This window comes from Tasmannia lanceolata, unplaced genomic scaffold (assembly GCF_043159265.1).
Source record: "Tasmannia lanceolata isolate RefF3 unplaced genomic scaffold, GAP_Taslan_0.1 ptg000023l, whole genome shotgun sequence".
In the NCBI taxonomy this organism is placed as follows: Eukaryota; Viridiplantae; Streptophyta; class Magnoliopsida; order Canellales; family Winteraceae; genus Tasmannia; species Tasmannia lanceolata.
Genome location: NW_027518700.1, coordinates 37,016,618 through 37,088,706, shown reverse-complemented (window position 1 = coordinate 37,088,706; position 72,089 = coordinate 37,016,618). Strand labels below are relative to the sequence as shown.

Genomic DNA, 72,089 nt, shown 5'->3' with positions numbered 1-72,089 from the left:
CGAGGGAACTCTCGGAGTTCCGAGCTCGGAGCTCCGAGAAAAATCTCGGAGTTCCGAGAAGCCTAAAAAATCAGCAAATTTGAGATTTTATTGCTTGTTTGATTTTTGGCTTTTGGAACTCAACTCCTATGATAATTATGGAATGTTTATGAGGGTCCCAACATGTTGGTCCACCACATAATCATTCACTAAACCTTTAAAGTTCTTTAAGTGTTCTTTGAAAAACATTTTGAAAATTCTTTGCCTTGACTTGAAAATCAAAAGAGAGGAGATGTACAATGATACCTATGCAACCTTCAATTTCTCTTTAGCTTTGGTCTTCAAGTTGATCTTCCATCTTTGTATGCTTGCTTGAGAGATGATGTGAGCTCCACTTAGCCCCTTTGACTCTTGTTGGGTACATCTTCAAGCATGACCATGTAGTGTGTTGGTTTCTTCAATGATCAATCCTATCTTAAACACAACACTTCAAAGCAAATTGATTAGTATTCAAAAACACAATCAATTATGTTTAGAATCATCAAAACAAGATTGGAGAGTAGACCCTTGGGCTTACATCACGTCTTGGTCATCTAGCTCTTCTATGACCAAAGAATATAGACTTCCGTCTCTAGCCGCTACAAATTTGATTTTACTTTCGTTTTCTTTCTTAACTATGCATTTGTTGTTTTTAAATAAAACTTCATAATCAAGATTGCATAGTTGGCTAATACTTAGCAAATTTTGATGTAGGCCTTTAACAAGAAAAGTATTTTTTTATACTAAGGCCTTTAAACTAAATAGTACCTTCCCCAATAATTTTTCCTTTGCCATTGTCTCCAAAAGTGACACGTCCTTAGTCTCCCATGATAATGCTTGAGAATTTGGTGGGATCTCCCGTCATGTGCCTTGCGCATCCACTATCCAAGTACCATCTATCTGTTGTGGCTCTTGAGCTCAAGCACCCCTACAAAAAAGGATTTAAGTCTTGCCCTTAGGTACCCAAGCTATGTTGGGTCCTCCATTGTTAGTATCAAAAGACTTATCTTTTCTTATCCGAACAAGATTAGATAATTTTCTTAATCTACATTTATAATTATAATGTCCAAGTTTTTCACAATAATAACATGTAGGAGAATAAGTGTTAAAATTCTTGTATGGGGTTTTGGACTTAACAAACTTGGTTTTATGAGCAACTTTCTTTTGGGGATCTTGGTAACCAAGACCTTGTTTCCCAATAGAAACCTTGCTTGCTAAAATCTCATCAAGTTTCTCTTTTTCACATGCATGTCTAAGAACAAGTTTATCATTTTCACTTTTAAGTTTCTTGTTCTCATCACATAGTTTTTCAACATCAATATACAAGTTTTCTTCCTTTAAGTGATCAAATTTACACCTTAGATTTTCGTGCTTTTCTTTTAGTAAGGTGTTTTCCATAAAGAGTGTATCATTTAAGGAAGGTTTTTAATCAAGCTCATTCTTCAAGTTTCCATAGTCCTTGGTCATCATTTCAAGATACTTTTTTAATCTTTAATTTTTGGAAACTTCAAGAAGTAATGCTTTCTTGACTTCTTGACAAGTGTCTATTAATTTATTCATGGTTGGTTGTTCATTTTCATTATCACTTTCACTACCACTACTACTATCACTATCACTACGTTGAACAAAAGAGTCTAGAATTTGACTTACATTGAGTTGAGATGGATCACTTGCCATGTAGCATACAAAGTTTGACTTTTCATCTCCGCTAGATTTGCTTTCCGACGTGTCTCTCAAGCAATCCCAATTGGAAATGAAGCTCTTCTTCTTCTTGTCATCCTTTCATTTTCTTCTATCTGAGTCCTTCTTGAGTAATGGACACTTGGGACGTATGTGTCCCTCCTTGCCACATTTGAAGCATCTAACCGGATCATCATCTTCTCTTCTTCTTCTATCTTTGTCTCTCTTTGGGGATTTTCTCCTTCTTGAGGATCGATTCTTCCGATTGAATCGCCCGAATCGACTTATCCTTTTTCTGAAGAGAGCCATTTCTGATGTTAAATTTTCTATGCTCAATTCTCTCTCACTGTCATCTTCTTCACTTTCCATCCTGGCTTTGAAAGCCACATCATCCTTCCTAGATTCTTCCTTCTTTTCTTTTCTTTTGCTTTCCCTCGTCTTCATCTTCATCTCATGGGTGATTAAGTTCCCCATGAGGTCATCAAGTCTTAGGGTGTCCAAGTCTTTAGATTGTTCTATTGTCGTGACCATTGGATCTGACGAGTCCGGAAAACATCTCAGGAGTCATTGGACCAATTCATAATTTGTATATGTCTTTCATAAGGCATTCAACTCATTTACGATATTAGTAAATCTTGTGAACATGTTACATATAGACTCCCCTTCATGCATCTCAAAGGTCTCAAAATCACTAATAAGCATATTAACTTTAGATTTCTTCACTTGAGTTGTCCCTTCATGGGTTGTCTCAAGTGTGGTCTAAATTTCCCTAGTCGTCTTACAACTTGAGACTCTATTGAATTCCAAGAGAGAGCACAAAATACCACTGTCACTCCTTCGGAATCTAATGTAGCCTTTTGTAGACACCCTCATTTTGCTACACTTTAACCAACAATAGCCTAATATATTGATCATTGGAATTTCATTGGTAAAATATGCATCCTCACATTCCCTGAAAACCAAAATGATAAAGAGATGTACCTGGTAAGATGATTTGATTCGAAAAATTAGAAAAATACCCTGATTGGTGAATTTAGTATGTTAAATCCATGTGAGAGTCCCTCTATCATGGATTTATAAGTTTTAGGTCATTAATATCTCGATCTGACTTTACGGATCATCAATCGGGACAAAATAAGCTAGGGTCCCAAAATGATAAAGAGATGTACCTGGTAAGATGATTTGATTCAAAAATTAGAAAAATACCCTAATTGATGAATTTAGTGTGTTAAATCCATGTGAGAGTCCCTCTATCATGGATTTATAAGTTTTAGGTCATTAATATCTCGATCTGACTTTACGGATCATAAATCGGGACAAAATAAGCTAGGGTCACTTCATAGCCCGGGCCCTGATTTCATTCTGAGACCCGATTTTCGTAAATCATCAAATCAAGGACAGATCTTGACCTGGGTGAGTTTCTTTACCAAGAATTTGTGATCATTTAGTCAAAATAATATCAATCAAGATTAATCTCAAATCAGGATTCAACATTGGGTTACTTAATTGAGCAAAAAACCTAGTGAAAAGTAACGGATCAAGACATGATGACTGAGATCCATCGAAATTATCCCATTAAATCATCAATAACAGAACTTTTTAATATCATAATTGGTGTTGGTATCGTGGTTTAATAGTTTTAACCGTTAACCCAAAATTGATCGAATCGGTTATTATGTTTGGATCACCGATTTGCTCAATCTTGGGAAAAATGATCTACCGACGGAAATCGGAGACTCTCATTGGTCGAAAATTCTGAAGTCAGTATTTCTATGGAAATATTGGGCTTAAATGAAAGAGAAAAAATCAACGATTCCAACGGCGAAAGAATTATCAAAATCGGACTTCAAAATCTCCTGAAAACCACGTTTTTTGATTTTAACATTCAAAATATTTGAAAAATCTTTTATAAAGATTCTAGGAGTCAATTCTTTCAATTCCCTAAAGATTGCAATTGATCTCAACCACCCAATCTCATTCCATATCTTTTACAAAGATTCCAGGAGATTTGGAGGCATATCTCGTCCGTTCTTTCGATCCCATAAAGATTGCAATTGATCTCAACCACCCAATTTTATTCCACATATTTGGTAAAGATTCCAGGAGATTTGGAGCCATCATCTCATCCATTCTTTCGATCCCCTAAACATTGCAATTGATCTCAACCACCCAAATCATTGCTATTCTCTACGAAAGCAACCAATTTGGACACTTTCTTTGTCCTCCAAATTTGTTTCCAAAGTCACAAAGATTCCAAGGACAAGTGACATAATCCTGGACCTTGAATTGATTCTAAATCTTTAGTGCTCGATCCATGCCACACAAATACTTGTTATTTTCAAAAGATTATGTCTAAAAGACAAGCTGCTAAACAGGAAGAAGAATAGTCTGAAATAATGCAATCCTGGCCATCATTTTTCATTCCTTTTTTCATCACTCAATCTCCACCCTACACCTTTAGGCTCCTAAGAAGGCAACCTAGCTCACCCTTCACCTATAAATACCCATGCTCTCTTCTCCTCTCTACTTAACTCAATACTCCAAGAGCCCATACAAAAAATCTCAGCTCTCTCTCTCCCTCCAAATTTGTCCCACCCTCTCCCCTCTCTCTCTGTCTCTCTCCCCTTCAATAAGAAAAACCTCCATACCCCCACCGCGCACATCGTGGCCAATCATCATCTATAACTCTCGACAAAATTTCATCAAAGGATCGGGCTCTGTTGGATTACATCAAAAGGCGAGGATCGACTTCAAGCATCGTAGCGAGGTAGGCCCACTTTCTTTTAAAATGGAAGTTAAGTTAATTATACAATTTTTTTTAAGTTAGAAGCTTTCAAATCTAGAAGGCTATATTTTTAGAAAGTTATTTTCCAACCTCGGAAATCAAGTTTTCTAAAGATATAACTTTAAAATTTAGAAGGTTCTATGCCTAGAAAGTGATTTTCCTGCCTTTGAAAAATAAATTTTCAAAGGAGAAAACTCTCTAGCCTAGGAAATTCTATTTTAAAGAAAGTTTCCCCTTGTGATAATTGGCTAGAAATTTGGATTGTCATTTTGGTATTTCTTTTCTCTTTCCTCTTTTCTTTTATTTTGTACCCAAATCCATGTGATCCATGAGCCCAAGATCAAAACCCAAGTGTACCCAACCATTCGGCCATGTTGCATAACCCATACCCAACCTTAACCCAGAATTACCAGTCCAATGCCTGGAATTGCCTATCCAGTGCCCAGAATTGCCTGTCCAATGCCTGGAATTGCCTATCCAGTGCCAAGAATTGCCTGTCCAGCGCCTGGAATTGCCTGTCCAGTGCCTAAGACGCCAACCTAGAATTGTATGTCCAGTGCCTAAGACGCCCACCCAGAATTGCCCAAGACGCCCACCCAGAAGTGCCCGTCCAGTGCCTAAGAAGCCCACCCAGAATTGCCTATCCAGTGCCCAGAATTGCCTGTCTAGTGCCTGGAATTGCCTATCCAGTGCCCAGAATTGCCTGTCCAGTGCCTGGAATTGCCTGTCCAGTGCCTGGAATTGCCTGTCCAGTTCCAAGAATTGCCTGTCCAGTGCCTGGAATTGCCTGTCCAGTGCCTAAGACGCCAACCTAGAATTGCATGTCCAGTGCCTAAGACACCCACCAAGAATTGCCCAAGACGCCCACCCAGAATTTCCTGTCCAGTGCCTAAGACGCCCACCCAGAATTGCTTATCCAGTGCCTGGAATTGCCTGTTCAGTGCCTAAGACACCCACCCAAAATTGCCTATCCAGTGCTTGAAAATGCCTATTCAGTGCGTAAAATCGAAACCCAGAATTGCATGTCCAGTGCCTAAGACTCCCACCCAGAAATTACCTGTCCAGTGCCTAAGGATGTCAACTAGTGCTTAAGATTGGAACCCAAAATCCACTCCCAAACAGCCCCTTGAATTGCAAAATCTAGTCCCAAATAGCACTCGGAAACCCATTTCCCGCAACCAAACAGCACCCAAAAACCCATTTCGTGCAACCAAACAGCATCAAGAAACCTATTTCCCGCAACCAAACAGCACCCTAAAGCCATTCCTGGAACCAAACAACACCTAGAAACCCATTTCCTTCAACCAAACATCCATCGAAAACTCACTTCCTGCAACCAAACAGCGGCTATAATCCATATCATGCACCCATCATCTAACTGAGTCCAACCAAGTTGCACCTCCTTTCTTTATCGAGTTGCACCTCATGCCTAATCAAGTGGACCCACCCCAGTCAAGTAAGCCCCCCTAGTGGAACCCCTCGATCCTAATCAAGTTGCATCCATATGCCCAAACCCGATTGGCCTAAATCCTTAAAACGTATTCCCAACCCAATTCCATCCCTTATGGAACTACATGTGGCTTGATTCCCACCATGGGGTACGCAGGCAACTTGGCACTCCTAAGTTCAGTCGCACATTTCTCCATCCTTCTCGTTCCCCTACACCCTTCTTCATCCCTTCCATTCCCTTGTTCACCCTTTCATTTTCCTTAAGCCTTTTTGCATGTTAGATGTTTCTTTTTGCTTAGTTGCATGATTAGTTGCATGTTTAGATCTCTTTAATTGTTCTTATCGTATGCTTAGAATCACATGCTAGTTGTTTTGCTTTGCTCTTTGCCTATTTTGGTACTTTGCATGCTAGTTGCTTTCTTTACATGATTAGTTGTGTTTGTTAAATTTGGAACTCAAAAGAATTCAAAAATTCTAAAGAATCTTAGAACTCCTAATCATCTAAGTTGGAAAATCTCAATCTCCAAAACATAAAGTTATAGGTTCTAAACTTAGAAATCACACTCTAGGTCCTCAAAATAGAATTCTTAGAATACAAAGTTCACAAATATAGTAAAAATGCAAATTAGGTCAATTACATTAGATCTAGGTTCATATAGCATAGGTCACTTCACTTCAAATCAATCAATCAAATTCAACTTCAACCAAATCTCCCCAACCTCATAAAATATAAAAAACACTCACATAGGCACATAGGCATGTAGTTGCATGTAGGATGCACTCCTGGCCCGTATGAGTCTAAACTGTGAACGGCCAATTCATTAGTAATATTTAGATTTCCCAAATAAAACTCACAATTACCCCTTTTAGTTAAAACTTAAACAACTAAAGCATATAAAAGGTAAAGTCTGACTTTCGTCGGGCAAGATCGATGTTGTACACTTCGTGCGGTACACCTTCCGATCTCGTAATCAGGTAACTTACCCAGAATTTAAATCGTAGACCAAATATACAGAGTTAATCATGGGTCCTAGATCCCTAATCTAGGTGGCGACTCTGGTCCTGACTTCTCTTGTAAATTAGGATTTTTATCCCAAATTTACGAGAAAAGCAACCATATTCAAATCCAATGGACAAAGGCGCTATTATCATAAAAAACACAAACCCTCGTGGTCCACCCCCTCCGGGACGGGATCCACAGATTGGCGACTCTGCTGGGGATAAATTACCTAACTTTATAACTTTTAAAAGCTTTAGTCATTTAAATCGTAATTAAAGGGGATAAATGTGGAAAAAAAATTAAAAAATCCAAAAAGACGAAAAAAATCTAATTTTTTTTAAAAAAAAGCGAAAACGAGAACTAAAAGATGTTGTGTGTTTACTTGTGTGGAAACAAAAGGTGGAACCAATTCTACCTGATGTAAAGAATAAAACGTAAAGAACAAAACGTAATCTTGTGTGAAAAAAAAAAACCTTGGTGTTGCTTCATTCATGAACAAAAAGAAAAAGTGAAAACAATAATGCATGTTCATAAAATGTAATCACCCCAAACCATTAAAAGATTAATTAAAGGACTTGAGGGCATTATATGCGAATCCCCAAATTGCACACACTTACATCACTTGCATTTACACCCTTGCATATCACATTCACACACGTCCTATATAGGAACCCGGAGTGTTATCTAGCATGGTTGACTGGGAGGTCATGACCCGGTGCCTCTGTGTTAGAGAAGCATTCCACCCTTAGCCTAGTACCTTTATGGTGCGTAAACGGATCTGTTGGTTCACGTACTGCTACTCTGGACACCGGTAGAGTATATCGAACACGGATTCACGCTAAGGGAACTCTTGGCCTTACCCCTAGATTATCCCGCACATTCATGTAGATCGGACATGTGTACTTCACGCATGTGAGCCTAGACTAGGAAATCCTTTGCCATCTTTAGAATAGGTAGCCGATCTCTTGAGGCTACATCCGATGTCTTTGGAACACAAACAAAGTCATGAACCGATCATAATGATTCCGCTAGATTAGGGGTTAGGAATTGTGCCCTCCAAATAAAACACAAACATAAAATGCCTTTGAGGTTGGGATAATAATCTCATTATTCTTAGATCTAGGAAATCCCATCAATTCCTACCAATCATCTCCTTTTGATCAACAATTTTGCAAAATCATCACCCTCTTTTTCTTTTCTGTGGATCATGGGGCAATGTCCTATTGCTTAGGGTTCCCTTTCGAGGTCTCATCTCCTAACCACAGCTTAGGATTTCAGCTTCCTTTAGACTAGGGGCATCCTCCTCGAATTCATCTTTAAAATCCCTAAAATGACATTCCATTGAAACTAGAGGCGTCCCCTTTTGAAGATCATTCCTTACTAATTCATTGATTACATTCTTTCAAAAAGGAATATCTTTTGAATGAAAGATCCGTCAGTCTCAAATATGTGTGCAAAATGAGTCATTCTAGCCAATGCATGTTTTCAATCAAGAACACCAGTATATTTAAACTTTTAATCATTTCTTTGTTAGGAGTTCTTGTGTCAACCATTGATCACCTTCAAACATCTTGGGTTCGAGTAGACTCTCGTCTGGTCAGAAAGTCATCTCCATCTCTAGTAGCCATGACAGAACCTACTGAGAATCTACAACCCACTAACCTTGATGCGGTATTAGCCAATATCCTTAAGCAGATGAAAGAACTCAAAGAGGACAATCAGTTTTTGAAAGCCCAATTTGTAGAAAAGTTTGGTCCATCCTCTTCCTCACTCAAAAGGAAAAGAACCCCAATACCCAGTTGCATCTGAGATTCAACCACAGCCTAAAATTACTCCTCTTCAGATTGAAGTTCCAGATTCAGAGCAGTACGCAGAGGAGAATTGTAATCCAGTCACCACTCAAGGGGACAAATCTCTGGCTGAAAAATTTGAAAAATTGTCCAAGAAGGTCGACAATATCAAGATTCGTGAACCTGGCAGATTTAACCATGATAATCTTGCTCTCTTTCCAGAAGTCCATCTTCCGGCTAATTTCTAAATGCTGGACTTTAACAAATACAATGGTGTAGGTTGTCCCACTTCTCACCTTCAAATGTTTATCATAATGTGTTAACCTCAAGGCCTAACTCCTGAGCAGATGGCTAAACTATTTCCAATCTCCTTGACGGGAATTGCAAGAAAATGGTTTCTAAGTCTAGACAAGACCTGATACAAAAGATGGAAAGATATTGAGGAGCAGTTCATTAAGCAGCTTGGTTATGAGGATGGAACATAGATTACCCATCGTGACTTAGAAACTACAAAGCAGGATTCTAATGAGTCATTCATGACCTTTGTAAAGAGATGGAGGAACAAGGCAGCACAGATGATGGATCGCCCGTCTGAGAGAAAACAAGTACAGATAGTTTTGAAGAACCTCTCCTCTCACATGTTACAGCATATGTCACTGCAGTTCTCTCCAGATTTTGAACATTTTATTATAGCTGGCACGCAAATTGAAGATGCTATGGCATTGGAAATTTATAACAAGAATAGCTCAGGTTCAAAGGAAGTTAAGAGACAAACACCAGCCCAAATCAGTAATGTTTCTAGAACCACTCAGCCCCAAAAGGCTGTAGTGTTTGATTCCAGTCAACAGGGTGCCATGCCTCAAGAAATGCCAAGAATAGAGTTTACTCCTATTCCAGTTCCACCATCAGCTGTGCTCAAACAATGTTTGGCCTTTGGCCACATTACCTTAACACCTATTAAGCCACCTCCCAGCCCGCTTCCAAAGACATGAAGAGCGCAGGATCACTGCGACTATCATCAAGGTCCAGGCCATTTTACTGATCGATGCTTAAGCCTGAAGTTTGTAATCCAAAAGCTTATTGATAATGACCTACTTGTCTTTCCACCAAAGCCAAATGTAGTCAACAATCCCTTGCCAAACCATGACGTTCCACCTCCGGCCAATGTCAATGCCATATTTTTGGACAATCCTAAGTTTGATCATTCTACCTTAATTCATACATTTGATTCCCAACATCAACCTCATATCCTTAACTGGGTAGGAGGAGAAGAGGAGGAGAAGAAGCGCAGAAAGGCAGCCCTACCAGCATTGCAAACGGAAGTTTATTTTGTTGAAAAATCAGAAGTTTGTTCAGATACTGTTCTTGTTGTGGATGATGCACTAGAAGTTGAAGTTCCACTTATTGCAGTTATCCAAGACAAAGGAACTTTCGCCGAATCTCAAATCCAGACAGTTGCAACCGAAGAAGTCTCTCCAAATAAAGTTCTATGTTCATGTTTAGCCCAATCATAATGTTGAGTCCAGTTGTTATATTCAGTTAGAATAAATGCCTAGTCCAGGCAAGCCATTATTTCCTGCATTTATTTCGAGTCCAGAATTGTGAATTCTGAGCCTGTTCAGGAAGAGTCAGCAAATGTAGTTTCTTCTCATTCAATAAAATTTCTTTCTCAGTAGATTCAAGTGTATGCTTCTGATTTAAATAATGAAAAAAATCCCTCCTCGGTCGAGGATAAAAAGGTCGACGAAACTCCACTTTAGTTACAGCAAATGCTTAAATAAGAGGAGGAGCGTCAAATCCAGCTTTTCAGAGAAGAAATTAGAATTATAAACATTTGGACTTGAACTTTAATCCAGAAAATATGAATTGGAAACACATTACCCTCTAATGAATGCAAGGAATCAATATACCTACTATGAGAATGCGAGGAAATCTTCATTTGGTCTTACGACCATATGTCTGAGCCGAGTGAAGAAATCATCCAACATAAGGAATATAGGCTTTGAAGAATGAAGACACACACACAAGGGGCGTCGATTAAGGCTACCTCTTACGTTTTCGATTGTCAAATCTATCAGAGCTAATGTACGGACACAAGATTCATTGCAAAAGAGTTCAAGATCAAATATCAAAATCCAGTTATCAATACAAAGAGTAGTTGGTCCACTTCCCAGATAAAATCTAGATACCTTTGGAGATGAAGAATCGATGTTCGAATTCAAACAGAAGGAGTCAAGAACCAGATAAAGCCTTCAACGAGATCCTTACCTGGAAATGCCGTCAAACTTCAAAAAAAAAAGAGAGAAAGAAAGTTTATGTAATGCCAACGAACCTGAATCAACTCAAAAAAAAAATCTATCAATGAACATCGGAAGGCCTTCTTTTGCCGAGTAAATCCCAGAAAGTTAAAACCCAAAAAAGGAAAAAATCAAAATCCCTTTTCAAATCCTTTTGAGCCTGAATAAAATTTTCTTTCAAAACCCATCACACTAGGGGCATCTGCCTAAACTACGCACGACCTGATCCCTACACTGGGGTACGTAGGTAGCCTGGTAAAACTAGGTTCGGTCGAAACAAAAAAAAATGAGGAAAGCAATAAAAAAACTAAAAAAAGAGAAAAAAAGCAAAACCATCAATGAAAGCTTCTAAAGTAGGGGCACCTGCCCAGAACTACGCTCGACCTGATTCCTATGCTGGGATACGTAGGCAACCTATATACACAGGTTCGGTCAAAATTTGCATAAACCTCAAGCTTTTTCTTCAATGAACCCTATCCTACCCATAAAGTCCTTCCGGTTTACAATGCAAAGGTTCCAGGCAAATTAAAAAGAAAAAGAAAAAAAAGAAAAACGGAGTTTGAAGATCTGCTAGGCTGGAAACCTGCAAGGGCGGTCTAGGCAAAAGTTAAGGTCATTCACCTGCTAAGTTGAAAATTGAAAAGGACAGCTTAGGCAAAAATCAAGGTACAAGCCCGCTGAAATGAAAACCCGAAAAGGGTAGTTCAAGCAAAAGCTAGGGCAGACGGTCCGCCAAGTTGAAAACCCGAAAAGGGCAACTTGGTCAGGGTAAGGGTTATCCACGAAGGCTACATTCGACATTTTCACAGAGTGATCCATCAATTGAAAATAACTCGGAATTTCAAGAAAGTCAGGCAAGACTACATGTAATTCTTAGAACTAGGGGTATGAAAATCAAGCAATCTAAGGAGCGGTAATAACATCCATGAAGTAATACTGTTTTAAAGGAAGGGTTCAAATGTATGAAAGGACAGACTTACCAACCAAAAATATTTAAAAAGTCAGAAGCATCACTGTCTTTTATTCCAATCAATCCATTCAAGTCTATTCTTTTTCAGAATCTCTCAGTTTCTCAAATAGTGTCTTTTGCCAATTCTTCACTTTAATGCAAGTCAATTGTCGTCCTCGTGTCATAAGGTTGCAACTGTTTCGGTGAAGAGGTAAGGTATCACTTTTACTTGCAAATGCATCAGAGCCAGATCGATCCTGAAGACTTCAAGAGACAACTGAGAGAAGCCAGTTTAAGCAAAGCCGATTTAAATGAGAATTCAGAAGTGAAGACTTTTGAAAACCCAATTCTTGTCAGAATCTCAGATGTAATGGTTAAAGAGAACTACCCTCAGGAGTTGTGAGCATTACATTCAACTTGAACCTTCCTTTACTCATAAGTTCACCAGGTCCAGTTTGCTAAATGTCCTTTCTTATCAAAGAAAATGAAATATCCATATCCCCAACAACAAAGCTCCTTTACAGAAAAAGTTTTCCAACTCCCAGATTTTCCAAGCACCCAGTCTCAATTCCATCAAGCCTCATCAATATCATTACATCATAGTCTTACTTCCATCAGTATCGATCCATCTTAATCTCAATCTATCTCGATCCCAATCACATCCATTATTCCATTGTTCAGAATTTATAAACCATTCCAGCTATCCAGAGCTTTCAAGTTTACAATCAATACTCATTTCGTTCAAATACTCTTCATACATCCAGCCCAGAAAATCGTGGTCAAGACTGTCTCACATTATGTGAGGCCTTCTTGTTCATTTCCAACAAAATCCTATTCTAGATTACCAGGCTATGGTGTCTAGATTAGGTCTACCAGATTTTCAGAGAAATTCTATTCTAGATTACCTAGCTATGGTGTCTAGATTAGGTCTACCAGATTTTCAAAAAAATCCTATTCTAGATTACCAGGCTATGGTGTCTAAATTAGGTCTACCAGATTTTTAGAAAAATCCTATTCTAGATTATCAGTCTACGGTGTCTAGTTTAGGTCTACCAGATTTTTAGAAAATTCGTATTCTAGATTATCGGGCTATGGTGTTTAGATTAGGTCTACCAGTTTTCAGAAAAATCATATTCTAGATAATCAGGCTATGGTGTCTAGATTAGGTCTACTAGTTTTCAAAAAAATCCCTATTCTAGATTACCAGGCTATGGTATCTAGATTAGATCCACCAGATTTCCAGAAAAATCCTACTCTAGATTATGAGACTGTGGTGTCTAGATTAGGTTTACTAGATTTTCAGAACATCCCTATTCTAGATTACCAGGCTATGGTGTCTAGATTAGATATACCAAATTTTCAAAAAAATCCTATCATAGATTACCAGGCTATGGTGTCTAGATTAGGTCTACTAGATTTTCAGAAAAATTCTATCCTAGATTGTCAGGCTATGGTCTCTAGATTAGGTTTCCCAAGTTTCCAGAAAATTTTCATTCTAGATTACCTGGGTATGGTGTCTAGATTAGTTCTACCGCATTTCTAAAAAATTCATGTTATAGATTACCAGGTTATGGTGTCTAAATTAGGTTACAATTCCCCACTTATAAAATCCTCCAGTTCTCCAGTCTTCTAGCTCTCAGGTTTGCCATTGTTCTAGATTGCCAATTTCTAGTGTCGAGATCAAATTCCTGTTTGTGTAGTTCATTTAATTTATACAGCTGTCCAATCTTTCACTTTAGGCTTTCATTCTAGGAGTTTGCATTAGGTAGCATTGTCTGCACTTGCATTTAGGTTGCATTAGGTTGCACACATTTGCATTAGCTCGCATTCTAGGTGTTAGGAGGCATCGAGTAACCTTGCATGGAGTATTGCATATAAATCCAAATTTAATTGTTTCAAAATTCGAAGGGTACCGTTGTTGGTTAAAGTTCCGCAAAATGAGACTGTCTCCTTAAGCTTTGGTATGCGATTACTAAGTAACCTTTGCTAAAGAGGGGCTTCTGTAGACACCCTCATTTTGCTACACTTTAACCAACAATAGCCTAATATATTGATCATTGGAATTTCACTGGTAAAATATGCATTCGCACATTCCCTGAAAACCAAAATGATAAAGAGATGTACCTGGTAAGATGATTTGATTCGAAAAATTGGAAAAAGACCCTGATTGGTGAATTTAGTGTGTTAAATCCATGTGAGAGTCCCTTTATCATGGATTTATATGTTTTAGGTCATTAATATCTTGATCTGACTTTACGGATCATCAATCGGGATAAAATAAGCTAGGGTCACTTCACAGCCCAGGCCATGATTTCATTCCGAGACCCGATTTTCGTAAATCGATAGATCGAGGGCAGATCTTGACCTGGGTGACTTTCTTTACCAAGAATTTGTGATCATTTAGTCAAAATAATATCAATCAAGGTTAATCTCAAATCAAGATTAAACATTGGATTACTTAATTGAGCAAAAAACCGAGTGAAAAGTAACGGATCAAGGCAAGATGAATGAGATCCATCGAAATTATCCTATTAAATCATCAATAACAGAACTTTTTAATATCGTAATTGGTATTGGTATCGTGGTTTAATAGTTTTAACCATTGACCCAAAATTGATCGAATCGATTGGTACGTTTGGATCGCTGATTTGCTCAATCTTGGGAAAAACGATCTACCGACGGAAATCAGAGGCTCTCATTGGTCAAAAATTCTGAAGTCAGTATTTCTATGGAAATATTGGGCTTAAATGAAAGACGAAAAATCAACGATTCCAACGGCGAAAGAATTATCGAAATCGGACTTCAAAATCTCCTGAAAATCACGTTTTTCGATTTTCACATTCAAAATATTTGAAAAATCTTTTACAAAGATTCTAGGAGTCAATTCTTTCAATCCCTTAAAGATTGCAATTGATCTCAACCACCCAATCTCATTCCATATCTTTTACAAAGATTCCAGGAGATTTGGAGGCATCATCTCATCCGTTCTTTCGATCCCCTAAAAATTGCAATTGATCTCAACCACCAAATCTTATTCCATATATTTAGGACTGTCAATCGGGATGGGCAAGCTCGAAGCCCGCCCGTTCGGCCCTCTAAAAGCCCGCCCATAATTAAAATGAGAACAAGCCAAACCAAGCTTGGTCAAAAGTTGAAGCCCGAACTTTAATTTGGGCTGAGCTTGATCAAGGGTCGTCCAGCCCGTTATAGGCCCGGGCCCGATAATATATTTACTATATAATTTTTCAAGATTTTTTATGCCCTTAAAATTCAGTAGATATTAATTAAATATATTACTTAAACATTAATATCCTATAGGCTATAGTTCGACATTAAATAGGTTTTTTTCTTTCTTTATTCTGCCCCTCTTTAGCCCACTTAATATGATGATCCAAACCGTTGAAGTATACAAATTGGGCCCCTCTGCAGCCCACTCCATATGAACGGTTTGGATCATCATATCCTATAGGCTATAGTTCGACCTCAGATTTATTAAATGAATAAGACAAAATCTGGCAAAAAATCAATCGGTGTGGCTTTTCTCACATGCCAAAGCCAACAAGTTTAATGGCTTTCTATGAAATTGGCTTTTCAATGCTTGCCTTAGTCTTTTCTCGTGCAGAAAATAAGAGGTGATGGGCAAGCCCGAACTCGGCCCGAAGCCCTATGTGGAGTTTGGGCTGAGTTTGGGCAAGCAAATTTTCTAATTTAGTCAGGCCCGAACTCAGCCCGAAGCCCGTTGTATAGACATGGGCTGAGCTTGAGCACCTCAGGCCTGCCCAAGCTCAACCCGATTGACAGTCCTACAAATATTTGGTAAAGATTCCAAGAGATTTGGAGGCATCATCTCATCCATTCTTTCGATCCCCTAAAGATTGCAATTGATCTCAACCACCCAAATCATTGCAATTCTCTACAAAAGCAACCAATTTGGACACTTTCTTTGTCCTCCAAATTTGTTTCTAAAGTCACAAAGATTCCAAGGACAAGTGGCATAATCTTGGACCTTGAACTGATTCTAAATCTTTAGTGCTTGATCCATGCCACACAAATACTTGTTACTTTCAAAAGATCATGTCTAAAAGAGAAGCTGTTAAAGAGGAAGAAGAATAGTTTGGAATAATGCAATCCTGGCCATCCTTTTGCATTCCTTTTTTCATCACTCAATCTCCACCCTACACCTTTAGGCTCCTAAGAAGGCAACCTATCTCACCCTTCACCTATAAATACCCATGCTCTCTTCTCCTCTCTACATAACTCAATACTCCAAGAGCCCATACAAAAAATCTCAGATCTCTCTCCCTCTAAATTCATCCCACCCTCTCCCCTCTCTCTCTCTGTCTCTCTCCCCTTCAATAAGAAAAACCTCCATACCCCCACCGTGCGCATCGTGGCCAATCATCATCTATAACTCTCGGCAAAACTTCATCAAAGGATCGGGCGCTGTTGGATTACATCAAAAGGCGAGGATTGACTTCAACCATCGTAGCGAGGTAGGCCCACTTTCTTTTAAAATGGAAATTAAGTAAATTATACAAGTTTTTTTTAAGTTAGAAGCTTTCAAATCTAGAAGGCTATATTTTTAGAAAGTTATTTTCCAACTTTGGAAATCAAGTTTTCTAAAGATATAACTTTAAAATTTGGAAGGTTATATGCCTAGAAAGTGATTTTTCTCCCTTTGGAAAATAAATTTTCAAAAGAGAAAACTCTCTAGCCTCGGAAATTCTATTTTAAAGAAAGTTTCCCCTTATGATAATTAGCTAGAAATTTGGATTGTCATTTTGGTATTTCTTTTCTCTTTCCTCTTTTCTTTTATTTTGTACCCAAATCCATATGATCCATGAGCCCAAGATCAAAACTCAAGTGAACCCAACCATTCGGCCATGTTGCATGACCCATACCCAACCTTAACCCAGAATTGCCTATCGAGTGCCTGGAATTGCCTATCTAATGCCAAGAATTGCCTGTCCAGTGCCCAGAATTGCCTCTCCAGTGCCTGAAATTGCCTATCCAGTGCCCAGAATTGCTTGTCCAGTGCCTAAGACGCCCACCCAGAATTGCATGTCCAGTGCCTAAGACACCCACCCAGAATTGCCCAAGACGCCCACCCAGAATTGCCTGTCGAGTGCCTAAGACGCCCACCCGGAATTGCTTATCCAGTGCTTGGAATTGCCTGTTCAGTGCCTAAGACACCCACCCAGAATTGTCTATCCAGTACCTGAAAATGCCTATTTAGTGCCTAAAATCGAAACCCAGAATTGCATGTCCAGTACCTAAGACGCCCACCCATAAATTACTTGTCCAGTACCTAAGGATGCTAACTAGTGCCTAAGATTGGAACCCAAAATCCACTCCCAAGCAGCCCCTTGAATTGCAAAATCTAGTCCCAAACACCACCCGGAAACCCATTTCCCGCAACCAAACAGCACCCAAAAACCCATTTCGTGCAACCAAACAGCATCAAGAAACCTATTTCCTGCAACCAAACAGCACCCTAAAGCCATTCCTGCAACCAAACAGCACCTACAAACCCATTTCCTCCAACCAAACAGCCATCGGAAACCCACTTCCTGCAACCAAACAGCGGCTATAACTCATATCATGCACCCATCATCTAACTGAGTCCAACCAAGTTGCACCTCCTTTCTTTATCGAGTTGCACGTCATGCCTAATCAAGTGGACCCACGCCAGTCAAGTAAGCCCCCCTAGTGGAATCCCTAGATCCTAATCAAGTTGCATCCATATGCCCAAACCCGATTGGCCTAAATCCTTAAAACCCATTCCCAACCCAATTCCGTCCCTTATGGAACTACATGTGGCTTGATTCCCACCACGGGGTACGTAGGCAACTTGGCACTCCTAAGTTCAGTCGTACATTTCTCCATCCTTCTCGTTCCCCTACACCCTTCTTCATCGCTTCCATTCCCTTGTTCACCCTTTCATTTTCCTTAAGCCTTTTTGCATGTTAGATGTTTCTTTTTGCTTAGGTGCATGATTAGTTGCATGTTTAGATTTCTTTAATTGTTCTTATCATATGCTTAGAATCACATGCTAGTTGTTTTGCTTTGCTCTTTGTCTGTTTTGGTACTTTGCATGCTAGTTGCTTTCTTTGCATGATTGGTTGTGTTTGTTAAATTTGGAACTCAAAAGAATTCAAAGATTATAAAGAATCTAAGAACTCCTAATCATCTAAGTTGGAAAATCTCAATCTCCAAAACATAAAGTTATACAAAGTTCACAAATATAGTAAAAATGCAAATTAGGTCAATTACATTAGATCTAGGTTCATATAGCATAGGTCACTTCACTTCAAATTAATCAATGAAATTCAACTTCAACCAAATCTCCCCAACCTCATAAAATATAAAAAACACTCACATTGGCACATAGGCATGTAGTTGCATGTAGCATGCACTCCTAGCCCGTATGAGTCTAAACTGTGAACGGTCAATTCATTAGTAGTATTTAGATTTCTCAAATAAAACTCACAATTACCCCTTTTAGTTAAAACTTAAACAACTAAAGCATTTAAAAGGTAAAGTCTGACTTTCGTCAGGCAAGATCGATGATGTACACTTCGTGCGGTACACCTTCTGATCTCATAATCAGGTAACTTACCCAGAATTTAAATCGTAGACCAAATATACAGAGTTAATCATGGGTCCTAGATCCCTAATCTAGGTGGCGACTCTGGTCCTGACTTCTCTTGTAAATTAGGATTTTTATCCCAAATTTACGAGAAAAGCAACCATATTCAAATCCAATGGACAAAGGCGTTATCATCATAAAAACGCACACCCTCGTGGACCGCCCTCGGGATGGGATCCACACCTTTCTCTTGTCGGCGGCACTCCATTACTTCCTATCCGTTATAGGTTCAATGTACCCATCTTGGACTAGCTCCCAAATTTCAAAGTCTACGGATTTTAAATAAAAAGTCATTACAATTTTCTAATATCGTTAGTTTAATCCATTGAAATATGGAGGTCTATTTGAGGCATGACCCTCAATGTACCCGGAGGGAGCTACCAGAAGAGGATTAGATGGGGATGAGGATGGAGGAGGATCGGTTGCCATGGATCTTTATCTTGTAGATTTTTGGATAAAAAATCTCCATAAGAGCCTTTACCTCTGATACCAAGTGAAATCCCAAAGGCCAACACACAAGAGGGGGTGAATTGGGTGTTTTAAAAAGTTTCTACTTACAAGGCTAGGGGTTGTGAAATTAACCTAGTAAGTTCTAACCCTTGTTCAAGATTATATTCAAATAGAAAAAGGAAAGAGACTACCAATCGCACCACAAGAGAGAGGAGAGGGAGCAAGGAGACTACAAGATGATTTTATAGTAGTTCGGTCACAACTTGACCTACTCCACTACCCAAGTACTTGGTCTTTCCTTGGGATTTTCTCCACATATTGTGAGACTGCTCAACGCCGCCTCACAAATCGTATACAACAATCACCACCTCAACAAGGGGACACACCCTTGGATACAATCCGCCTCCGAGGACGTTCTTCTTCGTTGCACCACCGCCTTGAAGAAAGAAACTCCTCTTTGCAACTTCAAATACAATAAATGAAGGAAGAAGGAAAAATGAAAAGCTCTCAACCCTCTTTAAGGCATATACAATTGTCAATGCTCACAATACTCCCAATGATTGAAACTAAATGCTTTGGGGAGTTCCTCTTGACAAGAAATGAATACAAGTATTAAATACACAAGAGGTTTCAAGAATAATTCTTTTGATTTCAAAGAAGAAAGTTCTAGGGTCTGATGAATGTTCAAAAGGTATTAAAGAAGGTCTTTGATGGGGTTTAAATAGCCCTAGTTGATTTAGGAAGATTCAAGGGCAAAATTGTAATAAAATTGGGTGGTTGCACCTACCCACTGCAAGCCACAACGGCTCTTTCGTGATACCATCGCGGTCGACAGAGCCACCACGGTCGCCAGCCCTTATCGGCGCCCTTTTTAATTTTCAAAATTCAAATCGCCGCAGTCGACCGACGTCACTGCGGTCGTCTGCCGAAGGCTTCCTGTTTCATAAAATATTTTGCTTAAAAGCATTCCGCAGTCTATCGGCCCATTGCAGTCGTCCAGTAAGACCTTCCTGGATGTTTTCTTAAGCTTAAGAAAATGCATCCGCGGTCGACCGGATTGCCCAGCCTAGCCTGGTCGACCGGATTGCCCAGAAAATGCATCGGAGGTTGTTGGATTTCCAGCAAGCCTTCCACGATCGCCCAGCCTAGCCTGGTCGACCGGCCCTGCTTTAAAAACTTGATTTTAAATATTTGTACAAGGGACTTTTGGGCCATGGTCTTTGGACTTTAAACATGTGTTTTCAAATACATTAATGTACTTAGAAAAATGGTTTTAAAGATGATTTGAAAACATCAAAGCATGCAAACACTAAATGCCAAGAGGAGTCCCATGCATTCTAAAGTATGTAACCTTGAGTCTTCTTGATATTCAATCTGCTGGCATGAGCCTTCCTTTGTCTTAAGATAGTCTTTGAGCATGCTCTTGCGCTTGTGGTTCCCTTGATTCTTCGATACACCATACGGCTGGAAGGATGACTACCAAGACTTGACGTTCTCCAAGACTAGCCCTTGTTCTTCTTGCTTCAAGTGTTGATATGATTATAACCTGTCTAAATTACAACACTAGAGAAGCCATTAGCAAACTAATTTCAGTTTGGGTTTGTTGAATATCAAAACAAGGGTGGGATCTACCCTTGGGCTTACAAAACTTAAAAAAGTAATTTTTCCATGAGTTTCAACATTACCTCTCACTAATGACAGTTAAGTCATTGTTCCACTTGAAAACTTATCATGCTGGCATTCTTGGATAGTATTAACATTCTCTAGAAATAGAAACAACTGCACAGAAGGTAGTGAAAATTAAAATAGCACTTGCAAATCTTCTGTTATTTGATACCAGGGTATCAATGTTGCTTCTTTTTATCTGGTTATGTTTGTGTTTTTTCCTTTCCATTTTTATAATTTGTTCATTTCCATTTTTAATTGTCTTAGATCATCGGCTTAGATATATATATATATATATATATATATATATATATATATATATATATATATATATATATACTAGTGGGACACCCCGTGCGATGCACGAGGAGTGAGAAAACATTATATTTAGCTTCTCATGATAGACAATAGAGAAACTACAAATTACAGAAACCTTGTAGATCGGAGGGTTGCGATCATCCCATCGAAATGATTTTGGGGGCACAACCTTTTTGCGTCGTGGCCCATCAAATGGACGGCTTGGATCATCCTATGGCGTTGACCAAAAACTTAATTTGAAAATCTGGGTGGGGCCTATAATTTGGCCTTAATGTTAATGCACAACCCACACCATAGGATGATCGAAACCATTCATTTGATGGGCCACAATGTAAATAGGTTGTGCCCCAATAATCATTTCCATTGGATGATCACAACTCTCCAATCTATAGAGGTTTCCGTAATATGCAATTTTTCTTTAGATCGGAGGGCTATGATTATCCAATGGAAGGTTTGGATCATGGGGTGATGCGTACAATTCATTTTGAAAAATACAGGTGGGGCCTACCTTGTTCAAAGATTTGAAGAAAATATTTTTTGGGCCCACCAACTGTGGGGGATAGACCAGTGCAAAGATTAGAAGAAATTAATTTTTGGGCCCATCAAAAAGATTTTGAAAAATATGGGAGGGTTTGACCCGACCCGTAAGGGTCCGGGTGACACAGGCCAGGTCAAAATGACCCGGGGAAATTTACGGGTCATGAATCTTAGGCCCGTACCCGGCCCAAGAACTGTACAACATCAACAGGTTGTGCCCCAGAAATCATTTCCATACGCTGATCCTAGCCATCCAATCGATAGAGGCTTCCATAATATGTTGTTCCTCTTACATCGGACGGTTAATATCACCCTATGGATTTTTTATTACAAATGCATAAAGGAGGGGGGTAAGATTGAAATTATGTGGCTTTCATGGGTGCTTTTGTTAAAAAGCATAAAGGAGGGGGTAGGATTGAAATTATGTGGCTTTAACAGGTGCCTTTGTTAGAAAGCATAAAAGAGGGGTAGGATTGTAAATATGTGGGTTGAATGGCTGCCTTCGTTAAAAAAAAGTAAAAAAAAGTGATGTGTAATTCTCACAGATTTTTGGGAGAAATTGAAATAATTCCCTTAGTTTCCATTCCTATATATATATATATATATATATATATATATATATATATATATATATATATATATATATATACTGTTGGTGAGCTTAAGCTCACCAGACTTATGGTGCGCTTAAGCGCCCAATCACATGAGGGCCCATTTTGTTAGGATGATCCAAAGCATTCATTTGAAAGGCCTTTACATAGATGGGGTGTGTACCAAAAATTAGCTCGATAGGATCATCCTAACCCATCCATTTGTGGGGGTAAAAAATGGACAGACATTGTTTGTCCACAAATCTGCCCATTTTTGCCCTCCACAAATGGAGGGGTTAGGATGATCCTATGGAGCTAATTTTTGGTACACACCCTATCTATGATAGGGCCTTGCAAATGAATGGTTTGGATTACCACAGAAAATGTGGGACCCATGTGATTGGGCGCTTAAGTGCACCATAAGTTTGGCGAGCTTAAGCTCACCAACACTTTCCTATATATATATATATATATATATATATATATATATATATATATATATATATATATATATATATGAGAAAAGTGAGTCTAATCTGCCGAGTTGGAAACAATCTCTAGTCCTCCCATATTATAAGTCGTTGGATCGTAAGTGAACCAATTTCAGCGCTAAAAAAATGAAATCTAGTGTTTCGCTTGGGTTTTGGCTTCTCTCCCCCGTTCCTCATTCGTGTTTGAAGATCAAAACAGGTACTTTCTCTCTAACTCTCTCCTCTTCCAAGATCTCTATCAGATTTCTTCATTTTTTTTCTTTCGAAGCCATGGATTGAATCATATTTCTTCATTTTTTTTACTTTTCACATATAGAGTGAAAGATCAGTAGCTTTTTTGGTTCGAAAGCTAGGGTTTTTTTTTGTTCAAAACCCTGGCTTTATTTTTCAATCCATGGATTTCAAGATGGGTTTCTATGTTGTTTAGAAACTAAGGTTTTTATAGCTACTATTTTGGTTTTTGCTAGATGGTTTTATTTTTTTTCCTTGTGTAACTGCTGTTTTGTTTCGAATCCCTAGTTTCATTCACATCAGTCTTCATTTTTTGCTAGCGACTATTTTTGTTTTGGTTTCGAGCAAAAAATGGATTGACCAAACAGAAGGTTGAGATTGGAATGGTTTTTGGTAGATGGTTTTGGTTTATTTTCCAAACAGAAGGTTTTTACCAAAAGTGGATTATGGTAACAACTCGTTAGCATGTGTAGACATCCCATCTTGCTCCACTCTAGTGAACAAAGGCCTTCATTAGTTTCCCCATTCTAGAGTTTAGTCCTTGTATTTTTCCATCACTTGCCCTCTAGTTTTCCTCTCATGTCTTATTGTCTAGGGGTTCGTTTTCTGTGGAAAATTATAAAGAGAGTGAATATCTATCGATCTATAATGGGGGTCACTAGTGCTTTAAAATCTTAATTTTGGGGAGTGGGTATTCAACCAATTTACGTTGTCATCCTCCAAATGAACAATTAGGATCATCTTTGGGAAATCATTTGAGGGCACGACCAATTGACATTGCTTCCCATCTTTTGAGCGGTTCGGATCAACCCACAAAAATGGGTTTGGGCCAAGTCCGTCAAGGCTCACTATTTGAATGGATCAGATCGTCTGATTGGAACTGTTTAAGGGATGTGGTGCAATCAATTTATATGCTGTAGATTCATAAAAATGGATGGCCTGGTTCAATTTATGTAAATAATTGGAGGGACGATTATCTATGGCCCATTGAAATGAATGATTTGAATTATCCCTTAAGTGTAGAGAGTGGACCCATTATTGCCAATTTTGAAAGATATGGACGTTTATGCAAGGTGGGATTCGGTTACTAATTCTTGTCTTTGGAACGCATAATTTCCATGAGAAAAATCCACTATTTTTCAATGCTAAATTGTCAAAATAGAAGGGATGATCGTGATGTCTGCAATTGGAAAGTGAATTTCATTGAAATAAGAAATAGGAGGGTATAAGGAAACAACTCTCTTTCTCTCTCACCATATATAAAAACAGCAAGGGTTATTGAAAGAAAGGATGGATAAAATAGGAAAGTGGCCATTAATGGGAAAAAAGAAAAAAAACGACAGCAGCTTTGAGGCAAGGTTCTAAAAAAAAAAAGAAGAGAAAAACGATAGATAGCAGCTCTCTCTCTCGGAGCCAGAGGAGAATAAAAAGAAGAGAGAGAACAGCAGCTCGTGGGGGGCTCAAAAATTTCTCTCCATCTCTCCATCTCTCGATCCCTCTCTCTCTGTTTTTCTTCCCAACAGCAGTCCTCTAGCCTCTCATCTCCCTCACCTCTGTCACCATACTCCCTGATACCACCCTTGGTTTTCTATCTATCACGCACCCTCACTTATCACCCTATGTTTTTCCTCCCAACAGCAGCCTTCTGTGTTTCCCTCTCCCTCTGTTTCTCTATTCCATAACAACCATCTCCACCTCTCCCTCTGTCATCCCACGGTCTCTCCACTCTCTCACCATCTACAGCCCATCGAAGCTGCAGCAAAAAACAAAAAAAAAATATAAAGGGAAAACAGAGTACCGTATTGTCTCTGGTCCTCGTCTCTCAACTCCTCTGTTTTCTCACTCACCATCTCTCAACCCCTGTGTTAATTCCTCCCTACCCTCTCAACTATCTCACCTCCCATCCCCTCTACACCTTCCCAAACAAGAGTTCTGTTACAAAACAAAAAAAAAGACAAAAAGGATTTAAAACAGAGTATCGGCTTTTTCATAAAGCCACCTCTCGATCCGGCTCTCTTCATTTCCTCACTCAGCCTCTCACGCTCTATCCACTCTCCCTCACTCCACTCCCTATTTCACTCATTCTCATCTACAGCAAGAAAAAAAAAACAGAGTTATCGTTATCTCTCTCTCACTACCTCTCTATCGTTCTCTGTCTCTTTATCTCTCCTTTTATCTCTCTCTCTCTCTCGAATACTCTCCCTCCCTATCTTTCTCCCCATCCATTGTGAGAAAAAAAAAACAAAAGAAGAAAGAGAAAGAAAGGAGGTCGGATCAAGCGTCGGCGGGATTTTCGGATTTTTCGGCTCGAGGATTCGGCGAGGATTTCAATTACAGGTGGGTGCACAATTCTCAGATTTTTCTAGGATTATTTGGTATTTTTTTATATTTTTGCAAGATTTTTAGCATTTAATTGAATTTAATTCAATATTATATGTGTGTGCAATCATGATCTACATGAGCGTTTCAACTCCGATTCGTCTCAAAATTTAATACACTAATCTATTTAAATAGACTAAAATAACCATCGGATCGGATCGGACATTGGATCAAAGGATTTCAAAAATTTGAGTGAAGAATGGAATTTCATTTAAAATAATGGCTGAGAAATTACAAATTTCGAAAAAATAGCTATCTCAAGATGATTGATTTTGTGGAATTTTAAAATTTTTTTGTATTCATCACATCAGAACAAGATTAAAGGAGATTTTCCGGAGTCGTAATTTTTTCAAAAAGCATGTTTTAAAAATAGAAAACTCTTCAAAAATGTCTGTTTGACGAAGAAAAATAAAATATATACTAAATAGATTCCAAAATTAATGGAATTTAGTGAAAAAATAATATGGTACAGATACATTCTACCATGAATTTTTAAGAATTTTTTGATTTATTTTTGTATATTATTTGATGCTTTCTTTGAAAATAATCAGATTTTGTGAGATTTTTTACTGACATCAGATCACAATTAAAATTCACAAAATTTTTACAGTAGTCTGCTATTTCATATTTCTTGCTTCTGTAAACTTTTCAATTGATTTGGATTTTGTTGCCTAAGGGATGTAGTGTAAATTCATAATCTGGTGTTAAAATTGAAAAATCCAAAATTGGTAATAAATAGTCACAACAATTCATGAAAATCTCACAGAATGCAATTTTTACTCATATCTTACTACTTGTGAAATTTCAACGAATTTAGATTCCTATTTCTAGTCGTTTCTGTGTTATTTTACAATCTGGTCATATGGTTATTAAATCAGAAATAAATAGGAGCTTAATGTAAAAATCTGCAAAACTCTTCTAATAAGTTACATACCTTCACATCTTGTTGCTGTAGAAATTTCAATTCATTTCGAATTCGTTTGCAATAATTTCACTTGTAAAATCACTCAAGTAGTCCGAAATTGATAAAATCCACTAAAAATTTAAGTTAATTAAAAATCATTATGAAAATTCCTAAAGAACCTTAAATTTCTGTCACATGTTCACTCCTCAATCCATTGAAAACAGAAATCTTAGGATCTTTAGATTTCCTAGGCAAAATGGCCAGTGTGTCCATAATCGTATCTCAATTACAATCGATCGTCGACAATTTGAATATTTAAGCTATAGCATGTTATTGGCTCCGAGGTTACTGTCCACGAAAATCCTGAGATATGCCAGGCAATAAGGTGCTATAACCTAATTATTAAATTGCACAAGGAAAGAGCGCGTGATTCCCTTCCGTGGATGCTATTCTAGGCCGAAATTGGTGAACCCTAGAACCTTTGGTATTCCTTAAATGTTCAGAAACCGAAAATCCCTGAAATCTGAAATTCATTAACTTCAAGAACTTAAATCGATTTGTCTTGTGTCTCTCGGAACCGTTGGATTACGGTTTCCGTCATAAGAACCATTAGAGACCAATTTAGGAACACTTACGTCATGTCGTGTCCTAGGTTTTAGGGAGTCTTAGGTTTTAGGGAGTCCTAGAGTTAGGAGCCCAGCCTCATCACGTACGTTTGCTATGGATAGCAACCGTGCCATAGGTTTAGTTACATTAGTCACCCAATCTTTCCCTAGGACAAGCCTAGTTATTTAGGATGTAGGTTAACCTGCATTAGTTTAAGGGACAATTTGCATTTAGATAGGATCATATAGCATTTTAGATGAAATCCTAAGATAATAAAATCCTCAACTTGAATTAAATAACTTCTCTTAAAACTGTTGAAACAGTCAATCCAGTCTAAGTCGGTGTCTTAGTTGAGTTAGGCATAAGTAGCTTAGCTTAGGTGCACCGAACTACGTCGACTCTGATCCCAGTGAGGCTTGGGTACGTAGGCAGCTTGGATGCTTGATGGCATACCAACTGCGAGTCGGCTCCACAACAAATTATGGGGTTTTGTATATTAATTTTCTTGTAAATTCTTAATTAAATCACTTAGGACTTTTCATGAAATTAGAATTTTAGGAGAACTTTCACTTAGATTGAATCTAGACAAATTAATAAATCAAGATACACATTTAGGATTCACATTGAAATTAGATCATAGGATGCATGTCACATAGTTCGCACACTAACATAGAGTTAAATGAGCCATTTAAAATAAATTTAAAAGAGTTAACTTTTGGAATTGAAGACCGATTATCGGGCAGGAATGGTGCATGTGGTGGATAACTCTCCATACCTTCCATTCTTGTAACCAGGTAACGAGTCTAGATTTCTGGTTAATTATGGGTCCTAGATCCCACATCTAGGTGGCGACTCTGTCAATCTCTTTTGTGTGGAATTCGGATTGCCTTAGTAATCCCAAGTTCACATAAAAGATGAATTAAAATCAATAATAAAAATGCACACGCCAATCGCGCGGGTACGAGAGACCATGAGAGTGTGTGGCGGCTCGCGCCCCACCCCTCTCGCGGGATCGGGTCCCACAGCATGAAAATTGAATTTTAATTGCTTTTAAAAGATATAGTTATACAGGAATCATTTCTTCCGTTTCTGTTGGGAAAACCTTATGTTTCTTTTTTTGTAATCAATGTAAAATGTTGTTTATTTGAGATTGGAATGGTTTTCTTATGGCTTTTTATTTACTGTGGTTGTTCTTATGAGAAGGGATTGAAGACGTTGTATAGAACTGATGGATAGGAGTAATGAGTTGGAACCTGGCGTGTTATCTATTGGTCAAATTGAACTGAAATAATCAAGAGGGGGGGTGAATTGAATTTTCCTCAAAATTAGGCCTTTTGAGAATTACCTATGAACCCTAATTGGAATTTTCTTCACTTAATTAAATATTTGGTTAGTGCAAATATAATTGACAAACAAAATGAGATGCCAAACCAAACAATAATGGAAATGCAAGAGTGAGAAATGACACACCGATATATAGTGGTTCGGCCAACGGCCTACTCCACTCTACTCAAGGTCGCACTTGAGGGATTCCACTATAGGAGACCTCCACGATGCCCGGCTCCGAGGCGGTTACAAATCCAAGGGATATTAAACAATGATGCCCTTACACCTTTACAAAGACTCTCCTTCTCCGCCGAGTTCTAAGCGGTTGCTCTCTAGGGAATTAAAAAGGGAATGCCCTAGCCACCTATACAAGATTTGAAAGAGAATAGCTTGGCTTCTTCTTGAAAGCTTGATGCTCTTTGTAGACCCTTGATTGCTCTTCAAAGATGGTGATTTGCAAGTGAAAGCACTACTATATCCAAACTCAAAAGATTCACAAGTGAAAGGCAAGTTTGGGATGAAAAACAAAAACTCAAGCTAAAATGGATTGCAAATGTTTTTGATGCTTAAGGATGTTTTTCAAAGATCAAGAGAGAGGAAATAATCCTCTAGATATTGTATAAATAGTCTCTCCTCAAAATATGACCGTTTGGGGGTGTAGATAACAAAAAACAAATTTTAATTCAAAACCCAACGGCTCTTTTTTGAGCTGTCGCAAGGTTCTCGGAGTTCCGAGAACCATTCTCGGAGTTCCGAGAATTCTCGGAGTTCCGAGACAACGGCCAGAAGAAATAAAATTTCTACTGGACCATTTCTCGGAGTTCCAAGAAATTTTCTCGGAGTTCCGAGAAAATGTCCAGATGCTACTGGACCTTTTCTCGGAGTTCCGAGGGAACTCTCGGAGTTCCGAGCTCGGAGCTCCGAGAAAAATTCTCGGAGTTCCGAGAAGCCTAAAAATCCGCAGTTTTTGATTTTTATTGCTTGTTTGATTTTTAGCTTTTGGAACTCAACTCCTATGGTTATTTTGGAATGTTTATGAGGGTCCCAACATGTTGGTCCACCACATAACCATTCACTAATGCATTTTAAGTTCTTAAGTGTTCTTTGAAAACCAAGTTGAAAACACTTTGAAAAACGTTTTGCCTTGACTTGAAAATCTAAAGAGAAAGGATGTACAATGATACCTATGTAGCTTTCAACTTCTCTTTAGTCTTGGTCTTCAATTGATCTTCCATCTTGTGTATGCTTGCTTGAGAGATGAGGTGAGCTTCACTTAGCTCCTTTGACTCTTGTATGGGATATCTCCAACCATGACCATGTTGTGTGTTGGTTTCTTCAATGATCAATCCTATCTCAAACACAACACTTCAAAGCAAATTGATTAGTATTCAAAAACACAATCAATTATGTTTAGAATCATCAAAACAAGATAGGAGAGTAGACCCTTGGGCTTACAATCTCCCCCTTTTTGATGATGACAAACAAAATTGATTATGAGGTGTGTGTGGAGTGACATAGTAGGCAAGTGAATACTAGAACTCCCCCTCAATATATGCACACATATAAATGATACAAGTTATAAGCCAGTGGTGCATATAGTCAATTGAATAGATAATCAATTTCAAACTTCTCCCCCTTTTGTCATCGACAGAAAGGGTGTAAAAAAAAATTTAGGAGTGGATAACTCCCCCTAAATCAATGCTTATGGTATAAAAATATATAACCAAGTAATGTACATATACCTGTTCATGATCGAGATGTTGACATATGTCAAGATGTTAGGTATTTTAATTAAAGTGAAGATACCTCTCCAACTTAGAAAAACTAAGAAGGCTAAGAATATCAATTGAGTGATTTTTAAGATTAAAAATTTGACATCTCATTCATGCAGATACTACCAAACAAAGATTATATATATATATACTATATAGATAGGCTGGTTAAAGACACAAAGTATTTATTTGGCAATTTCTTTGATTTGATCCGCACTCCATATGTTTAAGGCACTTCGGATATAGCAAATTCTATCATCACTAAGGGGTTTTGTAAAGATATCCGCTAATTGTTCTTCAGTGTTGATATATTTTAAGCAAATATCCCCTTTTTGTGAGTGATCTCTGATGAAGTGGTGCCTAATCTCAATGTGTTTTGTTCTTGAGTGTTGTATGGGGTTCTTTGTTAAGCATATAGCACTAGTATTGTCACATTAGATGAGAATATTTTCCATCTTGATTGCATAGTCCATCAATGTGCTTTTCATCCATAGGACTTGAGCACAGCAAGCTCCAGCTGCCACATATTCTGCTTCTGTTGTGGACAGAGCTACTGAATTTTGCTTCTTGCTAAACCATGAAACAAGTGATTTACCCAAGAATTGGCAAGTCCCACTAGTGCTTTTCCTATCTACTCTACATCCAGCAAAGTCTGCATCTGAATATCCGATGAGAGTGAAGGAAGATGATCTTTCATACCACAGTCCTAGACTTTGGGTTCCTCTTAAGTACTTGAAGATCTTCTTAACTGCTGATAGGTGAGATTCTTTAGGATCCGATTGAAATCGAGCACAGAGACAGACAGTAAACATAATGTCTGGTCTGCTGGCTGTCAAATAGAGCAAACTACCTATCATACCCCTATACAATTTCTGATCCACAGATTTGCCAAATTCATCTTTTTCTAGCTTAGCAGTAGTACTCATGGGAATTCTTGATGTCTTACTGCTATCCATGCCATACTTCTTTAATAACTCCTTTGTATATTTTTCTTGATTTAAAAATATTCCATTTTTGTATTGTTTAATTTGGAGTCCTAAGAAGTAGGTTAACTCTCCCATCATGCTCATTTCAAATTCATTTTTCATTAAGGTTGCAAATTCATCACACAATTTTTGATTAGTTGAGCCACAGATGGTATCATCCACATAGATTTGGACAAGGAGGATATCATGATTTTCTCTTTTGATAAATAAGGTTTTATTCACCTTTCCCATCTCGAATCCCTTTTCAACTAAGAAAGTGCAAAGCCTCTCATACCAAGCTCTAGGAGCTTGCTTTAATCCATATAAAGCTTTATCAAGCCTGAAGACATGATTTGGATGTTTGAAGTCTTCAAAACCTGGAGGTTGCTCAACATACACTTCCTCTTGGATATAGCCATTTAGGAAGGCACTTTTGACATCCATTTGATATAGTTTAAATCCTTTATGAGATGCATATGCCAGCAGTATCCTAATAGCCTCCATACGGGCAACAGGAGCAAATGTCTCATCATAATCTATCCCTTCCTCCTGATTGTACCCTTGGGCTACAAGCCTAGCTTTATTCCTAGTGATAATTCCATTTTCATCCAATTTATTTCTATACACCCATCTCGTGCCAATGACTGGATGATCACTAGGTCTAGGTACTAGCCTCCACACTTTGTTCCTTTCGAATTGACTTAGCTCTTCTTGCATGGCCATCAACCAATATTCATCCTTTTCAGCTTCCTTGATGGATTTTGGTTCTAATTCGGATAGGAACGCCAAATTGTTACTCACACTACGATAGTATGATCTAGTTCTTACTGGCAATGTGGCATCACCTAAAATTTGGGATTCAGGATGATCTACCAATGTTCTCCTATCCCTAGGTAATGAGTCATCATTTTCATTTTCTACTTCCTCACTAGGTAATGTATGACTTGTTGATGCATGAGGAGGAGTACTCAATTTTGGAAAAAGATGTTCAATGGGTTCATCCTCATCATGTGGCATTTCTTGTGGTGTTGGCTCTCTTTCATCAAATGTCACATGCATGGATTCTTCTACTACTAGGGTTCTCCTATTAAATACTCTATATGCCTTACTATGAGAAGAATACCCTAAGAATATTCCATCATCCGATTTCCTATCAAATTTGTGTAAATTATCTTTAATGTTCAAAATGAAGCATTTACATCCAAACACTCTAAAATAGCTTATATTTGGTTTCAAGTTTTTCCAAAGCTCATAAGGTGTTTTCTTATAAATTGGCCTTAGATATACCCTGTTTATGATATAGCAAGCGGTGCTAACCGCTTCCGCCCAAAAATATCTAGGGAGATCATTTTCATGCAACATAGTTCTAGCCATTTCTTGGAGAGTTCGATTCTTTCTTTCTACTACTCCATTTTGTTGAGGTGTTCTAGGTGCGGAAAAATTATGTTTTATGCCATGTTCATTACAATAAGTGTCAAAATGTACATTTTCAAATTCAGTTCCATGATCACTTCTAATGTAAGAGATAGCAACACCTTTTTCATTTTGTATTTGATTGCACAATGTAAGGAAGTTTTCATAAGTTTCATCTTTGTGTGCTAGAAATATGACCCATGTGAATCGTGAGTAGTCATCCACAACTACAAACACGTACCTCTTTCCACCTAGGCTACTAGTCTTCATTGGTCCAAAAAGATCCATATGAAGTAGCTCCAAGGGGTAGGAAGTTGAAATCATATTTTTAGGTGCAAATGAGCTTTTCAATTGTTTTCCTAATTGACAAGTTCTACAAATGTGATCCTTGATGAATTTGAACTTAGGCAATCCTCTAACACTTTCTTTTGAGGAGAGGGTCGAAATGAGATCCATTCCGGCATGACCCAACCTCCTATGCCATAGCCAAGAATCCTCACTAATGGCATTTAGACAAGTCACTTTTTGGAGTCTAAGATCATCTAGTCCAATTGTATAAATGTTATTGTCTCTAGACCCTATGAATTTTACTTCTCCATTTATCTTATTTTTAACAATGCATTTGTCGGGATTGAAGACAACTTCAAAACCATTATCACATAATTGACTAATGCTAATAAGATTATGGGACAAGCCATCAACAAAGAGTACATCATGTATGGGAGAGGTAGAGTTACCTATGGTGCCTTCACCTTTGACTTTTCCTTTCTTGTCATCTCCAAAGGTAACTTCTCCACCATCCTTGAGTGATAGTGATGCGAATTGAGTGAGGTCTCCAGTCATGTGTCTAGAGCATCCACTATCAAGGTACCATGTGTTCCTCTTGTTGTGGCTTTTAAGGCATACCTACATAGGAATAGGCAAGTGAGATCCCTTAGGTACCCAAATCTTCCTAATCTTGCTATGTTCATTTGTTTTCACTTTAGAGTTCAATTTGATCTTATCTTGTTTAGCATGCAAGCAAGCAACTTTATAATGACCTAACAATCCACAATAAAAGCAAATTTTGGTACTACTAGAGGAAGTCTTTTCAAGTTTGTTTTTATAGTTAGATATTGTGGTATTCCATCTATGTCCAAGTCCACTTTTGTCACTTGACATTCTTTGAAGATTTACAAGTTTATCCAATTTTAATGAACTATTTTCAAATTTTTCAAAGAGTTTCTTGAGTTCATCATATTCAAAAGATAGTTTACCGTTTTCATGCTTTAGTTTGTTATTTTCAATAGAAAGATTTTGTCGATTTTCATTCAAAGTCTTAATGGTAGCATTTAGCTCATGAATCTCTACTTTGCATTTTTCATTTTCATCATCTAAGAATTCATGATCCTTTTTTAACCAACCAAATTCTTTTGTCATGTTAGCAAGAGAATTTTCAAGTGATGCAATTTTATCAAATTGAATTTCAAGTTCATCATTTGCACTTTGTAAGGAATCTAAAACTTCTTGTAAGATAATGACATCATTTAAAGTGTTTACCTCATTGTTGTCGTTTGTTGAGGCCATGAAGCACACATTTCTTGCTAATAGGCAATCTTCCCCATCATTTTGTTCGCCTTCGCTTTCAATCTCCTCATCCCATGTGGCGGACATTCCTTTCTTGCCTTCTCTTCTCTTGAAGCGGTTGTTTGAAGTAGGTTCATTGTTGAGTGGACAATCCGGGCGAATGTGTCCAAGCTTCTTGCAACCGTAACATCGGGGTTGAGAAGATCCATCACCAACTTCTTCTTTCTTCTTGAATGGAGGATTGGTCCTTCTATTTCTCATGCCTCCCATGTTTCTTTGCAAGAATTTGATCCTTCTTGTTAGGAGAGCTACTTCATCCTCGATGTCTTCCTTTGCATCTTCACTTTCACCTACATTACAAGCAAAAGCAATTCATTTTCCTTTTTCGATTTTAGTTTCGATTTCGGGTGCTTTTGTTTTGAAAATCATTTCATGTGTGATCAAGGACCCTATAAGTTCATCTAGGTTCAAAGTGTTCATGTCCTTGGCTTCGGTGATTGCGGAGGTTTTGGATTCCCAAGACAAAGGTAGGGACCTAAGAATTTTAGTTACTAAATCTCTATTGGAAAATTGTTTTCCAAGTCCCCTTAATCCATTTACAAGATTGGTGAATCTAGTGTACATGTCGGCAATTGTTTCATCGGGTGTTATTTGAAAAAGTTCGTATTGCCGAAAAAGATGGTTCATTTTAGATTCTTTAACTTGATTGGTTCCTTCATGGGTGACTTCTAGAGTGTCCCAAATTTCCTTAGCCGAATTCAAATTTGATACTCTATTGAATTCTCCGGGAGATAGAGCACAAATGAGAGAATTCATGGCTTTGGCATTATAATTCGAAGCTTGTTGTTCGGCTTCGGTCCAATCATTTAAATTTCTTGTGGGTAGGATATATTCATTATTAATTGCTCTCCACATTTGATAGTCTTGAGTTAAAAAGATTTTCATTTTAGTTTTCCAAAAACCATAATTTGTACCATCAAAATAGGGTGGCCTAGTGTTTGAATAACCTTCATGATGTTGAGGGTAGTTTGCCATTTTTGAATCTTTACTCTAAACCGGTTAGGGTTTTTCAAAAAAAATAGAGACGAGGCTCTGATACCAATTGAAATAATCAAGAGGGGGGGTGAATTGAATTTTCCTCAAAATTAGGCCTTTTGAGAATTACCTATGAACCCTAATTGGAATTTTCTTCACTTAATTAAATATTTGGTTAGTGCAAATATAATTGACAAACAAAATGAGATGCCAAACCAAACAATAATGGAAATGCAAGAGTGAGAAATGACACACCGATATATAGTGGTTCGGCCAACGGCCTACTCCACTCTACTCAAGGTCGCACTTGAGGGATTCCACTATAGGAGACCTCCACGATGCCCGGCTCCGAGGCGGTTACAAATCCAAGGGATATTAAACAAGGATGCCCTTACACCTTTACAAAGACTCTCCTTCTCTGCCGAGTTCTAAGCGGTTGCTCTCTAGGGAATTAAAAAGGGAATGCCCTAGCCACCTATACAAGATTTGAAAGAGAATAGCTAGGCTTCTTCTTGAAAGCTTGATGCTCTTTGTAGACCCTTGATTGCTCTTCAAAGATGGTGATTTGCAAGTGAAAGCACTACTATATCCAAACTCAAAAGATTCACAAGTGAAAGGCAAGTTTGGGATGAAAAATAAAAACTCAAGCTAAAATGGATTGCAAATGTTTTTTATGCTTAAGGATGTTTTTCAAAGATCAAGAGAGAGGAAATAATCCTCTAGATATTGTATAAATAGTCTCTCCTCAAAATATGACCGTTTGGGGGTGTAGATAACAAAAAACAAATTTTAATTCAAAACCCAACGGCTCTTTTTTGAGCTGTCGCAAGGTTCTCGGAGTTCCGAGAACCATTCTCGGAGTTCCGAGAAATATTCTCGGAGTTCCGAGACAACGGCCAGAAGAAATAAAATTTCTACTGGACCATTTCTCGGAGTTCCGAGAAATTTTCTCGGAGTTCCGAGAAAATGTCCAGATGCTACTGGACCTTTTCTCGGAGTTCCGAGGGAACTCTCGGAGTTCCGAGCTCGGAGCTCCGAGAAAAATTCTCGGAGTTCCGAGAAGCCTAAAAATCCGCAGTTTTTGATTTTTATTGCTTGTTTGATTTTTAGCTTTTGGAACTCAACTCCTATGGTTATTTTGGAATGTTTATGAGGGTCCCAACATGTTAGTCCACCACATAACCATTCACTAATGCATTTTAAGTTCTTAAGTGTTCTTTGAAAACCAAGTTGAAAACACTTTGAAAAATGTTTTGCCTTGACTTGAAAATCTAAAGAGAAAGGATGTACAATGATACCTATGTAGCTTTCAACTTCTCTTTAGTCTTGGTCTTCAATTGATCTTCCATCTTGTCTATGCTTGCTTGAGAGATGAGGTGAGCTTCACTTAGCTCCTTTGACTCTTGTATGGGATATCTCCAAGCATGACCATGTTGTGTGTTGGTTTCTTCAATGATCAATCCTATCTCAAACACAACACTTCAAAGCAAATTGATTAGTATTCAAAAACACAATCAATTATGTTTAGAATCATCAAAACAAGATAGGAGAGTAGACCCTTGGGCTTACAGATACAAATATGTTACTTTTGATTGAAGATACATGGTCGGAATCTCAAGGAGTAAATGAGAAAGTTGGTGGAGATGAATTAGTTATGGTTGATGGGGGTGGAAATCTGAATGAGGCTGCTTTGGTACAAGGTGATAATGATGTTGGATGTAGTGGGAACTTTAGTACACCTATTAAGGATGATTGCCAGGGTAATGTACGTATTGTACCATTTGTTGGTTTGGAGTTTGAGAACGAAGTAGCAGCCTATCAGTATTATAATTTATACATATTGGTTATAGGCTTTGGAATTCGGAAAGCTAAGACTGCTACTTCGAAGAAGGATACTAAAGTTGTAATATGGAGGAGATTCGTATGCAATAAAGAGGGGTTTAGAAACTCCAATGATAAGAGACAGGCTGGAAAAGAAGTGAAAGTGCGTCGCCATAAGCAGGAGGATTGTGAAGCGAAGTTGGAGATATCACGCAAAAATGGTAACCGGGTTGTCACTGCTTTTCAACCCACTCATTGTCATGCTCTCACTTCCCATGACAGAATACGATTGCATCGTTCCCATAATGGATTCCATAAGAGCAATGCCTGTAAGAATTTGATAGATTTGCTCCGAGATAGTGGATTGCCGCCTGCTGGTATTGCGAGGGCAATTAATGAGTCATGTAAAGGATCAGATGCACAAATCACAACCAATCAAGTGGTTTCCCGTCTGAGAATACGACGACAGAACAATATGGGGAGAGAAGCAATCATAGTAGCAGAACATTTCCAAAAGAAACGATCAGAAGATCCAAACTTCTTCTTTTCTATGGAGTTGGATGAGGTGGGCAATTTAAGATCTATGTTTTGGGCGGATGCACGGGCAAGGAATGCATACCTAACATTTAGTGATGTAATTGTTTTCGATCTTACATACAAGACTAATAGGTATTAGATGCCTTTCGCTCCATTGAACCATCATAGGCAGTCTGCCCTCTTTGGATGCGCACTACTAGCAGACAAGACGGAAGAGACGTTTACATGGTTGTTTGAGCAATGGTTGAGGTGTATGTTTGGGAAGGCTCCTGGTTGCATAATTACCGATATGAATGGGGCAATGCGAAACGCAATTCAGAGTATATTCCCTACTACTCGCCATCGGTTTTGCTATTGGCACATCAAGAAGCATCTAGTTGAGCATATTCCAGCTTTTAAAGACCCAACTAGTGACTTCGAAAAAGCTTATTCTCATTGGTTTTACAGGAAAAAAAATATCAGATTCTGAGATGGTTGAGAAATATAACATTGGTGAAAAAGACAGGCTAGCAAAAATGTGGCAGTTGCGGAGTCATTGGGTGCCAGTTTATTTCAGAGGCACGTTCATTGCTGGCATGGTATCCAATTCACGTAGTGAGAGCATAAATGCCTTATTTGATGGCTTCGTCAATCAAAACACAACTTTACAAGAATTTGTCCAACAATATGATAGGGCACTCGTTGCTCGTCATAAGTTCGAATCTCAAGAAGACTTCAATACTAAGTCAACAAAAGCTGGATTGAAAGGAAAAAATCGGTTGGAAGCCCAAGCAGCAGATTGTTATACGAGGGCATTGTTTACCATATTCCAAACCGAGTTTACTGAAAGTATTGATTTGTGGGAAGAGGCGACATGTTAGAATGGCAATGTCACCGAATACATTGTTGGTTTCAGTGATGACCCAATATGGAAATGGTCGAAGGTTGTGTATGAGGAATTAAAGAAGGTGTGAAGGCTACATGTGCATGTGCAAAGTTTGAAATTGAGGGGATTTTATGTAGACATATACTCCGCATTATGACCTTGAAGCGTTCAACGAGCATTCCTGCGAAATATATCTTACATAGATGGACTACTGGGGCGAGATATCATGTTGGTGGTGGAGTGCCTGCAAGAGAAGAAAATAGTGATGACGCTACTCCTCTTCAGAAATGGTGCCTGATAGGAAAGCATCAACGCCTTCTAGAAGAAATGCAGTGATAAGAGTCTCTTCAAGAACATGAATGAAGCTTTTGATGCTTGGTTAGCGGAATGTGAACAGAAGAAGAAGTTGGTTGAGCAAATTTCAATGCCATGCAGTGGCAGCCAAGTGCATTCTAACTTTATCAGGGAAACCCCTGAGATTGTTATTCGCGATCCCAAAATTGTGAGAGGCAAAGGTCGCCCGAAAAAGCAACACGGCATAAATCTCCTTTAGAGGTGTCTCAAACCCAGCGCTAGAGGAAGAAGTGTGGAATTTGTGGTCGTTTGGGCCATTACCAGACAACGTGTAAAAAGAAAAAGAAGGTTTAGATTACTGCTAACGTTTTCCTTCTTTTCACTTAAATATTTATTGTTCACAGGATTTAACGTGTAGTACCTTTTTTTCTTTACTATACGTGTCAATAGATGCCCACAACGGAGGTGCATGAGGATGAAGACGTAGAGGAAGACGAAGAGGGAGAGGAGGAAGAAGAAGAAGACCTGAATATAGATTGAGCAACAATATGGAGGTAATGGTTTTTTTTTCCTTTTCATGTAATGGCAGTTTTGACTAACTTATCAGTTGTGTGGGCTATACTTGGTATGCATATTTATAGTTATGCACATATTCTTTCCTTTTCATTGAATAATTTCTACTTCACATGAAATGGTTTATTTGTATCGGTTGTAACGGCCAAATGATGATCCTTTATTCTTGTTCATGAAAGGCATTTGAAGTTCCAAACAGATTGTGTGCATTCTGCGAATTGTTTTGGGCTTAGAATATCTCGCACGACCTTTTGCAGTTGAAGACTATTTGAAGACTACTATTTTTTTAGGCCTATTTCAGTTCCTATTTGAAGACTACAATTATTTTTAAAGGCTGTTTGAAGAACATTGAAATCAGACAATGACTCTATTCTGCCGAGACTTTCCTTTTGTTCTTAAATTGGGAAATGTTTATGGATTCAACTTTATATTATGGCAATGTTATTGAGTGTTATGCTCTGTTATTTAGTGCTATGCTTGCAGCTCGTTTGATTTCAATCTTTGGCATGCTGTAAGTGTTCGCTTGTCCCTGTGTACAAGTTGTTCACTTTGAAATTATAGGGAATTTATTTGAAATGTCATTGTTTGGACTTGTGTACAGGTTTTTTTATGAGAATGAGACAATCAAGTGACCGGAAGAGTAAATATATCTGTCGATTTTCAAGAAAAAAAAACTGGCACAGGTCATTGTAGGTCATTGTTCTCAGTGAATCTTTGTGCCCGGATTGTGCATTCATCTTGTTGTGAATCTATGTGCACTTGATGAATGCACAATCCGGGCATTGATCTCTTTGCACTTGATTACCACTTGTGCATTCATCTTGTTGTGATGCTTTTGTTCAGGGCAAAGGTTACATCATATTAAATTTATTTTTTGCTTGGCTGAATATGAAAGAGACCTGAAAGTGCTAGCAGATCTTAGAGCTAACACCTTGTGATCAGCTAGGAATGGGTGCCAAGTCCAGAATTTCACATTTTTTTTTGTTTACTGTTAATGTAACTGGCATGCCGCCAGTAAATTTATACTAGTGAGTTTCTATCAATTGGAGAGCCATCACAGATTTAGTACAAAGTTTTGGAGCAAGCTCAGAACAGAAATTCAAGAACTTAGAGCTGAACAAATTACAAAATTACAAATTCTGAAGCTAAATCGAATTCTGAAGCTAAATCGACCTGTACTCATAGCATCCAAGCCACTCATAGTTATCCCTTTTAATGTTTACTAACTAATCCCAACCTTTAAACAAGCATTCAAAAAGAACAAGAAAAGACTAAAATCAAAGCAAGATAACATCTCTTTAAACATAATTCAAAAGAAAGAAACATTCAGTGCCAGATACATGCAGAAGACGCTCCAAATATGCATTCAGTGCCGGATACACGTCTGCTCTCACTTAGTACTACGAAGGAAAAAGAAAAAAAGAAAGAAAATCCCTATTACTACACAAACTTTAAACAAGGAATTTTCATTCTTCAGCATCATAACATCATTCTTATGTTCGTTATTGCGGTCTTGAAGCATGGAATTTTCATTCTTCAGCATCATAACATCATTCATAAGTTCGTTGATGCGGTCTCTAAGCATGGAATTTTCATTCTTCATCATCGTTACATCATTCTCAAGTACACTGATGCGGTCTTCCATCATCCTCACTTCGCATCTGTTGTGAAAACTCGACTCCCAGCCTGACTCGTTCTCGTCAAACTGAAGGTCAGCCCAGAGGAAATATTCGCACTTGTTGTCCTGCATGTTATTAACGTTGTTTAGAATTTCAACAACTTACCAAAAAACTTATCAAAACAATGAAAATCTAGGTATCCAGCACATCCGAAGTATGGCCGGCCTTAGTTATTGTTTTTGTTGCTCTGTGTAGTTTTTCGAACTGCTGGCAAATTACAAAGATAGTTTCTGGCTGTTGGTTGTACGCCATGTGAGATACCACCAGTGTTGGTTGAGGATGCCATGCTTTATGCTTCTGTAATTAAACAAAAAAGATTTCAGAGAATAATTGAAGAATAATTTAAGCATAAAGCAACAGAACACCAAACAAAAAAAACACGAGGATTCACAGAGAGCAAATGACTTAACTCTGTTTTTTACTCCCCTTTCTAGAATCATAGATAAAACCTAGACAGAACCCCAATTGATGTAATTTCAGTTTTTTTTTTCTCCAGCTACTTTATTTTTCAGTGTTGTAAATAGGTTTTGATCAAGAGGTTGTACAAGAAGCATTGAGACATCCCCCACCACACTTCAGATGGGTTTTCACCATCCCTTGAAATCTCTTCCACAATCCAAACTAGCAAATTAAAGGAAGCCAGACAGATACCAATAACAAAAAGAGAAGTATAATTCATTAATCCTAAGGTGTTTGACATAAATAAGTGTGTTTGAGAAGCCAGAACACAGTCTTGAAAACCTTCTTTCCTCAATGGCTACGAAAAAACACTGTAAAAATATAGAGATAAGTCAAATGTTTACTTGCTATGGTCTTACATAAAATAGAAACAATCAGGAAACCCTAGCTCCTTTACATAAAAAATCTGAAAATGGATCAAATGCCCAAAAAAATCAAAAGCCCATCCTATTACAATGAACTTCATCAGTCAACAGCCCATCAAGAAAGAAAAACCAAACCCCAAACCCTAGTTTCTTAACATAACAAATCATTGCTTTGAAATCCTAGTTGCAGATTTTTCTCCACTGTAAAATAACTGAGATATTTCTTTGTTCGAAACTAGGGTCTCTGAACTCGAAACCCTAGTTTCGAACAAAAAAAACCCACATCTCTTGTTTTCCATGGCTGGGAGAAAAAATTCATTGCCTTGAAAATCAAAAGCCCATAAAAAATAAAAAACAAACCCCATAACAAACAGTCAACAGCCCATGAAAATAAAAAAAGAAACCCTAAACCCTAGTTTCTTAACAAAACAAATCATTGCTTTGAAACCCTAGTTTTAGATTTTTCTCCCTTGTAAAAGATGTTGGTTTTCTTGGTTCGAAACTAGGGTTTCTGAATTGGAAACCCTAGTTTCGAACCCAAAAAAACCCACTGCTCTTGTTTTCCATGGCTGGGGAGAAAAAAAAAGAGTAAATCAAAGATTTTTTACAACTCGCCAGCGAGGGAGAGATTTCCGGCTCAGGTTGGGAGATATTTCCTCTTGTGTGTGTGTGTGTGTGTGTGTGAGAGAGAGAGAGAGAGAGAGAGAGAAAGAGGGAAAACATGCGCCTGCTTTTTTTTGGGTTTTTTTGCGAAGCAGAAACCCTAGAAACCAAAGCGTCCATGAGAGAGAGCGAGAGGGAAACGAGGCGACACTTTTCTTTACGCGACCTCTTTAATTGTTGAACGGTTGGAATTATTTCACAACAGATCGGACGGCTCTTAATATAGGAGGACTAGAGAGTGTTTTCTAGTCGGCAGACTAGACTCACTTTTCTCTCTCTCTCTCTCTCTCTCTCTCTCTCTCTCTGTATATATATATATATATATATATATATATATTTATATATACAGAGAGAGAGAGAGAGGGCTCACATTGTTTGGGTGATCCAAACCATTCATTTGATGGTTCCCGACATATATAGTATGTGCCCAAAAAATCATCTCCATAGGATCATCCTAACCCTTCGATTTGTGGCGGTTTAAAATTAACAAATTTTAAACCTATCCATTTTAAGCCTCCACAAATTGAAGGGTTAGGATAATCCTATAAAGATGATTTTTGGGGCACACCCTATCTATGTCGGGACCCATCAAATGAATCGTTTTCATCACACAAATAATGTGGGGCCCACCTTTTTCTAGTCGACAGACCAAATAAGTTAGTGGCAGCAATAGAAGAGTTACCTTCTAGTGTGGCCTAATTTTCGCTCCATTTCCCATCCATAGCAGGTCTAGGAAATAAATACTTTGGATCATTGAGAAAGTGGTTCTCACTTGGTTTTTTGATCTCCTGTATTTTTCCCTTAAAAAAATAGACATCGATATAAAACAGGAATGATCATATTTCCTATTGGGAAATGATTTTAGCACTCCACAAGTTTGATATGTGGCGAAAGCTTCTTGTCTTTTAGTGTTTAAAGTGGTGTCAAAAGTTATTTATAGTTCACAAAAGACTCTGACAATGCCAATTAAACACTAAAAGACAAAAAACTTTCGCCACATATCAAACTTGTGGATGTAGACACCCCATTTTGACCAGACCCTAATTCTCGAAATTGAATAAAATTTCAAAGCCAAATCTCAAAATTTCCTCAAAACCGAACCCTGAGTGTGAAAAAAACTTGAAAAATACCCATTTGCAGACCATTGTTGAAGCCTTTGTGGAGCCCGAATGATCCTAAACCCATAAACATCCACCGTTTAACTGCCCTTTGATACTATTTCTCATGTCTCCAAGATTTGAAAAAAAAAATCATCAAGAAATACTCCAGAGTGTTTGGAAGTGGCACTCCTTATTTGCACCCCTAAGCTTCAATGTTTGATCGCAACAACATATTGATATTTTCGCTAACTCATCTTGTGCATTCGTGCGCCAAGTATTACCAAGGTGTTCTTACTACTCCCAGGAATATGCTCGCAAAATTTCAGAGGGAACGGACAAAAAAAATGACAGTAAAGATGAGGCCGGTTAGTGCAATAATCAAATCATTGTACAAAGATTATTTTGGCAAAAGGGGCGCTGAATATATTATTTTCCTAATCAAAAGAAGTAGGAGGGAGGTGAATTAGAAAAGGTGGTGTACTTATCATTTGCAAGATAGAAGAAAGAAATGGAGAAAGGACAGCAAGGTGGGTGTCATGATCAACACAAGGTTGTGCCCATATCATTTCCCACATCAATAAAGGTGGAAGAAAAGACAAGTTGGTGTTGTTATTAAAATAGGATTGTGTAAGTATCATCCCCATTGTATTTGCCAATCAAAAGGAGTTAGAGCAAGCTGGGTTCATTCCAACGTCAAAGCATAGTGGGGCCAATTTCATTTCCCTTCTAATAAATAATAATAATAATAAAGCATCCACCCCTTTTCTTATTTGAACCACGTGCTGTCAAGATGTATAACAGGGGGGCGAAAATTTCATTTTCTTCATTTGGGGTTGTTTTACCTGAGTTACCCCTCGTAGTGTAAAAGAGTAGTTATAAATACGCCATGGAGGGGGCTGTCCAAGGAAGGTGTGGGGTTGTAATTTTTTTACTTGCTTTTTAAATAACCAAGAAGGATCGAGAGAGAGAGAGAGGGGGCTTCTCATTTATGGAAAAATGCAGAGAGAGAGAGAGAGAGAGAGAGAGAGGGGGAGCGAAAAAGGGATTCTCATTTTTTTTTCTCGATCGGAAAAATCAGAGGAGAGAGGGAGCATGGGAAATTCTTCAAAACCCTAACCTAGTTTACTTCTATGATCAGATTTCCGATCATCTCCGGCGAGAATCCGGTCACGTTCCGGCCAAGATCCGGTTGATATTCTACTTTAGCTGTCGTATCTCCTTCACATTCCATCAGATTTTCAGTCTTTGCTTCATTTTCCAGTTGAAAACCGTAGCAGAGAGAGGTTTAGAAAAGAGGGAAAATTCACAAACCCTAACCTTTTTTTCATCATCTTCTCAGGCCAAAATTGCCGGATTCCGACGAAGATCCGGCCGTTTCTGCTCTTCAAACTGCTGTGTTGTTTCCTCTTGCAAGATTATTTCTTCTTCTATGGCTCATTTTCAGTTTTAATCTCATTAAACCCTAACCTGAGCTCCATCCTTTCCAATCATCTTCTCCGTCGGATCTCACTGGATTCTGATCATCCTTACCGGCAGTGATAATTCAGAAAAGGTAATTCTAGATCGGCTTGCTAAGGATTCAGGTTATAACTACAATTTACTGGCCGAGATTTGTTGATTCTAAGGTGCAGTGAAGGTGCTCTTCTATTTTGCCCCCTGTTTTGGTATTTCAATGTTACACTGATTCTAAAAATTGACTTTTTTCGATTGATGATCATTATGTGTTTGAAGAAGGATTGTCCAAAATGACATGCTTGCCTGCCCTCAGTACAATGTTTACCTTCGGCTAAAATTCACTCTAGTGGATTGTAGGGTGGTTTATAGTTTGTGTAGAAATATTGACTCTTAGTAGAAATGCTTTTCTTAATTGGAATAGTCATATGTTTGTTCCTTCATATGCAACTTTGTTCTTAGCGTTTTTTTTTAGTTTCATTACTCATGTTTATGAACTGCTTTCTTGTGTCAATTAGTTTAGAAGCTTTGGCTTCATTAGATATGCTTAAGAACTATGTAGTGGTTTATAAGTATATATATGACCTGAATTTGTGTTTTTGTTTCAGTTTCATTACTTATGATTTTTCAGATTTTTGCATAAATTGATGCACTGTGTATTTGAATCACAATTCGGCCCTACATATGTCAGGTGGTTATTCTTCTTGTACATGTGTGAAATCATGTCTGTTCATGCATATCTGGGCTGTCCTATGCTAACAATTGTGATGCTGTTGCTATGAAAATTTTAGATACACTTCTCTTGTCCATAGATGTGTTAAGCTCTTCCTTCCACTTCGTTCTTTACAAATTCATTTCTATTTCAGTCTAGCTCAAAACAGGAAGTTTAGCCCCATGTATGCTCGGGTTATAGCTTATCACTGTTACTTGCTTAGTGGCTATTGGTTTTTGCGTTCCTGGGAGTCTTGCTTATGTATGTATGCTTGGGTTTTAATCTGTTAGGGGAATATGAGTCTCATTGTCATGATTTTTGACTTTTCATATATTCTATCTAACTGTGAGGGCGATGAAGGCGTTAGCCCAAGCCCATCTTTAGGGGACTTGCACAGTCCAAGTAACGCTCCCCTCCTTTTGTTAGAAGACTTTCTTAGTCTTTTAGACATGTACCATAGATATGTCATTCTCATTGCAAGGGCAATGATAAGGATACTTGGAGCCCACCTCAGCGTTTAGGAGACTTGTCCAGTCTCACTAGCACCCTTCTTTATCTCCTCTTCTTTTAGGAGACTAACTTAGTCTCATTAGCACTCCCCTCTTAGGGTTGTGCACTAGGAGTCAAGTCATTTCGTATATGAGTCTGTCCTTAGTTAGAGAGTCAGTCTTTCAAGAGTCTGTCTAATCATCATAGGAGTTAGGATTCTGTCCAACATTTCATCAAGTCATTTTATCCAATCCTTGCAAGGCATAGGATTCTGTCCAACCCTTATTTGGGGTGTCCTAGAGTTAGAAGTCTGTCCTGTTTGTGTTGATATGCTGTGTCATGTCGTGTGAGTGTCTCTAGAGTTAGGAGGCCTCGAGTCGTGGTCAGTTAGACACTTAGTCAAGCCGATGGCTAGACTAGGAAAACACTTAGTTAGCCCATGGTTTTCCTTAGGACACACAGCCTAGTTACACATAGGATATAAGAATCACCTGCATTAGCTTAAGGCTAACCAACTTGCATTAGTTAGGGCATATATGGAGTCCTAAAAATTACAATTCATTTGAACTTAAGCAATCGCACAAGAAGCTTTAAAAACTAGTCAGGTCTAGTTGATCGAGTCTATAATAGCGGTCTTAGATGGTTAGGCATCGTAGTTTAGAATAGGTCATCGAACTACGTCGACTCTGATTCTTCCCGAGGCCGGGATACGTAGAGCAGCCGGGATGGATGGCCATCTTGGTCTGAGTCAAATATCACATTAGAGTCTAGGGTTTGTCGTGTCGAGTCGTGTGTGGAGCCGAGTTGTACTGTATGTTTGTTGTGTTTTCTTACTTTCATGTACAGACCTTATACCTTTAGCTATAGCATGCATGTGTTTGCACACCAGAACTTAGACATCATTTAGGCATGTCACTCATAACCTAACAATTCTTATGTAGCATTCCTTTCATTTCTTTTGTGTGTGTTTATTATTCATCTCCGAGACATGCATGATTAGATAGACGTCTTCTCGGGGATATATGTTCCCATTTCACATGACTTTCGTCCAAAACTCTTCAAAATCAATAAATAAATGGCATAAGAGACCAGGTGATTGCACTTGGCGGATGAGGTGCTCTTCGGACCTTCCAAATTCGTAACCCAGGCACGAACCTTCTTTTATATCTCTGGTTATCCATTGCAACAGAGCATAGTATGGGATCCAGGGCCTACTTTCTTGGATGGCGACTATTCTTTGTTTAAGGTACGTCTCGAATCCGGGCTAGTCCCCGAATCGAGAGGTATCTCACATTTCATCGCCACTCATGCTGTGAGAGGCATTCTTTTTTAGAGTTCCTTGGTAGAGCTCTCCTTCACGTGGATGATCTAGAGACTTTCTGGGGGCTCGTTCCCCGCCTCTCTCGGATCGGGGTCCACAGTGGAGTGCTAAACTAATTTCCCTTTCTATTTCTATTTTACATATGGAGCCAAATATGATTGATCTAATTTATTCATGTGGTAGACATCAATTTATTGTTTAAGTAGAAAAGATTAAATACTGCCTTCTCCAACAGCTTAAGCTTCTAGAGTAACTGGTTGTTTTCACATGGTATCAAACCTCCTTGATAGCAAAATCCACATGCAATGGCAAAACTCAAAAGAGGGGTCACATGTCCCGCGTGTAGGCGAACCCTAAAAAGAGGGGCCACACATGAAGGGGAGTGTTAAAAGTATAAAAGATTAAATACTTCCTTCTACAACAGCTTAAGCTTTTGTAAAAATCTTTATCAGCTAATAAGGTCGAGATCTTAAGAAAAGGTAGAAGATAATAGACTGGCAAAAACCGTCAAAGAACCATTCAAAATGTGCCATCAAAGACAAGGTTAAAATGGTTGATTTTGGGATGTGAGTGGTGCGATCCTTCAATGTGGGCTGCATTTGCATGGTGTAAGTAATTTAGTGCATTTAGGACTTGTGTCACCAACTTTCAATAATGGCCCTGGTGACTTTGTATACCCTTCTTTGACTGGCTGCTGAAGGCTGTAAAATTATAGAAAATGGCATGAAGAACCAGTCAACTGAGAGAGAGAGAGAGAGTTGCATAGTAGAGAACCATAAATTGCAACACGAAAAGGTCCTAATTGAGGCCAAATCGCCGTTTGGTTTCTCATCCAAGACAAAAGTTTTACAACTCGTCGAGTCAACTCAAAACCAACCTCACTTAACTCGGCTTGCTAGTAAAACGGTTTGATTTGCCACCAACTCGTCAGCAGCCATGAAAAAACCAAAAACCCAGAAGAAGTCATAAACCCACTACCTCTTTTTAGTGTAAAATGAACCATATGCCACTACAACTTGCATCTTTTACTTTTTAACACAAAAATATACTCAAGTTCTTTTCTACCTTGAAGTTTCTTCTTCGAGTTGACGGAAGTCAGTTTTTATGTTTTTGAGATCCAAACATGTTGAAGTATAAATGATTAATTAACACCAACTCTAATGGCCTGAGCAGTTAAGCTTTTGGAGTAATGGGTTGTTTTGCCTCATGGCAGGTGCTGGTTTTCTGTGAAACTACCAGTTTACTCCAAAAGCTTAAGCTGTTTGCATGTGGATTTTGCTATCAAGGAGGTTTGAATTTGGGACCTTCTGCTTTGATACCATGTGAGACAACCAGTTACTCCAAAAGCTTAAGCTGTTGGAGAAAGGCGTTATTAATCTTTTATACTTTAAGACTCCCCCTCACGTGTGGCCCCCTTTCTTTGGGTTGGCCTACACGTGGCACATGTGGCCCTCTTTTTGGGTTTGACCATTGCATTTGGATTTTTGCTATGAAGAAGGTTTGAACCCACACATTTGCTCTGATACCATGTGAAACTACCAGTTTATTACAAAAGCTTAAGCTGTTAGAGATATTATTTAATCTTTTATACTTTAACAGTTTCGCCTGGGTTGTTCAAAACCCAGCAGCTCCTTGATATTAAAAATACATGAGTAGGGCCAGCCCAAAAGAGGGGCCACATGTGCCACGTGTAAGGCCAATCCCAAAAATAGAGGTGGAGGGGGAGTGTTAAAGTATAAATGATTAAATAACACGTAGCCGCTTAAGTTTTTGAAGTAATTGATTGTTTAAACAAAACAGGTTCTAAATTTGCTTATTTTTCAAGTCCAACAAGGCAAAATCATCACAAGTTACTACGTTTTAGCGGAAGGAGCCCTCTTTCGATCATCTCAGGAATATGGATGAAGCCCATAAGACTACAAGCAGAAATAGGCCAAAAGATGACTCCAGGGTTGCTCCATTCTTCAGCAACTTGTAGAGTGAAGGTCACGACCCCGTCAGAAACTATGCAACTGACTGGAGGACGTTTGGTAACTGATTCAATTTAGTTACAATGTTACGAAATGGAGTCGGACAATTCTTCTTCATGGAAAGATTGAGCTGACGATTATCTTGCGTGGTGTCATCTTCTGATGACTGCATGCCATCAGTTATCATTTCGAATCGGAAATCATCAGAGCCCTTAACGGAATCTTGGCCTCAGGATCTGATCAGACGTGTGTGGAAGAACTCAGTCAGGACAAAAGGTGACATAGAAGCCTTTTGAATTGAGGAGCTTGGCTAGTTGCATCATGGCGTTTATGTGGCTTTGTGCAGGGAATGGAACACAAATGACATGTTGTTTTTCGATTAGAAGAGGTTCCAACTCCTTGTTTCAGATTCGAGGGAAGAGGCTATGAAAAACATGCAAGAAAGGTATGAATAGAGGTAGGGTTCTCTACCGTCTTCTTATTAGAAATGGGTGAGGAGAGATAAAGGGTAACCCGAGAATGTTGTTAGCTGTCACAAGTCACAAGTCAGGTACTTGGACCCTTTGGTTGTCTTTTAATGATCTCTTCGATATTGGTCCCAATCACGCAGCATATGAGGATCCGTTGGATATACGGTCCCAATCACCCAAATACATGATGACGAGTTAGATAAATGGTCCCAATCAGTGAAGGGGTTGGTGTTCTTTTCTAAGAAACTTTAGTTTTTGTTGAGTTGGGTGTCTTAAATTCAAATCCGATTGAGGTCCGAAATATTCTATGCGATCTGGATAAGGCCCGTTTATTCGGCAATGTGTGGGCCTGTTTTAAGTGATTTTGGCCGGACAAGCGTAAGTTTGGGCCTGCCTTATAAAAGGGGGGTTTTATGACTTATTTTCGTATTCTTGTCTTGTAAGAGGGTTGAGAGCTCAAAAGGTACAAAAAGGGTGTGCTAGGGTTTCCAGTGTGTTTGGTGAGAGGGACACTGATCTTCTCTTGTAATCTCTTAATCTTATAATGGATTTTTTTGTCGCCTCTTCTGTGGAGTAGGCTTTTGCCGAACCACGTAAATCTGTGTCTTTTGTGTGATTGGCTGTGTTGTTGTTTCGTTTTTGTTTGCCATTGAAATCTAAAATCGAATGGAAGAGGGGATTTCATAACTGTTCTGGTGTCATAAGTTTGCTTCAATTGAGTTAAAGATGGAGTGAAATGACGTCTAAGAACAGGGGATATACAAATTTTCGTGTAAATAATGCACAGTTGCGGTATTTACTGCATTGGTAAGGTGGCTTGCTGCTATCCAATTGGAAGTTGTTGAGGTGGAAATGTAATGTAAATGACAAGTTGGTTTTCTACTAAAGGAGGTTCAAACACCATGTATCAGATTGAGGGAAAAGGCTATGAAAAAAAAAAACACAAGATAGAATTCAAGAGAGGTGGCTGAAGTGTAGGCCACTCAAGGCATAGCATGGGTGGGCGCATCAATTTACAGCACAAGTTTTGATAAGGCCATCATTTTATACCATGCATTAGCATGGGGGCCCACCATCTCACTATGTTTTGATGTGCTAGGGCGCACCATGTCTGCCCAGACCCATGCATATGGTGACCATACTGATGAGTGGACCCACCATCTCCACCCAAATCCATGTATTGAGCGGGCCCAAATTTTACCTGACAGATCCTGTGCATAGGATGGCACCAATTATTTTACATCCACGGTTCCTCTGACTACAAGAGAAGCCCGCGGTGATTTCTCTAGCATTTCATTTCGTGTCACGTCACTGAAATTCCTTGTTTTTTTTTAAAGATGACATATTTTATTGATATTAAAGAAGCAGTTGGGACCAGGAGTCCCTTTTTATATTACAGGATATGATTAAGACCAGACCAGGCATACCCAAAACTCATAATAAAAATATCAAAATAAGCGGTTACAATTACATGTCTTTTCCTTCCCTTCTTTCTACCATTGGCAACCTATCTTTTAAGCTCACCAAACTTATGGTGAGCTAGCTTGCCCAATCACATGGGTCCCACATTTTGGGGAGTGATCCAAACCATTCATTTGCAAGGCCTTATCATAGATAGGGGGTGTACCAAAAATCAGCTCCATAGGATCATCCTAACCCCTCCATTTGTGGAGGACAAAAATGGGGCAGATTTGTGTCTGTCCATTTTTGTCCTCCACAAATGGAGGGGTTAGGATGATCCTATGGAGCTGATTTTTGGTACACCCCCCATCTATGTAAGGGACTTTCAAATGAATGGTTTGGATCATCCTAACAAAGTGGGCCCCCATGTGATTGGGCAAGCTAGCTCACCATAAGTTTGGTGAGCTTAAGCTCACCAACAGTTTCCTCTATATATATATATATATATATATATATATATATATATATATAGAGATCCTCTCTATATATATATATATATATATATATATATATATATATATATATAATTTTATTTTAAAAGGTACAGACACTACTCAATATGGCAGTAAAAGTTACTTAATTTGCAACAAAAATAGAAGTAGCAATTCATAATAATTAGTCGCTTTTACTTACCTAATGAGTTTTTGGCAAGACAACTCATTATTCTTACAAGAGGAGTCAAATTGGGTACATTTTGAGTTGACTCAACAACGTTTTTAACTACCCTTCAAATATTCATGAGGGGTACAACTCGGGTCGATTTTTGGGAATTCGGCTTACTCTTTTACTTTAAAATCGGGTCGGGCACATGTTAATTTGCAAAAGCTCAACCCAACCCGACCCAAGTTGCACTCCTAATATTCATATCAGAAACTATAGTTTTAAATTAGTCATGTCTTACTTGAAGCACCTCGTGAATTAGGCTATTAAGATTAGTATAAGAAGATCCCCCTTGTTTGGTAGCATTTTCTGCACTCTCCTTCCACTTCATAGCCTTCAATCTCATCTCCTTCCCCTTCTCACTTTCCATCACTCCCATAACAACACGCTCAATTTCTTCTTTTCTTACCTCATTACTTATCTCGACGCCTATTCCCCATTCATTGCAAGTGTAACGACAATTAATTGGTTGGTCGCCGAATTGAGGGCAACAAATCATGGGCACACTACCACATATACTCTCCACTGTCGAATTCCAGCCGCAATGCGTTAGAAACAAAGCTATAGAAGGGTGGGAGAGCACTTCCTCTTGGGGGCACCAATTTGCTAAAAAACCCCGCCCTTCGATCTCTTTCATGAAATCTTCTGGGAAAATTGCTAGACCATCGATCACAATGTCACGCCTTACGATCCACAAGAAAGGATGCTTTGTATTTGCAAGGCCCCAAGCAAATTCATTCAACTGTTGGCTTGTCAAGCATGCAATGCTCCCAAAATTCACATAAATGACTGAATCAGCCTCTCGCTTGTCCAACCATTCCAAACATTCCGTCTCTTCTTTCCACAAGTTTGTTGTGATGGATTTTGAGCAACTCTCCGGCATCCAACGGCAATGCAATGTCAGTGGGCCTATGGTATAAACACGATGGTAGATTGATCTCATAGCACTTATTATCTCATGTTCTAAGTCATCGAATGTGTTGAGAACAATAGCCGAAGCCTTGTAGCTATTTTGGATTTCCTCTGCTATGTGTTTGAGCATGAAGTTGGTGGGATCTGTTGATATGTCCATTCGTGAGAAATCCTTGAGATAGGTAACTCTCATACCCGGAATCCAATCAATGGTCCCATCGCTCGAAGAACCATCGTCTGCTTGAATATAAAAATTCCATTTAGAAGTGAGCTGAAAATTTTTTTAGCATAAACAATTTACGCATGATATCAAGATGAGCTGAAATTATTTTAGCATAAACAATTTATGCATGATATCAAGAAGACAGTTTTTGTTCTCTACCATATGAGCACTTCATTCAACTCTTGAAAGAGTATCACAGTGATGTTACGCACCGATCTCATCCAGCGAATACTGGCCTTTACGGATTTTTATATTAAGTATTTGACATAAGAGTGTATAAATTATCGGCATATGAACAATGCTAGTTCTTAGTCTGAGCAATAAGATATATGCCTCTCATCTCCTTCATTCAAACACACAAAAACACAAGTAGTGTTTCAAGAGAGAGAGAGAGAGAGAGAGAGAGAGTGTGAGAGGGAAAGAACACATTTTGTGTGTGCACCCCTAGAGGGAACTTTGTATAGTGTGAGACTATCAAAAGTGAGAGATCTTGTGATAAGATCAGTGTATTGTTGTACTCTTTCCAAGTATAGTGGATTCGTAGAAGTGCCTCTGCGCTGAGACGTAGCCAAGTTAGGGCGAACCTCGTTAACAAATTCTCAGTGTGATTGTTCTCTCTTCTGTGTTTGTTCTTTTTAATCTAGTCTATGCCATTTTATTTTTGTCTGTATTTGCTTGTTATTCTTGAACAGGTGCACGGTTCCCTAAAAACTGGTATCAGAGCAAGGTTGGCTTGTAGGATATCATCGAGCGATTCGGTGACGTTGTTACGATCCAAGAGCAACCAAGATGGCAGAAGATAAAATCATAATCGAGAAGTAAGATAGACACGATTTCGGATGGTGGAAACTGCAGATCGAGGATTATCTTTATCAGAAAGATCTCTATGAGCCTCTTTTGGGTTTGAAACCTGAAACGACGGCTATATATCCGGTAGCAGAATCGGCTTGGAAAATCCTTGATCAAAAGGTACTTGGTGCGATTCGTCTAGGGCTGACGAAAAGAACAGGGTACCACATCTCGAAAGCAAAGACTGCAAAGGAAGCCATGGATAATCTCTCGAATATGTATGAAAAGCCCTCTACATCAAATGAAATCTTTCTGCTAAAGAAGTTGGTTAACATGAAGTTATCCGACTTGAGTTCTGTGGTAGAACATATCAATAACTTCGCAGGTCACAAACCAATCGGAATCTACACGAATAAAGTTGGACGAGAGGCTTCAAGCTTTACTATTCATTTGTTCCCTTCCAGATAGCTAAAACATTGCTGTGCATGGGATTTCTATCACCATGAAGGATGATCTGACTCTGGATGATGCTAGAGCAGCATCATGGATGAGGAAAGGAGGAGTGTCTCAGGCGGAGATAATCCTTCAACCTCTACATCTTCTACGGCACTAGTTGTGGAAAACAGTGGAAGAAGCAAGAACAGAGGAAGATTCAGCGGGCGTGGCAGATTCCAATCAAGGGGCAAAAATGTGGCATGAAAAGAATAGTGTTGACATTGTCACAAGACGGAGCAACGAAGGCATCTGTGAGGCCTACAAGAACAAGCAGCAAGAAGAGAGCCAAGGGGCTAACATAGTTAGCAATGAACCTCTGCTAGAACATATGTGTTTATCTGCAGGGGTCAATTTGACAGCGGATCAATGGTGCATGGATTCATGTGCTTTGTTCCATTGCACCTCATGGAGAGATGTGTTTCAAGAGTATGCCAGAGGAGACTTCGGGCAAGTGGTCGTGGGAAATGGTCACAAGTGCCCTATTGTCGGTAAAGGAACTGTGACTATGAAGGTTCATGGTGGAGGACACCTTGTTCTGCATGAAGCAAGGCACATCCCAAAGTTGGTGAAAAATCTGATATCAATCAGTAAACTTGACGAAAGAGGTTTTGTAACAACCTTTGGATGCGGAGAGTGGAAGATCACTTCCGGATCAAGAGTAGTAGCAAAGGGAAAGTGTACGGGTACAATTTATCTTATCAAGGGAGACAATATCGGTGATATGGTTGCAAATACAGTAGCTACCGGTAGTCTGTCTACCCTTTGGCATTGTCGACGTGGGCACCTTGGCGAAAAGGGTGTTAAGGATTTACATTCAAGGCAGTTGCTTTTAGGGCTAAAGAAGGTGGAGATGGATTTCTGTGAGAGCTGCATCTATGGAAAACAGATGGTGGCCAGTTTCCAGTTAAAAGGACGACACAACAAGCTCAAGTAGATAGAATCGGTACATACTGATGTATGAGGACCACCTCAAGAACTCTCTTATGGTGGTAAGAGATTTTTCGTTACTTTCATCGACAATACAATGAGGAAGACTTAGGTCTACGCTCTCAGAGAGAAATCAGAAGTTTTTGGGATGTTAAAACTATGGAAGACAACGGTTGAGAATGAGACAGGTTATCGGATTAAAGCTCTGTCCGATAATGGAGGTGAATACACAAGCAATGAATTCGCAGAATACTTGAGCCAAGAAGGCATACATGGGTTGAAGATTGTTCCTAAAACCCCATAGGAGAATGGTGTAGCCGAGAGAATGAACAAGACTATCTTGGAGCAAGCGAGATGCATGAGGCTACATGCGGGTCTCCCACTTCACCTCTGGGCCTCTGAAGTTGATGCGACAGTGTATCTGATCAATAGGAGTACATCTAGTGCACTGAATGGAGGAATACTAGAAGAACAGCTGTCAGGAAAAAAGTTGAATTATTCGTATTTAAAAGTTTTCGGTTGTATAGCATATGCTTTGATTGATAGGGAGTCTAGAAAAAAAAGCTTGAGCTAAGTCCTAGAAATGCATATTTATCAGATATGGTGGCGATGAGTATGGCTGTAGACTTTGGGATTATGAGAATAACAAAGTCATCTGCAGTCGGAATGTGGTATTCCATGAAGTAAAGATGTATAAGGACCGTCAAGCAGAGCAAGAGAAGACAACCGAACCAGAGTATGTTGAGCTAGATACAGAGCCCGAGAAAAAGGTTCCACAGATCAGGGTGCACCAGATGAAGAGATTCATGATGAATCTTATACCGGCGAGCAGGATGGTCAAGAAGAACATAATGATTCTCAGCCGGTCAGTGAGCCTGTAGTCTTTACAGTGAGGAGGACTACACGTGTGAGAAAGCCAAAGATAATTTTTGATCCATCAGCTAATACTGTTCTGAGCCATGTTTTATATACAAACTTGGGAGAGCTGGAGATGTATGATGAGGCAAAGCTCGATGCATCTCATGTGCAGTGGGAGTGTGCCATGAAAGACGAGATGAACTTGTTGCTTCAGAACAAAACTTGGGAATTGACCAAGTTGCCCGCTGGTAAGAAAGCTCTATTAAACAAATGGGTGTATAGCATAAAAAATGAAGCTGATGGTAGGAAGACACAAGGCGAGGCTTGTTGTTAAGGGCTCTTCTAAAAAAGAAGGGATCGACTATAACGAAATATTTTTACTAGTAGTGAAAATGATGTCGATCAGGATATTGCTGAGTATAGCAGCAGTGGAGGATCTTCATCTTGAGCAGTTGGACGTGAAAACAACGTTTCTGCATGGTGACTTAGATGAAGAGTTGTATATGGTACAACCCAAAGGTTTTGGAGTCAAAGGCAAGGAACACATGGTCTGCCGTTTGAAGAAAAGCCTGTACGGATCGAAGCAAGCTCCGTGGCAATGGCATTTAAAGTTTGAGGGTTTCATGGCAATGAAAGGAATTACACACTGTGAATCTGATCATTATGTCTACTTCTGCAAGTATGAAGATGGTGATATTGTCTACATCTCTTTATATGTGGATGATATGCTAGTGGCTAGCTCCAATTGAAGAAAATTGTTGAAGTGAAGAAAATGCTGGCATCCCAGTTTGCTATGAAAGACTTAGGAGAGGCCAAGGAGATCTTACGCATGAAAATCATCAGGGACAGAAAGAATAAGAAATTATAGCTGTCATAGGAGGACTATGTGAAGAAGGTGTTGAAGAGATTCAACATGGACAAAGCAAAACCAGTTGCGACTCCTTTAGCAGGTCATTTCAAACTTTCCAAGGATATGTGTCCAAGCATTCAGTCCTAGATGGAGGAAATGGCAACTATTCCAAATGCATCGGCAGTGGGAAGTTTGATGTATGCCATGGTAAGCACGAGACTAGACATTGCACAGGTAGCGGGAGTTGTGAGCCGTTATATGTAGAATCCAGGCAAGGAGCATTGGAATGCGGTAAAATGGATTCTGACATATCTAGCAGGTACATCCAGTTACTCTCTTTGTTTTGGGAGAACTTCTCTAAAGATACATGGATATGTGGATGCGGATCACTCAGGTGATCGTAATAGGGGTGGAAACACCACCGTATATGTCTTTATAGTTGCAGGTACAACAGTGAGTTGGATGTCTCAATTGCAAAAGGTAGTAGCAATATCAACAACTGAAGCAGAGGACGCGGCGATTATGGAAGCCTTCAAAGAAATCATGTGGTTACAAGTTTACATGGAGGATTTATGTCGAAAGCAGCCAGTCAGCATGCTATGGAGTGATAGTCAAAGTGCATTGCATTTGGTAATGGATGCAGCTTATCACTCAAGGACAAGACATATCAAAAAGTGTTATCATTTCATCCGGTCGTCATTGAAAGATAACGAGTTAAAGCTAGAAAAGATTGATGGCTCCAAGAATCCAGCAGATATGTTTACCAAGGTAGTAGACAAAGAAAATCATATTTTTTGTACTACTGGCATTGGTATTACTCCAGGTTATTGATGAGGAGTAACGCAGATGCACAAGAATCAAACACAAATAAATTTGCTTGCAGCATTGTACGTTGACTTCAAGTGGGAGATTGTAAATGTTGAAGTCATTTGGGCTGCTGCCCGCCTAACACCACATGTGTTAATTTTTTTCAAAAAGGGTGGCTAGCAGCCACTATCATTTGTAAACAAACACGGCCACCTCCCTCACTTTTTCCACAATGGCAGGCCACCAACCTTGGGTGGGACCCACCACCTACGCCTATAAAAAGGCCTCTCCTCCCCTACATTCAAACACAGAGGAACACAAGTAGTGTTTTAAGAAAGAGAGAGAAAGAGAGTGTGAGACTCTCTCGGAGAAAGAGATAGAGTGCATGTGTGAGAGGGAGAGAACACATTGTGTGTGTACACCCTGAGAGGGAACTTTGTATAATGTGAGACTATCAAAAGTGAGAGATCTTGTGATCAGATTAGTGTATCGTTGTACTCTTTCCATGTATAGTGGATCCGCAGAAGTGCCTCTGCATGGGTACATAGCCAAGTTAGGGCGAACCTCGTTAGCAAATCCCCGGTGTGATTATTCTCTCTTCTGTGCTTGTTATTTTTATCTAGTCTTTGCCATTTTTGTTTCTGTATTTGCTGGTTATTATTGAACCGGTGCACGGTTCCCTAATAGGGCCACGCTAAAATATATTGCTGGTATAAAAGTAAAGATCCCAATGTTCCTCAATTTACCAATTGTAAGAAAATTGATCCTGTTAAAAAAAATTGTTGGTATAAAACCAAGGATCGGGCAAATTTTCATAAAGATAAGACAAATGATGTAGAAACTAATGAACAAAATTAATTTGTATCATGTATTACTACAGTTATTAATATTATTAAAAATATACTGTATCTTGATAGTGGTTGTGTTAATCATATGGATAGTGATAAAACCTAAAAGTTAGGACCATGGTTTTAAATTTATACCGAAATCCGAAATTTTGGATTTCGGCGGAGACCGACACTGAAACCACTAAAAACCGAAATGGTCATTTATTTCCGAAATTTGACCCATAAAATCTGTTTTTTTTTAATTAATTGAACATTTAACCGAAATTTAATATTGAATAAAATAATAATTTCGATTTTTGTACCAGATTTCGGCCCAAATCTCGAAATTTTGGTCGAAATTTTGAAATTTCAGGGTTCGAAACCGGTACCGAAACCGAAATTTTAAACTGTTAGGACCCACTTTCTTGCATCTTTTATGTATTAATAGAAAAATATGCTCACTTTCTTGACTAGCTTGAAGTTTCTTCTCCAAGTTGACATGAGTAAGTCAGGCTTTAAGTTAGTGTTTTTTTTTTTTTTTTTGGGTGAATTATGATCCAAACTCGTCCTAAATCTGCAGATTTTTCAAGTCCAACAAGGCAAAATCATCACAAGCTACTACCTTTTAGTGGAAGTAGCCCTCTTTCGATCATCGCCTGAAAATGGATGAAACCCATGAGACTACATGCTGCGATCGGCCAAAACAGGACGCCAGGGATACCCAATTCTTCTGCAACTCCAAGAGTGAAGGTCAATGTCCCGTCTGAAACTACGCAACTGACTAAAGTAATGTTTGGTAACTGATTCAATTTTGTTAAAATATTACGATATGGAGCAGGGCAATTCTTCCGTATGGAAATGCAGAGCTTCTGAATATCTTGCATGGTGTCTTCATCGGACGACTCCATGCCATCAGTTATCGTTTCGAATCGGAATTCATCGGATCCCTTAACGGAATCTGGGCCTCGAGATCTGAGATGTGTGGAAGAACTCATTGAGGATAAAGGTTACATAGAAGCCTTTTGAATTGAGGAGCTTGGCTAGTTGCATCATGGCATTGATGTGGCTTTGTGCCGGGAATGGAAAGCAAACGGCATGCTGTTTTCCACTTACAGCAGGTTCCAACTCCATGTTTCAGATTGAGGGAAAAGGTTACCAGAAACACGAAAAAAAGTTAAGAGTAGAGGTAACCAAGTGTGGGCTACTCTTATCGTTTCTCATTAGAAATGGGTGGGTAAAGATAAGAGGCAAGAGCCATACGTTTTGGATAAGAAAATGATACCAAGACTCACGTGTGTCTAGGGGTGCAACTAGTGAAATTGGAGTGAAACGAGGTTTTGGAAGAGGGTATATACCAGTTTTTAGGGGTGGTTATTCGGTTAATACCGAACCGAAAAAACCGAAATGTTAAAACCGAATTTATTTTGGTTTCCCAAAATTCGAACCGAAACCGGAACCGAATTTATGAGAAATCGAACCGAAACCGAACCGATTACAAATTCGGTTAGTGAGAGGAAAAAAGGGAAAAAAGTAAAATTTTGGCTTGGATCGGAGGGCTAGGATCATCCGATCAAAATGTTTTTTTGAGCACAACATAATTAAGTTGTGATCAATCAAATGGACGGTTTTGATCATCCCACGGAGTGCACATAAAGCAACTTTTTTTGGAAAAAAAATGGTTTCATCTAACCGAAATTTTGTTTTAGATTAAATCTGTAAAAAAAAAACAGAGAGAAGAACTGCAGAAGGAGGAGAGGGTTTTTGGAGTCTTACCGGGAGCCGGAGAAGAGGAGGAGGAGGAGACCCCACCAGAGAAGAGGAGGTGGAGCCATGGAGGAGATGCCACCGGAGAAGGCAGAGGAGGAGATCCCACTGCCACCGGAGAAGGAAGAGGAGGAGATCCCACTGCCCGCCGGAGAAGGAGTCGTCATCGGAAGGAACTCAAAAGCGTTGTTTGGGCAAAAATAAAAGTGGAAAACCTCAAAACTCTAGAAAGCAAATGCCCAAAGAAAACTAGAAAATCTGAAAATGGGGGTGTTTTGAGTCTTTAGACTGTTTGTTTATCAAAATTACTAGAAAACCCCTTTAAGTCTTTTAAGTTTCCACCCTTAATACTTTGTCTTTTCCTGGGAATGATGTTTCCCTCCTCTTTCATACATACGAACTTGAAAATTTAAAATTGACAACCCATGGTTTTAATGAAAACCAGCTAAAACCATGTGATTTTGCTCAAAAGTAGTAAAAAGCTGTTGGTTTTAATGAAAACCAGCCCATGGTTTTAAGGAAACCATGTGGTTTTGCTCAAAAGTAGTAAAAAAGCTGTTGGTTTTAATGAAAACCAGTCCATGGTTTTAAGGAAACCATGTGGTTTTAGTCAGAAGTAGTCAACAGCTGTTGAAGGGCAATGATGAGTGATACATTTTTTAATTCACTAAAAAACAAATGAACATAGGAAGGGAACAGATGGGGACAAATAAAATAGCATATGGCAATCCTCCCCATTCGGTTTTTCGGTTCTAACCGAATTATTTTAATAAAAACCGACACCAAAACCGAAAACTGAAATTTATTAGTAATAGAAACCGAAACCAAACCGAATTACCATTTAACCGAACCGAAATAACCGACTGAATTCGGTTCGGTCGGTTATTTCGGTTATAACCGTATAGTGAACAGCCCTACCAGTTTTTGGTGTAAATAATGTGCAGTGTCATATTTACTGCATTGCTAAAGGGGGCTTGTTGCTATCTAGGAGATGTTGTTGTCCGCTCCATTCATGTAGGAAAATAAGAGTCAAGAGCCTCCACAGCACTACTACCACACCCGCACACACACACACACATACAGACATTTTTTATTAATTTAATGATGCCTTATGTCATGGGGAACAAGGGGCATACTTGGCCCCACTGTATTGTTGTGATCCTAACTGTTAGGTCTAAAATTGGTAACAGGTTATGGTAGGGCCGGAAGGGCTGATCTGACAAGCCACAGCTGAAGGGCTAGTGGAGTCCTGCGCTGCACAAGGGCACAGACAAGAAGACAAAGGGTCAGAAGACCAACCCGGAGTGTTGCTCCGGACGGGCGCTTCGACACTCAAGTCAGTATGAGCAGGAGTGCAGAGCAATGTCAGAGCAGAAAGCTTAGGGTTTTTGGTTTCAGATCCCTCACCTTAGCACAAGTGAAGGCTATTTATAGTGATTCTGAGCCACCTGTCCAGGACAGGTGGTGGCCTCTGTATGGACCAGGTCTCATACCTAGGAGGGGCAGGTGGAAGTCCCTGATTGGCCCAGGTGTCACACCTAGCAGGGACAGGTGTTGGCTTTGCAACGGTCCCTGTGAGGGCCACGTGTCAACAGCCAATTGGTTGCTGAGTTCGGGCCTCATCAGTGCTGAGTTCGGACCTCATCAGTTCGGACCCCATCAGTTGCCCCCTGGTTCTCCGAGTCATGACATAGGCTAGGGGAAGCAAAAAGAGGGTTAAAATAGCATCTGGCCGGCCTTAAGGCCTCTGGGCAGCTGAGGCCGGCCTCAAGGAGGGGCCAGGAAAAACCGCGGTGGCCGGGGGCCTCTGGGCGGCCTGGTCCGGCCTTGAAACTTGGCCTGAAGGAGCACGGCCGGGCAGGAGCCCCTGTGCAATCCAGTCCGGCAGAAATTTGAACCAGAAGTCTGGCCGGCCAAACCTCCTGGGCGTCGTGGCCGGGCAGATTTCCTGGACCGGGAGGCTAGGTCGGACAGGTCCTCTGTCGCCTAGTGAGTGCGCCGTATCCTGTCCGGCTCCGGCTAAGGCGCTGGACGGCACCAGGCCGGGCAGGTCTTTTGTCGCGTAGCGATTGCGTCATATCCTGTCCGGCTTCGGCTAAGGCGTTGGACGGCCAGGCCGGACAGATCTTTTGTCTTCTAGCGAACGCGTCATATCCTGTCCGGCTAAGCCTTCTGGGCGGCTAGGCCGGGCAGGTCTTTTGTTGCGTAGCGATTGCGCCATATCCTGTCCGGCTTCGGCTAAGGCGTTGGACGGCCAGGCCGGACAGATCTTTTGTCTTCTAGCGAACGCGTCATATCCTGTCCGGCTAAGCCTTCTGGGCGGCTAGGCCGGGCAGGTCTTTTGTCGCGTAGCGATTGCGCCATATCCTGTCCGGCTTTGGCTAAGGCGTTGGACGGTTAGGCCGGACAGATCTTTTGTCTTCTAGCGAACGCGTCATATCCTGTCCGGCTTCGGCTAAGGCGTTGGACGGCCAGGCCGGACAGATCTTTTGTGTTCTGGCGTCATCACTTTGCACTTTGGAACTTGTACCTCGCATTTAAGGCGGACGGTGCATTTAATGCAAGCGGCGCATTTAATGCGGTAGGTGACGTGGCGCACTCCGGCTGGTGGGAAAAGGGCGGGATTTTTCCCGCTCTTCCAAGCCTATATATACCGGAGTTTTTACTCCTCATTTTTCACTTTTCACATTCTCCTCTCCTTCTCTGCTGCTCGGCTAGTCAAATTTCTGCCCGCCTCGGATCAGTGAGTCCGGAGATCTTCAGTCAGCACTTCAGTTCGGTAATTTCTTTTAGCTTTTCTTTTCTTCCCTTTTAATGTCTAGCACTAGTTCCGAGTCGGACTCCGGCTCAAAGGAGTCCGGTTCGACTAGTAGTACTGGGTCCGGGGCGTCGGAGAGGACGAGGCCGGCCTCTCCTGCGGAGGCCGGTGTTGAGGACGAGGAGATAATAATCGTAGTAGACGAGGAGAGCGGAGAGGAAGAGATTGTGGACTTAGACACAATCCCGGTCCGTGGGGACGGACCGCACCGGGTAGAAACCAGCGACGACGAAGAACACGTTGAAGTTCCTCGCTTGCCGCGCGCACCCGTCGAGGTGATAGCGGAGGCACGGATGGAGGCCAACCCACAGTACAACATTGGGGCCCTGTACGAGGCGAATCATCTGGGGCCGGGCAAACTTCAGGCTGTCAGGGACAAATACTGTATCCCTGATCGGTACCTTTTGAGGGCGGCCGTTGAAGGGGACCGGGCCAGCAACGATAGTGCAGATCTCTGCCTATACGAAGAAGCCTTACGGGCCGGGCTCAGGCTTCCCTTGCATCCATTTTTTGTCGACGTGCTGAATTATTACGGGCTGGCGGTTACACAGGTCGTGCCGAACTCTTGGAGGACGCTGGTCGGCTTCCTGCACCTTTTGGGAGTTCGGCTCCGTAGGTACCCCACCCTGCCCGTCTTCAGGATGTGTGCGCACCTGAAGAGGCACAAGGACGGCGGTTGGATCTACATCAGCCAACAGCCCGAAGTAAAAATGATCACTGGCATACCTACTTCCATTCACACATGGAAGAACAAGTTTTTCTACGCTAGGGACACCGAGCAGGGCTCCCACTGGCCGTTCTCATTGGAGTGGAGAACGCCAGACACCAAGAACCTTAGTCGGAAGCCAGCCCTTAAGGGTTATGACTACATGACCTTCGTTTTGATCAAAGAAGAGCTGAAGCGCGGTCAAATAAACTGCTCGGAGTTCTCCGAGGAGGCCGTCCTGGTAGAGCTCGGTATCAGCCGTGCGACGCCGGCACGTACGTAGACTTTTTTAGGCCAGCTCTTATTTTTTGAACTGTTCCTTTCTTTTCTTTTTTTTTATAGTTCTAACTCTGTTCTGTTTTCACGTTCAGAAATGGTGAAGCAGATGTCCATGCTGGACAAAATCAGGCAGACCTCCCAGGCGTCCCCAACGCATGAGCAGCCCCAACCCAAAGGCAAGAAAAGAAAGGTGCCGGAGTCAACTCCGGCAATGGTCGCACTGGCTGAGCCTCTCAAAAGCAGCCGGGCGACACATAAGCTTGCAGTTAAGCCGAGCCGGCCAAATCTCGTCGGGCAGAACTCCGGGTCTGCACGGGTGACAGAGCCCCAACAAAGCGGGCCAGTCCTGGGCATCCCTGCCGCCACGGCGACGAGAGGCGACAACGTCTTCCGCCCAAACTGGGCGGTGCAGAAAACGGACACCGGCCTAGGGGATAGCCGGGTGGCCACAGAATTGATGTACCAGGGCGTCCTCCCACGCGACCGACGGGAAGTCGAGAAAGAGGCGCCGGAGACCTGTGCAGAGGCGATCGCCTCCGCCCTCTATCAGCTCCAGGTGTACTCTAGGGATATGGCGAAGAAGAGTTATCTCTTCTCTGAGACGCTCACAGAGATAGAGTCCGAGAAGGGCCAGCTTCAAAAGGACAAGGACGGGCTTAGTGAAGCCGTCCAGGTCAAAGAGGCCGAATGCAACAGCCTGAAGGACGAGGTGCAGAGGGTCAAGAACCAGGCCGTGCAGGATCTCCTAATTGCGAGGGAGAGAGCCGATCAGAGAGAGAAGGCGGCTATCGAGGCGGCCGTGAAAGTGGCAGTGCGGGAGGCCGTGCAGAAGACCGAAGAGAGGAAGGACACACAGTTCTTCAACCTGGGCCTCCAAGCCTATAAGGCGGGGTTCCTTCTCTGCTCCGAGCAGGTTAAGAAGGCTCACCCCGACATCTCTCTGGACGGACTGGCAGTCCCGTATGCACCTCCAGAGGAGGAAGAGGACGAGGAGGAAGAAGGCGAACTGGACTCCTCCCAACCCATCGAGGTAGAACAGGAAGTCGTTCTGGCTTACGAGGTCACCCCTCCAACCGCCGAGGCCGGCCAGGCTGCAGCCCTTACTACAGAGGCAGTCACCGACGAGGTGGCCGACGGGGAGGCCTGAGTGGCAGCCCTCTTAATCCTATCCTTAATTTTTGTTTGTAAATTTTTGTAATGGCCCACGAGGCTCATTCTTTGTAAGCCAGCTCGGCGAAAAGAGCACTTTTGTGATATGAATACAAATTCAATTTTGTCTAACTGTCTGTACGGCTGCCTTGTTTTTTTGTATTTATGACGTCTGTGCTTCTTCCTTATCTTTCTGCCGAGCCGGAGTGGTTAACCGGATGTCATTGGCCGGAGTGAACCACTGCCGTTCTCTAAGTCTGCAAACACTTAGAGCCTTTTTAGGCGTCCAGCGATTGCGCCATACCCTGTCCGGCTTAGGCTGTGGACGGCCAGGCCGGGCAAGTCTTTGAGGTGGTTCTCCACTAGGGCGGGTCCGTGGTTGGAACTGATCTCCACACCAAATTGGACACGCCGGAGTGCTCCACTGCCGTTCTCTAAGTCTGCAAACACTTAGAATGAGAGCTAAGTCTGCAAACACTTAGAGTCTTTTTGGCATCTAGCGATTGCGTCATATCCTGTCCGGCTTAGGCTCTGGACGGCCAGGCCGGGCAGGTCTTTGAGGTGGTTCTCCACTAGGGCGGGTCCGTGGTTGGAACTGATCTCCACACCAAATTGGACGCGCCGGAGTGCACCACTGCCGTTCTCTAAGTCTGCAAACACTTAGAATGAGAGCTAAGTCTGCAAACACTTAGAGTCTTTTTGGCGTCTAGCGATTGCGCCATATCCTGTCCGGCTAAGGCTCTGGACGGCCAGGCCGGGCAGGTCTTTGAGGTGGTTCTCCACTAGGGCGGGTCCGTGGTTGGAACTGATCTCCACACCAAATTGGACGCGCCGGAGTGCACCACTGCCGTTCTCTAAGTCTGCAAACACTTAGAATGAGAGCTAAGTCTGCAAACACTTAGAGTCTTTTTATGAGGGAGCTGGCATATACTAGTGACTCGAAAGTGAGGGACACAGTTTAGAGACAACCCCACTTTATTTCTCTTTGAATTTAAATTACAGAGATTCTTTACAGGCCTTCAAAGGCAAAGGAAAAGACTATTGATAGTATATTCGAAGATTTCTGAAATTCCAGGCGTGCGGCAGCTGCTGCTCGTCAAGTGTCTCTAGGCGGTAGCTTCCTGGACGGATGACCTCTTTGACTCGGTACGGCCCTTCCCAAGTCGGGGAGAGTTTGCCCACCCTTCTTGGCTGGGAGACGGCCGCTTTCCTCAAAACTAGGTCGCCTGTGCGGAACTCCCTTGGTCGGATCTTCGTATCATGGTATCTAGACACCTTCTGCTTATATGCTGCGGCCCTGATCTGTGACTCCTCACGGACTTCTTCAAGCAAGTCGAGGTTGACACGGAGCCCGTCCCCATCAAGCTGTTCATTGAAGTGAACAATTCTTGGGGAAGGAATGCCGATGTCAACCGGGATCACAGCCTCTGTTCCGAAGGAGAGATTGAAAGGTGACTCACCCGTTGCAGTGCGTGGGGTAGTCCGATACGCCCAGAGCACATGGTACAGCTCGTCAGCCCAGCGTCCGGCCTTATCATCCAGTCTCTTCTTTATCCCCTGCAGCAGAGTCCTGTTCGTCACTTCGGTCTGTCCATTCGTCTGAGGGTGCGCCACGGAAGTGAACCTTTGCTCAATCTTCAGATCTGCATAAAACTTTCTGAAGTTCCTTGAGTCGAACTGTTTGCCATTGTCTGTTATGAGGACCCGGGGTATCCCGAATCTGCACACCACTGATTTCCAGAAAAAGTTCTAGACGTTCTGCTCGGTGATCTTGGCCAGAGGTTCAGCTTCTACCCACTTAGTAAAGTAGTCGATGGCGACAACGACGAACTCGTGGCCTCCGGAGGCCGGCGGAAAAGGACCTAAGATGTCCATTCCCCAAATAGCAAAAGGGAGAGGGCTGATGATCGGAGCTATTGGCACGGCAGGCTGGTGAACGGCGGGAGAAAATTTCTGACACTTCTCACACTTCTTCACAAGGCTCAGTGCATCTTGTCTTAATGTAGGCCAGTACAGGCCTCTTAGAAGGACTTTGATGGCGAGGGCCTTGCCCCCAAGATGTTCTCCGCAAATCCCTTCATGGGTCTCTCGCAGGGCATACAGGACATCGGTTGGCCGGAGACACTTCAAGTACGGGAGGGTGTAAGATCTCTTGTACAGAGTCTCGGCGTCAAGTGAAAACCTTGCTGCCCGCTGTACGACTTTACGGGCCTCTTTTTTCTCCCCGGGGAGCTCTCCGCTGCGCAGATATCTGATGATCTCATCCATCCAGCACGGCTCATCGTCGATCTGCATTACTACGATGGGCTGGTCATCAATACTAGAGGTCTTTAGGAACTCCATACGGATTTCTCTGAGAGCGGTGTAGCCCGATGCCGCTAGCTTTGAGAGCACATCAGCCTTTATATTTTCAGTCCGGGGGACTCTGATAACCTCAAAACTTCCGAACTTGCTGGCCAGGCCACGGACCCTTTGCAGATATTTTATCATTCGCTCTTCTCGGGCCTCATATACTCCTTGGATCTGACATACGACTAACTGTGAATCGCAGTACGCCTTCAGTCTCTGAGCGCGGGCCTGAATGGCGAGGTTCATTCCGGCGATGAGCGTTTCGTACTCTGCCTCATTGTTTGACGCACGGAATCCAAACCTCAGGGCATAATTCAGGACAAAGTCATCTGGTCCTATGATAACTAGTCCGGCACCGCTGCCACTTTTATTTGAAGACCCGTCGACATATACCTCCTAGAACGGCTCTTCAGAACATGGAAGCGGGCTGGTCGGAGGAGCTGCACTCTCAAGCCCGGGAAGCGGAACCGCTTCGGCTTCGATCTGCTGCTCGGGTATAACCGGTTCTGCTTCTGAAGGAAGCGCTGCTTCTGACCCGGGGTCTGAATCTGGCATGGTACATTCAGCTATGAAGTCTGCAAGAACCTGAGCTTTGATTGCTGGCCTGGGCAGATATTTGATGTCAAACTCGCTGAGTTCCACGGTCCACTTCACAAGTCGGCCTGAAGTATCTGGACGGTGGAGGATCTGCCTGAGGGGCTATCCTGTCAGGACCTTGATCGTATGCGCCTGGAAATACGGCCTTAATTTTTTGGCCGCCATAACGAGGGCGTATACGAGCTTCTCGACTCGCTGATATCTTGTCTCTGCATCATGGAGGACCTTACTGACATAGTAGATCGGCTTTTGCTGGTGGTACTCCTCTCTGATCAGTACTGTTGCAACTGCCAAAGGTCCCGCTGAGAGATACAGAATCAGCTCTTCTCCCGGTTCTGGCTTCGACAGCAACGGTGGAGAGGATAAGTACTGCTTCAGCTCTTCAAATGCCGCTTGGCACTCCGAAGTCCAGGGCGCGGTTTTTATACCCTTGACTACGTTGAAGAACGGAAGACATCTTTCTGCGGACTTAGAGATGAATCGCCCCAGGGCAGCTACTAATCCGGTCAGGCGCTGTACTTCTCTGATAGTTCTGGACGGAGTCACCTCCATCACCGCCTTGATTTTCTCAGGATTTGCCTCTATCCCTCTCTGGCTTACCATGAAGCCCAGAAACTTGCCTGCTCCGACGCCGAACGTTCACTTGGTCGGATTGAGCTTCATGTTGTGCTCCCTCAAGACTTGAAACGCTTCTTTGAGGTCGGCAACATGATTGCAGGCAGCTCTGCTCTTGACCAGCATATCGTCCACATATACTTCCTATTGCGGCCGATCTGCTCTTTGAACAGCCTGTTGACGAGCCGCTGGTAGGTGGCTCCTGCGTTCTTCAGTCCAAAAGGCATAACTCGATAGCAATAAGTCCCCTGATCGGTTACAAAGGATGTTTTCGGAATGTCGGACTCATGCATTCTGATCTGATTGTATCCCGAGAAGGCGTCCATGAAGCTTAGCAGCTCGTGACCTGCAGTAGCGTCGATAAGCTGATCGATCTTTGGGAGCGGGTAGCTGTCCTTCGGGCAGGCCTTATTTAGGTCTGTAAAATCTATGCAGGTCCTCCACTTCCCATTAGACTTCTTCACCATCACAACATTCGCGAGCCAGTCCGGGTACTGGATCTCGCGGATGAAGTCGGCCTTCAGAAGCCTTTCCACCTCTTCTCGAATGGCCCTTCGCCTCTCCGGTGCAACGTGCCTCCTCTTCTGTTTCACGGGCTTGCAAGTCTGATCAACCCCGAGCTCATGGGTGCTGATTGCAGGGTCGATGCCGGGCATGTCTGAAGGAGCCCAGGCAAAGACATCTGCATTGGCTCTGAGGAACTGAGCAAGATCCTGCTGCGCGGCCTCTGGCAGGGCAGAGCCGATTTGAACAACCCTCTGGTCGTCATCGCTATACAATGGGATAGATATAATGTCCTCGGCCGGCTCGTTTACTGTGATCTGGGCTTTGTCCCTTAGATCAAACAGCTCGATCGGCAGAGACTCGGACGCATTCTTCCCTTTCAGTGCCGCTGCATAGCACTGCCTCGACTGGGGCTGGTCCCCTCTGACCTCCCCTACGCCCCCTGGTGTACTGAACTTCATCTTCTGATGATAGGCTGAGGGAACGGCTCGGAGGAGATTCTGGCCGGGGCGACCCAGGATAGCATTGTAGGCCGACTTGGCCCTTACCACCAAGAAGCTCACCATGGCGACGGACTGGCAGGGCGGCTCCCCGATAAGAACTGGAAGCTCGATCTGCCCTTCAACTTTGACAACTTCTCCGGAGAACCCGAACAGATCAGAGTTGGCCGGCTTCAGACGGTCGATTCCGATCAGCATCCGCTCGAAGGCGTGATAATAGAGGATGTCTGCGGAGCTCCCGTTGTCGACCAAGATCCTCTTCATTTCCCAGTTCGCCACCAGCATGGTGATGACCAGGGCATCATCATGCGGAAGGATCAGGCCGTCGAGATCTGCATCTGAAAAGGATATCTCGTTCTCTAGCCTGGTCTTCTTGCTGCAGGTATGGATGGCGTTGACCTGCCGGGCATAAGTCCTACGGGCTGATGAAGAGGTTCCTCCTGCGGTTGGCCCTCCTGAAATGGTACCAATAACACCATGAGGTTGAGGTTGAGGTACCTGAGGAGGGGGGCTGGCCGGGGCCGGAGCTTGAATGCGGTCGCCTAGAGGTTGAGCGCCCGGGGGCTTCTGCCTCTGGGCCTCGGCTTGTCCTTGCGCTCTCTTTTGTTGTCATCATTTTTCAAGTACCTTCCGAGGTACCCTCTGCTGATCAGCTGCTCGATTTCCTTCTTCAAATGAAGGCACGCGTTGGTGTCGTGGCCGTGGTCCTTGTGGAACCTGCAGTACTGGGACATGTTTCTTTTTGTCGACGAGGTCTGCCTCTCCGGCCACCGGATGAAGTCCTCTTCCCGAATGGCTGCCAGGATCTGCGCTCTGGACGCGGTCAGCCGCGTGTAATGCTCTCTCGGGTGGGGGCTTCTCCCCTTTCGAGAAGGGCTTCTCTCCCTGCGGGAAGGGCTTCTCTCCTTCTTCTGAGACTTATCATCCCTACGCTGCTTGGTAGGGTTCTTCTCCTCGGGCCTTCTCTTGCTAGCAGAGTCCAGGGCGGCGAGAGTTTCCTCCACCGAGATGTACTCCTCCGCCCCGGCCATCAGGTCTACGAGGGATTGCGGGTTGCGCCGGGCCACTGCTCGCCTGAAGTCAGTTGATCGGGCGCCGGCCAGAAGGGCCTTCGTGGCCGCGGAGGGATCCAGGTTGGGAACCTGAAGAGCTTCCCTATTAAAGCGACCAACGAACACTTTCAAGGCCTCATCATCTCCCTGCCTGAGGGCCATCAGCGAAGCGATCGTCTTCCTGGGTCTTCTGCTGCTCATGAAATGGCGGGCCAGGTCATCCCCAAAATCATCAAAATTGTCCACTGACCTGGGTTTAAGCCGCGAGTACCAGTCCCGCGCTGCTCCGGTCAACGTGGTGGGGAATGCCCGGCAAAGGAATCCATCCGACGCCCCGTGGAAGAGCATTGTGGTCCTGAAAGTCTCCAGGTGGTCCACGGGTTCGGTGGTCCCGTCATACTGCAAAATCTGCGGCATCTTCCAGCCCGCGGGGGCCTCCGCGCTGAGCACTCTGTCCGAAAATGGTTGAGCGCTTGTGAAGATCCGGGAGGCAGGCCGGCCCTGCTCTCTAGCGAGCTCTTCGATCCGGTGGTCGATCTGCTGGATCCTTCGCAACACCGGGTCCTCTCTTTCCTCCGCCCGGTGGACAAGCCTCTCTCTTCTTGCTGGCGGACTCATAGCCGATCCGGACTGACTGGCCGGACTCCTTCGCCGGTGCCGCGATCCCTCTCCGTGCGTGGCGTCTCTCTTGCTGCCATGCCTTTGTATGGAGGGAAATCGTGACCGGTGATGTAGGCGAGGCTCGGGGCGCACATGCTTGTCCCGAGAGAGGTGATCTCGTCTTGTGGAGTGACGAGTCTGCTCCCGGGGCGGGGGCGTGTGCTCTCTGCGGGAGCTTCCTCTCCTCTGGGTGGGCTGAGAAGCCTCGGCTGGGTGCTGCTGGGGTGCGGTGGCCGGATTCCTGAACTGCGCAATCACAGCAGTCATTTCTTGGAAAAGGGCCCGCATCTCCTTCGGGGTCGGGATAGGGTCTGAGCGGTCCGAGCGAGTCGGACTTCGCTCCCCTACCGCGCCGACCTCTATCTGCGAGGCCAGTCGCTCACTTCTTCCTTCGCGGGGGGTTGTAGCCCGGGTCGTCCGGGAGGTTGGCACATGCTTTCCGTTTTTCCCTACCATTGCTTGAGTGAGGTTCCGAACAGCTTTTTGTTGCGGGGTCCCACGGATGGCGCCAAATCTGTTAGGTCTAAAATTGGTAACAGGTTATGGTAGGGCCGGAAGGGCTGATCTGACAAGCCACAGCTGAAGGGCTAGTGGAGTCCTGCGCTGCACAAGGGCACAGACAAGAAGACAAAGGGTCAAAAGACCAACCCGG

At 41.2% G+C, this 72,089-nt stretch overlaps 3 protein-coding genes across 3 annotated transcripts; 2 read left to right on the top strand and 1 right to left on the bottom strand.

Moving 5' to 3' along the window:
• The first annotated feature begins 36,444 nt into the window (after window positions 1-36,444).
• Window positions 36,445-37,362, top strand: LOC143856057 (protein FAR1-RELATED SEQUENCE 5-like). Its single transcript, XM_077366097.1, has one exon. It carries the CDS (start codon window positions 36,445-36,447, stop codon window positions 37,360-37,362), a length of 918 nt encoding a protein of 305 aa, XP_077222212.1.
• LOC143856056 (protein FAR1-RELATED SEQUENCE 5-like) lies at window positions 37,363-38,424 on the top strand. Its single transcript, XM_077366096.1, has 4 exons — window positions 37,363-37,543; window positions 37,671-38,019; window positions 38,119-38,170; window positions 38,254-38,424. Exons 1-4 carry the CDS (start codon window positions 37,363-37,365, stop codon window positions 38,422-38,424), a joined length of 753 nt encoding a protein of 250 aa, XP_077222211.1.
• Window positions 38,425-51,701: 13,277 nt separating this feature from the next.
• LOC143856262 (UDP-glycosyltransferase 85A7-like) lies at window positions 51,702-59,914 on the bottom strand. Its single transcript, XM_077366429.1, has 2 exons — window positions 59,067-59,914; window positions 51,702-52,905 (listed from the first exon to the last, which is right to left on the bottom strand). Exons 1-2 carry the CDS (start codon window positions 59,437-59,439, stop codon window positions 51,983-51,985), a joined length of 1,296 nt encoding a protein of 431 aa, XP_077222544.1. The 5' UTR covers window positions 59,440-59,914; the 3' UTR covers window positions 51,702-51,982.
• Window positions 59,915-72,089: the final 12,175 nt, after the last annotated feature.

What these genes read in the sequence shown, in the direction of transcription:
- LOC143856057 (XM_077366097.1), top strand. Translation starts at nt 36,445, where the DNA reads ATGTTACTTTTGATTGAAGATACATGGTCGGAATCTCAAGGAGTAAAT.
- LOC143856056 (XM_077366096.1), top strand. Translation starts at nt 37,363, where the DNA reads ATGCCTTTCGCTCCATTGAACCATCATAGGCAGTCTGCCCTCTTTGGA. An exon ending in AATGCGAAACGCAATTCAGA is followed by an intron (nt 37,544 to 37,670) that starts GTATATTCCCTA and finishes TTGGTTTTACAG; the next exon opens with GAAAAAAAATATCAGATTCT. An exon ending in TGTATGAGGAATTAAAGAAG is followed by an intron (nt 38,171 to 38,253) that starts GTGTGAAGGCTA and finishes ATGACCTTGAAG; the next exon opens with CGTTCAACGAGCATTCCTGC.
- LOC143856262 (XM_077366429.1), bottom strand. Translation starts at nt 59,439, where the DNA reads ATGAGTTCTTCCACACATCTCAGATCTCGAGGCCCAGATTCCGTTAAG. An exon ending in AGGGCTACTTCCACTAAAAG is followed by an intron (nt 52,906 to 59,066) that starts GTAGTAGCTTGT and finishes ATATTCAAGCAG; the next exon opens with ACGATGGTTCTTCGAGCGAT.